We start from the raw sequence: 60,948 nt of genomic DNA, 5'->3' as shown, positions 1-60,948 counted from the left end.
CTTTACTGCATATTTGATTTTTTTTCCCCCCCTCGTGGCAATTTGAATTTTAATGAACTAAGAATGCATTCACATGGTTTTAGTTCCCTGTGAAAAACTTCAATCACTTGTTTTTACAATTTTAAAAGTTTAATAGTAATAAAATGGTTATAAAAATAGTAATATATTAAAGTAATAAAAATTAGGACAATTTGGATTAGGACAACATGAGACAATAAAAACCAGAGTTATGGACGTCCGGGTACCTTTTTTCTGGGCAAAATAAACCCGAAAAAGGACACCTGTTAACAGAGGATTAAGCCTTAAAAAAAAAAAGAATAGCCTGTTGCATATTCATACAATTCATACATGATGCATAAATTCCATTCGAACAAAGGATTCTGTCCGGTCAGTGTCACCTCCTTCCCCTGAATCCTGACAGCGTCTTCCTGGCTGAGTGAGGTGGGAAGAAGTTAGTTCATTCTGATAATGGGGCAATAAATTCCCTTTCTCTGAAAGATTTAGGTGTCCTGTGGCTGCTATCTCGCTGCGAGCCCTCTCTTTAAAAAAATATCTTACATAGCATAGTATCCATTTTAAACATTATGTTATAACCTAAAACTATATTTAACACACTACTTAAGGAAATTAATACAGCATATCTTTCCAACATGACACATACAATATTCATTTTAATACTTGCGAAAGGCCAATCATAAAATACGTCACCCCATTTTTAGAATTATTTTTTTGGTTGGTTTTGGGGTTGTTTTTTGTGAAAACTTCACGGCGAGCCCCGGCTCCGCCCCGCGTGTGCCCGGCGGGCGGTGCCGGCGCCGGGCGCTCCTCCTTCGGCGGGCGGAGCCGCCAGCGGGACCGGGACCGGGAACAGGAACAGGAACGGCAGCGCGGCCATGGCCGGGCCTGAGGCCGCGGGAGTCGCCGCCGCTGAGGGGAGCGGAGCCGGGAATGGCGGCCGCGATGGCTACGACGGGAAGTGCGTGTTCTGCAGGATCGCCCGCCGGGAGGAGCCGGGCACGGCGCTGCTCCCCTGCCAGGTGGGTGAGGCGCCTCCTGCCCCGCTCCCTCACGGGCTGGCCTGGGGGCGCGGCGCTCTGAGGGCCCTCAGCTCCTGCACAGGAATGGCGGGGAAACATCGCTCGCGCGGCACGGAGAGCGCCGTGCCGTCCGTAAGTGCCGGCCCAGCGGCCGGAAGCCTCGGAGCCGTGCCGGGGAATGCCGAGGGCCGAAGGTCAGCAGCGGACGCGCCCCGTGCCCGGAGGCTGCCTCCGAAACACCCTCAGCTTTGCTGCTGGTCAGCTGTGACATTTGCTATCGCGTCCATATGGGAGACATAGACATCGTTACCCACTCTGTGCCAGTATCCTCGTCCTAGTCCGTTTTAAAACGTTTGCATCCTTTTTTAGGATGAAGACCTTGTTTGCTTTAGAGACATAAAACCCGGTGCCCCCCACCACTACCTGGTGGTGCCCGTGAAGCACATGGGAAACTGCAAAACGCTGAAGACAGAGCACATACCTCTAGGTAAGGCTGCAAGTGTGTGCTTAACCTCAAGGAAAATCGTTTTTCACAGCCTGAAATAAGGGGTTGTCAAGGAAATTACAACTTTGGACACCATTTGTAAACGTGGAAATAGCTGATGTCAGCGAGTGTAGATTGGGACTTACCCTTTCTGGGAACTTCTATGTGCTGGTCTAGAATGGCACTTTTTTTTGTGCAGTTCTGGAAAACCATTGCCATTTGCATGGAGTATAGATGCTTCTGCACTTTGTTGGAAGTACAGCTTTATTTTTAAAGCATTTATGTGCTGCTTTGTTGCATTTTCTTAGATATGCATATGCAATTCTAAAAGCTTACAGAAGAATTTTATTAACATGTATACTTTCAGACATTGCATTATTTGTCAGGAAAAAGGGAATAACAGACAAAAAAGAGAAATGGTGTTTCAATTAACTTTAAAAAATTTTGAAAAAACAAAATTCTGAAATGTTGAAATCATTATTTACTGTTGCTAGGCTTATTTTTGGTTTTTTCTGCTTAAGAAAACATTGTCCTGGAATTTGTTTCACAAGATATGGCTAACTAAGTGTGTTGAGTAACAGAAGAAACTGCAGCCATGAAGAAATTCCACCTTAGGGAAATTTACAGGTGATGCAAGAAAAGAGTTATAATTGTATTTTGCAAATCTTGCATCGCTGTATTTCTCTTGTAAACACAGGGTGGTTTTCTCCAGAGAAAAAACCTTCTGCATGTGTTTGGCTTCAAAGCAATTCCTCTGACTTCTGCCTTGAATTTTTGTATTGGGGTTACTGCATGTACAGTGATAATGAAACTGTGTGCTAGTAATAAGAAATACTGACAGTTTTATTTTAATTTAAATTTATGTACAACTCTGAAACATACTCCAGGCTTGACAGGTTCTGGAGATCAAAGTCCTGTAGCTGTGTAGAGATAGAACACTGGAATTAGTGTAAAGTCATCATTCTGACCAATCAGTACCTGTTGGGTTTTTTAATAAGGGTGTGGTGATAGCATGGCTTTGGCCAAAGTTCTTATAGTAATATCATACTGGAAATCATTGCAGGTGTGGAAGTTGATATCAGTAGAAGTTTTCAAGTAAATCATTGCACACACTCCCTTGACTGTCTTTTCTTTGACTAGAAGTAGTTACAGTGTTTATATTTTGAAAAACCCATGTCTTTAGATTATGTAGATTAGTCTTTTGAAATTAATATTCTGAAGAATATCTTTTTAAAATGAAATTGATTTGTGTTTTAATAGTGAAGAGAATGATGGAAGTGGGAAAAGCTGTTCTCCAGCAGAATAATTTTAATGACTTGAATGACGTAAGGTATGTAATAGAAACCTCCCATTTCCTATTGAGTGTGCTTTTTGCTTTTCAGAATGTCACTCTAGAGATCACACCTGCACGGTGCTTTAAGGAAGAAATCAGGTCTACCTCTCACTTATCGCGTGAATTCTCAATTAAAATCTGCTGGCATTGAATACAAACTTTTCTTTTCTGATAAAGTTCTGGCACAAATTGGGTTCCAGCTGCGAGATTCTTTCTTGAGCACATCTTGGAGTAAGGAGGGCACTTCAAACAACTTACCAAAGAGACTGCTCTTTCGTTATGTGCTGCAAATATGCTCTAAATCCTAGGTGCCAGAAGAGAGGTAACCTTTGGCCTTTTGAAGCAGGATACCACATTGTGTTTCAGTCGTACCAGAATTCATTGGATTTTGGTGCTGGACCCTTTAGTTTAAGGCCCTCGATAGCTGAAATAAACTGTAAGATAATTTGAGCACTGTAGAGAAATAGGGAGCCAGCTCTTCATGATGAAAATTGATAGCTGACTTTCCAGCTGAAAAATAGGATACATTTAAGATACTTTTTCTTTTAACTCCTTCTTTTAAAAATATGTCTTAAATACAGAGATGTGATTGGCTTTCCAGCTGAAAACTAGATGGGATACATTTAAGATACTTTTTCTTTTAACTCCTTCTTTTAAAAATATGTCTTAAATACAGAGATGTGAAGGAGGAGGTGGATGAACTTTTGAAGAGCCTTTTGTGGTATAATGAAAGGGCACATTTTTGTTTTTGTTCTTCTATGTACATCAAAAATGCAATGAGGTGTTAGTTCTGTGGGTCATGTTAAATTACCTGCAATGTTGCACTTCTTCCTGAATTAACATCACCACTGTCTTGTACTTTTCCTTTTCTGAAGAATGGGTTTTCACTGGCCACCGTTCTGCTCCATAGCCCACTTGCACCTCCACGTCCTGGCCCCAGCCAGTCAGATGGGGTTCTTATCCAGGATCTACTACAGAATCAATTCCTACTGGTTTATCACGGTAAGTGTCAGGCAGGTGAGCTTTGCCATAGGCTTTCGATGGTGAACTGAAAATGCCATGTCTTTCTACCCTTTTAATTATGTCCAAAAATTCTCTGACCAATTATTTTAGTTGTTGCTTTAATTCTCAGTTATGTATGTTTTGCATTAACTGAGAAAAAATAAAGGTAAAAACCTTCATGTTTATGCTTATAAACTTTAAGGAACGGGGTGCTAATAACGAACAGCAAACAGTGCAGTAGTTCTGGATCTTGCTTGAGACTCAGGCTCTGTGATGTGCTTCTGTGACACTTTGTAAATATTTGGGTATATTCAAATGTGATGGACTGTTTTGCACATAACCTGGTTGATCCTGTGTAGGTGAAAACATATCATCCACCTAATGACTGCATTTATCACTTCATGTGGTTTTTCTCATCCTGTTATCTTTAGACTAAGCCTAGTACCTGCTTTACAAAAACATTGTTGGTACTGATTTATGTCAGTAGAGATTAGCAATGAGACTGAACTGACACTGACTAAAGCATTTGAAAATCTCTCTCTAGAGACCTAAACCTCACTCTCACTGCTTTGATACAGCAAAGCACCTGTCCTTGCAAGGTAGCTGCAGCATCCTGGCATCATTGCACATCCCAAATCAAATTTGCTGAAAAAGGTCTGTCTCATTTAAAGAATATAGACAGCTTCTTACTTAAAGAGAAGAAACACAGCTTCTTCACAGTGGGATCTTGCTGAAGTTCACTCCTAGCTCAAAAAAAGTAGATGTGTTATTGAGCATCTTAGAAATATTTGTCCCTCAAGTACATATAGCTGTTTTACTGCTTATTATATTTTGGATTAGTTCAGACAGATCCCTCATAAGTCTGGTTATCCAGTAAGGATGCACTTTGGTATTTTGCCCTGCTGTCAGGTTGGAAAATGTTCTTGGGTTGGTGGTGGTTCTGGTTGTTTGTATTTGTTTTTTCTTTTTCTTTTTTTTCTTTTTCTTTTTTTTTGTTGTTGTTGTTTTTTGTTTTGTTTTTTTTTATTATAGCATCCTGAATGAGGTACTTGTTTAAGAATGTAAAACAGGATTCAGATGATATAATTTCCAGTTGCTGCATGCTTTATGTAGCTTTATTTGTAAATAAACTGCAGTCGTTACTGAATTCCTCTTGAGTTGCTCTAGTGGTTCTGGTTGTTTGTTTTTGTTTTTTCTTTTTTTTCCTTTTTTTTGTTGTTGTTGTTTTTTGGTTTTTTGGGGGTTTTTTTGTTTATTTGTTTTGTTTTGTTTTTTTATTATAGCATCCTGAATGAGGTACTTGTTTAAGAATGTAAAACAGAATTCAGATAATATAATGTCCAGTTGCTGCATGCTTTATGTAGCTTTATTTGTAAATCAACTGCAGTCATTACTGAATTCCTCTTACCTAAAGTATCTGATTGCATTTTTACTGTCTGCATTTAAAAAACTTGAGCTTTTCACCCTAATGTAGTTCCTTTGGAGATCTTAATAAAGCCTCAAGCACTAGATCAAATTAAAAGATGAATTCAGTAGGACTGGTAGACTGATCTGTTTCAAAACTGCAGTCGTTACTGAATTCCTCTTGAGTTGCTCTTACCTAAAGTATCTGATTGCATTTTTACTGTCTGCATTTAAAAAACTTGAGCTTTTCACCCTAATGTAGTTCCTTTGGAGATCTTAATAAAGCCTCAAGCACTAGATCAAATTAAAAGATGAATTCAGTAGGACTGGTAGACTGATCTGTTTCAGAAGTGCCCGTTGGCCTCCATGTGCCCAGTCTGGCCTGCTTGTTGGCAGACTTCCTCCTGCCCTGAGCCTCCTGAGGGCTCTGTGAGCTGGTGCTGTTATGTGTTCAAAGTACAGCTGCCCCACTTCTGCCCATGGTGCATAAATAGCCGTGCATGATGACAAAAGTACGTGTTGGTGCAGTGATGTGACCATGTGGCTCGTGACGGGAGCCACGCACTTGAAGGCCCTCTGTCCCTCAGCAGCGTTGGTGGCTGGGGGTGCAGCCGGGTGGGTGATGGGAGGTCACAACACGCTGCTCTGGAGTGGCTCACAGAGAATCCCAGCTCTCACCACTGGATTGCTCCAAGCACTGCTGCCTTCTGAAGGTCTCTGAAGTCACAGTGCTCTAACAGATCTGCTGTTCATTTGCTCAAACCTCCTCTGACCTCCATAGGTTATGTTTCCTCTTCTGATCACCTCATGAGTGTTTGGTGGAAATTGCGAGTCTGCTGTTGAAAGGAAGTTGTTGTTGTATTCTGCTTCTCCTGTACACTTAATCTGTAAAAGTGAAAAGCAAATGCTCTGTTAGTGTCACTGTTTTTAAAGTGGAATTTTCAGTAAAATGGAGGCCCACAGTGTAGCTAATGTGTTGCTTTCTCTCTTTCATAGGCTGAACAACTGATCGAGAGACTGCAAACTGAAAATGCTGCCAGCTGAAAGCTTGTGTTGTCAGCCAGTTTGGTCTTTGAGCAAATTGTGAGTCTACTGTTGAAAGGAAGTTGTTGTATTCTTCTCCTGTACACTTAATCTGTAAAAGTGAAAAGCAAATGCTCTGTTAGTGTCACTGTTTTTAAAGTGGAATTTTCAGTAAAATGGAGGCCCACAGTGTAGCTAATGTGTTGCTTTCTCTCTTTCATAGGCTGAACAACTGATCGAGAGACTGCAAACTGAAAATGCTGCCAGCTGAAAGCTTGTGTTGTCAGCCAGTTTGGTCTTTGAGCTCTGATTTAAGGTTGCACAGTTTGATGTTGCCAATAATATCCCAGGGTAAAAAAAGCTTTAGTTCCTTATGAGGAAACAGACACAGAATTTGTAGCTGCTAACCTAATTCTTCCATTTGGATATGTCAGTCTGTATACTTCCCTGGCAATAGCGTGATGTATTTTAGTTAAAATTTTAATTTAATTTGTGTAGATACATACATAATACACACACACATGCACACAGGCAGAGAACTCTTCCTATTAAAAGGCAAAGTGTAGCAGCAGAAAGTATTGCAACCAAGGCAACGAGTTACAACTAACAGCATATGAATTGTACCAAAGGGAGTATTTGCTGCAGAATCAAGCTTTAATTTTCAAGATGCATTGTTCTGGGATTGCAGGTAACATTTCAAACATTTGTTCCCACCTGCATTTGTATGATATATTACTTATGCCTAGTGATGAGAATGTACATTGCTGAAAGTACAGTACTGACTTTCTGGTGCAAAACCACTTCAATGTTACCTGACTTCTTTGCATCACAGTGACACATTAAAGTGAATACAATATGTGCCCAAGGTCATAATGCTGTATAATATAGAATATAGTTTATGTGTAAATAGACCTAAAGATTTTTTTCCCTCTTATGTGCACAATATTAGAAATTAGTTACTGTATGTTTACAAAGAATGTGAAGAATTCAAAAGAATGGATTTAATGTACTGCTCTTCTGCATGGCAGTAGATAGAAAAGTCCAGATATTCTGGTCTTATTCTCACTGCAAGTCCCTTGCAGATTACTAATGCCTTGGCCAAATTTGGATTCTAAATGAAGTCATAAGAGAAGCCGTTCTGAAATGCAGTGTGTGTGGCAGACTTACGTAAGAGCAATGTGATTTGACTTTGGGATAGCAGGGACTCAGCCCAAAATTGGAACATGCCAAGTTGCTTAAGGAACCTGCTGAACATTTGCCTTTGCTGCATGACTCTAATCAGGAATGCTAGCACTTGTTTTTCAGTACCATAATAAGGCAGACTGTTTGGCAAGTTAAAACTCCAGAACACATGGAGTGGATTTTCTTTGTTCACAGAGATTGTCTTGGTGCCGAACTAAGCAAGTGCCCTTGCCTGATGCATTCAGATGGAGCTGAGGTGAGAACATCTGTTGCACCTGCAAGCCTCCCTGAATAATAGTTTGTGTTTTCCATGGATCCAGCACCTGTTGCCTTAGTGATACAATGTGTTGAAATATTATTACAGTACTTCAGAGAGTCTGCACCCTTCTGAAGAACTGCATTTTCTACCTGGCAGAGTTTACACCTCTCTGTCTGTAAGATCTTATTCCTGATGTCTTGTTATTCTTATTAGTGGGTGTTGCATGTTATTTGCAGCCCTTTAGGGTTTTAATTTGTTAAATTTGGTAGGAAAAGTGTGACTTAAAGCCACCGAACTTTGTGCAATAGATGAAGAGGTTTGAGCTGGCTCCTAACTTAGCGAAATATGTGTACATTAAGGACTTTCAAGAGTTAATACTGTGTATGTGTTCTGATCTGTAATTAATTTATGCAACTGTACTGAACTGTGACATGTAATATTTAAAATATGAACATGAACTGTTGTCAAAAAGGATTAATAAATGCTAATCTTGGGATGATTTTCCAGTGCAATGGAATAGCTGACTCTGAGAGTTGACCCTAGATAGCTCTTTGTTCACTCTTCATCCCTTAACTCAGTGGGGTGGGAGAACAGAAAGAACAAAATGAAAAAACTCATGGGTTGAGATAGTTTAATATGTGAAGGAAAGAGGGAGAAAAAAGCAAAGGTAAACACTCATGACCTCCCACAGGCCAGCCAGTAGCAATGGCCCCCACAGCTCAAAAAAAAAAAAAAGCCCCCTCTTCAGCTTTTATTACAGACATTTTATGTCATGGAATATCCATGTGTGTCAGGTGTGCAGGTTGTGCTCTCTCCAAGCTTTGTGTACTGAGGGGGGCAGAGCAGGTGAAAGAAGGCCCTGACATTGTCCATGCACTGCTCAGCAATCACCAGAACTGCTGTGTTATCAGCACTTCCAGTCGTACCCAAAACCTGGGCTGCTCTGAAGCAAGTTACCTCCATGCCAGCCAGACTCTGTATGTTGCCAAATGTATATGAAAGCACAAAGACCAACTTTTATGTCTTAACTTTGGAGAACGGCCCCACTAATGACAAGACTGGAAATGTAGAAATCTGGGTATAATGTCACTTCCAGAGTTTTGGTGATGAGAAAGATGGGGATATCCCGTGCTCCCTGACAGCACCAGACGGGGCTCAGAACAGCTGAAATAGCAAAGCATTAAACAGAGGCACACTAATTACTGAGAGGAATACTCAGCCTCTCATCAGTGTTTTTCAGCACAGAACTGTGGTCTGTTTTCCTTCTGCATTGACAAGCATTCTTGGACTCTGAAGATAATTATTTTAATTAGATGAAGAAATACTTTCTGAAAAACCTAACCTAATGCTTCCAATATGTTACTGAATTACTGGCTAGCCCCTGGAAGAGACAGTGAGCAGATCCTATTAACTTTGTCACTGTCTTCTATAGAAGCTTTTAGTAATTTTAAAACTTCAGAAATCATCTGTAGAGCTTTCTAAGGAGCAAAGATCAATACAGAGCATGAACTCAGCAGCTCTTACTCTCCAAGAGCCTGGAGAAGCAAAGCAAAGTTGTTTAGCCACTGCTGCTGGCTCTGTTCTTTGATCCAGTATTAGTAGTCCAGAGAAAAGCTGCTTTTTTGACCTCATGTTTAGGAACGACAAAGCTTTATTTGTACTCTTTTGCTCAATTGTTTTACATAAACTCCCAACCTAACACGAACCCAGAGAATAATGCTTTTATGCTAAAAGGATGAGACAGATACATGTAAAATGCTGTTAAAAATAAAAAGAAATTCTGCTTAAATTGGTAATAGTGTCAGACCATTCTAAAGTCTTTGTGTGAGTTGTAAATAAAAGTAGGAGAATGGGAGCAAACCAGTGAAAATTGTATTTTAAATTTGAGAAACTTGTAAACAATAAAATGCTGCATAAAACTCTTGCAATTTCAAACTAATGTGCAACATTTATTGAAATGGTGACAGTGCCTTCAGTGTTTGACAAAACAAACCACAGATAATCCCTATATCATGTACAGTCCAAAACAGATGCAGAGTTTACAGACTTCAAGTGGAAGGAGGGCAAAGACCACTGAGGTAATCTGTCACAAAGTGAAGTTTAGGAGAGATTTAAACAGCTGAAAGATGCTTAGTAGGGGAAGAACACCTTTTAAACTTGGAGTTTACTTACTATCCAAATAATTTAGTAATACTAAAACCCCGCACATGCTACAATTTTTGCAAAAACAATTTAATAAATTCTGTTCCATTTACTCTGATGGGAGCCTGCTGAAAAAAACAAGCTGCATGTTGAAAAGTTTAAATTCCTGTTTCATCTGTAGATGTTTATCTAATCACAGATGAAGCATAATTTTGTAAAACCTGTAGCCGAACTGAGTCATGTGCATTAGATATAATGCATTAATGACTAAACAGGCTTCAGGAGTAATGTTTTATTCTAGAGTGTACCAGTGGGCAAGCTGACCAGTTCTATTATCTATCTTTTAGTCTTTTTTTGAAATACTGGCTGTTGCTGGAAGCACAAGACTGGATTTGTCAACCTGTGTGCTGAGCCAGTTTGGCAGCTCGCTGTTTATAATCATTGCATGGGCACACAGAAGGATTTCAGTCACGTTTTCCAGAATGTTCATCTAAAGCTGGCAGGCTGGCTCTGTAACTGTTTTAAAAAATAATCCCTCAAATAACAGTTTTGTTATACAGTAATCCTTGGTTCTATTAAAAATATAATAATAGAGCAAGCTTTTTTAAATTGCTTACAAAGTCAGTAAGACCATGTCATTAAGGGTTTGCTCTGCTTCTGTTTTGATCAGAGGTGTACTTAAAAAGTGCTTGTAGATGTGCTCAAGCATCTACCACTTATATGGCAGTGACAGCCTAGATTGCTGATATTTAACTATTTGAGCCAGCCTTAATTAAAATGTAGTAAATTTATGTGAGCTGGACTTGCATCTTCTGGTGCTCAGGCTACATACTACCTCACATGTGTGTCTTGCAATTAATTATTTGTACAAAGTTCAGCAATGTATTATTTTTCCTGATAGTGCCATCCCATTAGTCAGCTGATGACACCTGAAGTGCCTGATGCTGCTTCCTGCAAGTTACGAACTAACGCTATAGCAGAACTGAGTTGATTTCAGAATTGTTAGAATTAAACAAAACTTATTCCACAGTTGCCCTATAAAAAGTTCCATTTGTGTTGAAATCTGAATGCATGTAAAGACTTCCTCTAATAGGAGCTGAAAAATGAGATGTGCTCATGTCATTTGGCAAGAAATGCTTTTTCAAAACGAGCAAAGCATTTTATATATGCTAAGATCACAAACTACATGTCTTCTTTTTCAGCTGCAAGATGCAGGTTTGTTTAGAAAGAAGCAGTAGGTTTGAAACCTAAGGGAGCACACCAACAGCACCTAGTGCAGCACATATTCACCCTTTTCCAATGTGGTAAAATTATGTGGTGATTAAAATCCATTCTCTACCTGAATCTTGACTGCCCTGTTCCCCAGATATACTTATTTCAGCACATTAATTTATTCCTTTTTTTTCTCCCTCTTTTCATTGTCCTTTCACCATGAAAATAAAAAAGGAGGCAGGAAAATAATGAAATTCTCAGCCAAAGACTTAGTTTGGTGCAAATCCCCATTGGATGAAAACATCAAAACCCCATTCTTTTAGGCTTTTTGCAACAGAAGTTCTTTTATATAAATAGCACAAAATTACACATCACTTTAATCAAGTTTCTAATTTATATTAAGTTTTAATATCCTTTTGATGCAAGAACAGTATCTCTTACTTTAAAGACCCATCAAGTAGTATAGTTAACACCACACAGAAGCTTCTATTTGCACTGCTAAAAAACAGAACTTTAGATTTCTAATTATGCAGCTTTACTGGTGGGAACTATTGTAAATAGAGCTCCTGATTATTTTTCATAGCACTATTACAACTAAGTTATATAAGCAATCCTTTATTTTTCTTTCTGAAGCGTTCACAACTGTGCTCTGAGAGCAGGTAAATGAGGTATGGGACTGCTCCGTTATTCTCATTTATGTATTTGGCACTACAGTATCTCTACTCTCCTCTTGTAAAAAACATTGCTACATTTTGGTGAAAGAAGAGACTTTTTTTTTTCCTTATGAATGCACAGGTATCCCAATAGAGAGTTTCTGCTGACTGTTGCATCTTTACATTGTGGCACCCTACCTTCTCTGAAGGGGTATAGCTGAATTCACCAGAAAGGCTGCAGAGCTTTGTGGACTTCTGAAGTGTTACAAGAAGAGGAAAAAAAATGGTGTGAGATAAAAAACAAAAAGAACAAGGGACACAGAAGGTTTGGAGAAGGTACAATGGTAAGATTTGACTATTAAATACCAGAACCAGCGCAGCTGTCCAAAATCCAAGCAAGATGCAACTAATTTAGGAACCATCAAGTATCCGTGCTGTGATATTTTTGCAATTTTGGGTATTTTTGCAATTTTCTATCTACTTCATGAAAATAACTTGCATTTATTCAGTTTAACCATGTGAGATTGAACCTAAAATTTTGCTATATACCAGGCTCTTTGTTTGAAGAAGTATATGAATTCCCACAAGAGTTTTCAATTTCATATTTTACAAATCCCATCCTCCCACATAGTAAGTATTTCACAACCTGCAGGAATTTGTGTTGTAGGATAGCAAGTTAGTAATTTATACTTTCAGTAACCCAAGAGCAGTAGGCCAGCATGGTTATTTGAAGAACTCTCATATACTTGCTAGTAGATGATAATAAGGACAATCCAATGTCAGCGTGATGGAGTAGCTCATAATCTGTGATTTCCATCCAAATCTCTACCATTTTTACAAAAATATCCTTCTCGCCCATTTCCTCTCCTGCTTGTGTCCCAGTAAGTAGCTGAGTTGAAATTCTGTAACCAAAGCCTGTGAAGATGGTATCTAGATATGTTTTTCCAAATGGAACCATGCAGCAAAGTTCATTCCAGGACAAAGCCTTATTGTAGTAAAGTGATGACCACATCGTCATCTTTTCCTTGCCAAAGCATTTCACCTTCAAAATGAACCAGACCATGTTTTCTGGCTCTTAACAAGATTCCCACTACTTTATTGGAAATAGTCACATACGTTTCAAACAGCTGCCCAAATGTCACTCTCACGTGTCCATCTTCTCCCACCTCTCCAGTTCTTCTGATGATCAAGCACAGCTCTTCTACTTCCTTACCCACGTGTGACTGAGCATCTTTCCCTCTCTGCTCTGTCCGGGACCCTTCAGGGGGTCTCCCATAGGTAGGGTCTCCTCTGTGAGTAGGTTTAGATGCAAGCCTGTCGTCGCTGCTGAATGGATTCTTCCTCTGATATTCAATGTGATCCTCTGCCCAGGTCTGCCAACTTTTCCTCAGGTCACCTACTGCACTGGTAGCTTTAGCATTTTGCTCCTTTTCTCCATCCATTTCTGAAAATGTTTTATGGCACTCAAGCAGGAAACAAATCAGTGACTGGCTGTAACTGTGGTTCCGTGTGCACTGTCAGCTGTGAAGGAAGAACGACAAATTAGCCTGATATTTTTTGGAAGAGTTTTGCCCGAGTAAGAGGCAAGGTTGCTGAAAAGGAGGTAAAATATCTGAAGATTTTAAGTCCATTCATAATTCTGTAGCAATGCAGAAAGTAAAAGTGATTCAGGTGAAATTCAAAAGTAATTTAGGAACACGGCAGTAAATTACGCTTACAAGATTGCACGGTGCTCCACCGCTCCCGCAGTTACCGAACAAACCCCGCAGCCTCCGTGCAACACACAGCGCAGTACTCACTCCTCTTGCAATGACGCCTTTGCAAGAACTTTATCCTGGTACCCGGCAGCCCCGCTGGCTTCCCGAGCAATCCGATGCAGTGCTGGCTGAGCTGCGGAGAGAGCAAACCATTCCCGAGCGGCAGCAGCGGCACACCAACCCCGGCACAGGGGTGGGAAGCCGCTCTCCGGCCTCAACGCTGATTAAAGGTGGACGAATTCACGCCGTGCCGACAAGGTTCCCTCAGACCGCGTTAGTTATTACGCACAGAAAGTATTATCTGGAGCCGAAACGCCACTACATGGTGGGAGCAGGGGGATTTTCCTCATCGGGCTCTGCAAGGAGAAGTAAAAGTCCAGTTAGCGAGCGCGTCGCTGTCTGCAGCACCCTATTTAGCGAGGAAGACAGAGGCAGAATAGATTGTTCTCCCTTAAAAGGCTGTGCTGCCCGGCCATGCCTGCCGGCCGCAGCCCGCAGGAGCCAGCGCCGCTCCCGGGACGCGGCTGCCCGCCGCCTGTGGCACTCCATGCGCCTGGAGTATGGGCTGTCTGAGCGGCACCTGGTTATCGGGGTGGATTACAGACAGACTTCTGTATCCCTACAGAGATCTGAATGTGCTATAGCCATGTCTTTGCTGGGTCGTGTTGTTCACCTGTTGAAATACCCGAGCCGGAGTTTCCAGGTAGCACATAAGTAGAGCTGATACTTCCAGCGACAATTGAAGTTAAAACACAGGATTAGTGCCGGATTTTCTACGGAGAAATGGACAGAAATGCAAATTCCGAACAGTTTAACAGCTGAATTACAGATTGGGTATTTCTGTATTTTGAAACCACTGTTGTTTCAAAAGTAAGTTTTCATGAGCATTTGCCCGCATACATATGTTGGTGCTGTTGCGTGTGAACCCATGAGCAGGGACAGGATTCCTTAAATTCCCCAGCAGAACCTCCAGGTGAGGCAAAAACCACTTGTGTTGCCTCTGGGTCTAGAAGAGTGCACGAGGTGAGCATAGTCACTAGAGAAGGGAATTTGGAATAATTAGCAACAGCACACATGAAGTAATGGCTTTTCATTCATGGTCTCACACTTTTAAACTGAAACTCGTGGTTGTTGTACATTACCATTGTTATATATTTTGTGAGAGGAAGGTGGTTAATTCTAGCTTCCTGGATAAATTTCAAGTTGAGTAATTACACTTTGCGTGTATAAAATTCCCCTGTAGGCTAAAATGTGTAAATTTCTTCCTTTCCCTCCCTAGAAGAGTTAGGAGTTTTGTAATGTTTTTAGATGACTCCCCACATCACGCTAACATAACTGCTTGATTCTCCTCAATGGCATTACAGGAATGTACATTCTGTTTCCAAACACAGCATCTGAAAAGCATTTTGTTTTTATGTGAGAACCAAATACTCCGTAAATCTCAGTAATGTACATTCACTTTCAAACTAAGTAGATCAACATGTATATGCTGCCAGAGATTATGCATGGATCCTCAAGTGAAAAGCAAGGAAAAAAACAGGGTTTTTGTTAAAGTCTTCTGTAGGAAACAGTATCAGTAAAAACCAGGTATTCACCTTGAGAGAACAGGCAGCGATGCCCTGAAGGTAAAGCAGTGCAGATAAAGTAAGCAAAAGCCAGTTTTAAAGAGATTAAGCTTAAAAATAATACCAACAACTCCTTCTAAGGAGTTTCTAAAATGGAAGCAATACAGCTAAGAAATTTAAGGTGAGACAGATTGGAAAAATAAAAGCAGACTTCTTCCACTAAACCTCTCTCAGCAATTCCAAGATTTTGTAAGCAATCTCAGGCTCGCAGGGTTTGTCAGCAGTTCAGCAATGTGTTTATTGCTGGGTCTCAGCACTCAGCTACTGAGGTGAACAAGCCAGACTCACACCTACCTCTTTTCTTTCTTTTTTAGGAAAGCTCTCGTTTAGATGCCAGGTGGCTTTGGATTGCTTTCTTGTCAATCATCAGGGCTAAAGCTTCACAGTAACCTCAGTTTTGATTACTGCAGGAAGGGATAACTGGAGAAGCTGCAGGGTGAGATTATGGAGATGCATCAAGGTGTCCCATGCAGTGCTCACAGGTCATGAGCAAGATCTTAGCCATCTAGAAAAAAACCAAAAAAAACTGAAAAAAACCACCCCAACAACATCAGCACACAAAGCACAGAATGTGAGTTCAGTGTTGTGCTGGCCTGGTCCTAATAAACAGCTTGCCAAAATCTGGATAAAATGAACCTCTCTGATCAACACAACAGGGAGACCAGTGAGTACGGGATTACAATTATCAAGACCAGATATTAAAATAAAATATAGTCCGCAAGACAAACCCCTTTTAGCCCCTCTGCCGGACCGTCACACCTCTGCCTCTTTCCTGGGAATGTTTCTCTACCTGCTGCGACACCCACGCCGCCGGCGCTGACCTCCTTCCCACGGAAAAAGGAATGCGACTCCTTTGGCATCTGTTAATTCTTAATGTTATTTAATGCTCCCGATGCTTAAATGTGGCCGGGAGAGGCCGCAGCGCGCCCCAGACAGTGAAGCACCCCTGAGGGAGCGTGTCCCCAGTGTACACGGAGCTATTTATAAACCACACGCAGGCACTGCTGCGCTGACACGTGGCGTGCGTGATACAGCACACCCAAAACATAGCTACAAGGAGCATGAGAAGGAGATGAAATGAGCAGCAATTCCCGAAGAGCTCGCACAATCCCGTGTCCCGCTGCAGAGGGGGGTCTCCCGCGGGGAGACTCCGCCACACGCCCCTTCCCGGGCTGCTCCCGCCCTTCCCTGCCGGCGGCGCATGCGGGAGGCGGGGGATGGCCGGACATGGCGCTGGCGGCCCCGGCGCTACGGCGCTATCTGCTGCTGCTGGCGCAGGAGCACCTCGAGTTCCGCCTGCCGGTGAGCGGGGCCGGCACCGGGGCTGCGGCTGCGGGTGGGGCCGGGGCCGCGGTCGGGGCCGGGGTCTGGTGAGGAGCTTCCCTCCCCTCCCTTCCCCTCTCCTCCGGGGAGCTCCCGGACGGCGCGGCCCCGGCTGTGCGGCGGCAGCCGGACCCCGGCCAGGTCCCTCTCTCCGGGAGAGCCGGGGGCTCGGAGCGCCCGGCGCCTCTTCCCTCGCCGCTCCCCGCGTCCTGTGGGAAGGGGCCCCTAGGCTCCCTCTTCCCGCTGCTGCCCCAGGCTCGTGGAGAGCCTCCGCGCCGTGGCTTTAAGGCAGCTCTTTCCTCGCCGCTCGCTTTTCCAGAGCCTCTGGCGCTAGGAGAGGTTGCCAGCAGAGTAGCCGGGGCTCCATGTGAGAAGCGGAAGCTGGGGTTACAAAAATGCTTTCAAGTTTTTGGCTTTGGTGACTAATTTTAAAGTTACACGTCAGGTGCCGCCGGCGTGCCCTGGGTGCAGGAGTGGCTGGTGCTGCCCTGGGAGCACGCCAGGCCTCTCCCCATGGACTGCCCTGGGAGCTGCTGGAGCCACCGTCCCTGCAGGTGCTCCCGGGAAGACTGGATGTGGCACTGAGTGCCATGCTCTGCTTCACAGGGTGATGTTCCCTCGTCGATTGGACTGTCACATGTTATAAAAGGTTTAATGTGTCTTGAAGCTTTTATTTTCCTTGTTTTCATTAAGGTTCTCTTTCCTATTTGCTTTGTGGCACTGGAACCTGAGTTCTATTCATGGTCATTCTGGTTTTCCTTTAGGCAAGGTCATTGGATGAAGTAAAAATAAGATGATGCATATGTAACAGGAAGTTTTTCTTTTTATCACCCTGGTTTTGGTGACACTTGGTTGATATAGCTGCTGATGGAAGCAGAGCTATTTCTCTTTTATTTTGGTGACTGCTCAGCTTGTTTGGTTTTGTGATGAGCTATGCTAGGAACATGATTTGTCAAAAACTTAATGGAGCAAGCAAGGATGGATTTTTTTTTTTTAGCCAGATGATCTGCTGATCCTAGCCCTGGGTCAGTGTTACTAGTGAAACATCACTTCCATGTGAACTAGTCAGAAAAATATTTAAAGAACAGAATGGATAATACTGTTGTGAGAGTGTAGGATTGAACAGTAAAGATTCTGATGAAGGAGAATATGTGAAATGGTGGGGTTTAATTACTGAAATTTTCCTGACATTTGCCAATGAATTTTGAGAAAGCTGTTTTTATAGCAGGGAGGTCTTAATTTTCAGTTCATGAACAGTACATACAATCTGAATTTACTTGTGAATGTGTGCCCTATCCACCATCTGCATTAGAATTTGTGTCATGCTGTGCTTTTTTTTTTTTTTCCTTTTCTTCTTTATAAGATTCTAAAGCCTGACCTTTATGTTTTCACTTTAGGAAATAACATCATTGCTCTCCCTTTGTGGTGGACAATTCAGTGGTGAGCAGGAAATTCGTGTAAATGTAAGTGAGGACCAAATATTTCACTTGAGTGTGTGTATGGCCTGCAAGTATGTTCTTTACAGTGTTTTTGTTAATTGTAGGCAGCTGAATAAATATTGAAGTTTCTTAGGAAAATTGGGAATCTTCCCAAAACTGAGGGCTTCTCAATTTCAGTAAAGACTCAAAACTGGAAAAAAACATGCACAAAATACACCTCAAGTTGTCTTCATTTACTAGCATGAAAAGAAGCAGTGCCATCTGCTGGGAGGCTCTCCTTGATTTTTAGGATAGTTAAACCCTGAAAACACTCAGCAGCAGTTTGGAATTGGTGTTTGCCTCTAAATCAGTGAGACAGAGGAATGTCCTTAGGAAGCCATATGATTCTGGTGTCACTGCTTGGCCAGAGAATGTTACTGGGATTTAGTTACTGCTTGTGTGTAACGAGGTGTTTCCAGTCTTTAGCAGATGAATAATCAAGAGAAGTGCAAATAACATTTTACCAAGTCAGTTATGTTGGAAAAATAAAATATAGAACAGAATTTCTCAAACATTCAAGCTAAGTAAACAGTTTTGTCTCAGATTAATTATTTTATCCCCATGTTCTCTGTATGATTAAAGGTGAGAGATGTATTTTTTATTATTTTTTTAAATTTTCAGTATGCATATTCTGTTTTTATAGAACAGAACTGTGTAGTTGTGTAATTCATGTGACATCCTGCAGCTGGGTATTTTCATGACTTACCTTCTCTTGATTGCAGTCTCCCTTTTGGATTCTCAATATTCCTTCAGAAGAGATGGCAAGGGGACTAATGAAGCGGACAGTATGTGCAAAGTAAGAGATGAAAAATCTTGTAATTAATGACATAAGCAGTGGAATTTTGTTCTATTATGGCAAATACAGATTTTTTCATGGAGTCATAAAATGCAGAGTCTCTGATTCCCTCTAGAATTGCGAAGGTGCTATTGGAGCCTGTAGGACTGATTATGTAGCATGCCTGTCTGTCCTCTTTACTCAGTGTATGATCAATTCAGGGTGTTCTTCACTCCAGAGACAGCACCTGTAGTGTTACTCATGTTTTATGTGCCTTGTATAATATTGAGTTAGGGTTTTTTTCTAAAATATGTGTGGAATTGAAAGATACAACCAGTGATATGTAAAAACTGACAATCATAGGAGGGAAAGGTTGAATCACCCTCCCTCAGTGCTGGCATCCAAGCCTTCAGCTCTCACTGCTGCAGCAGAGTCCCTTCTAGGAAATTCAAGAGCACAAGAATATGCTGGAGAGTGACTGTTCCAGCTGGTCCTTTTTAGAGGTGTGTGAATAACATACTTCCCAGTGAGGTGTGTGAGAGAGGCCTTGAAGTATGGCTCAGGATGAGAAGCAGCACAGGTATATCTCTCTGACCATACCAAATTTGTGGTGCCTGTGCGTTCTTCAGAGTTTGGTCTCCTCTGCAGAGTTATATCTCTCTGACCATACCAAACTTGTGGTGCCTGTGCGTTCTTCAGAGTTTGGTCTCCTCTGCAGAATGTTGCACAGTCCCTGTTGAGTGCTTGCTGTCTCAGGGACTCAGTTTTACCTACAATGACTTTACTACAATCACTGCAAGAGTGGGCTCTCCACTCTTGCCTCAAGAATGGAGAACTGCACTTCAAAAATCGGCTGCAGGCAGCTCGGGGAGTAAAATGTGACCAAACAGCTTGCAGATGTTCTGCACACTGTGCACTCTCAGCTAATGTATGCTAATTCTATGTAGAAAGCATAACTAGCCCATGGCTTATTTTTCTGTCCTGCTGGTTGTGGAGAGATACGTAAGTTTTAGAATAAGATCACTGGAGTATCTCCATTGCACTGGTAATCAATATGAAAAGCTCTGAAGCTATTGGTACATGTTACCAAACAAAGAAAGGCATCAGTGAAAAATCAGCCTGCAGCTAAAAATACTTGTTACAAACAAAAACTAAAACACTTGTCTAGAATTAAATGCCGACTTTAATACTCCATGAATTAAAATCTACATTGGCCAAGTAGGTTAAAAGGAATAAGTATCTGTAAGGCATTTTCCCTCCTCTCTGTGACTGACTCTCAAAAACTTTGTAATTTCAGGTCTATATTTGAACTGTGGGGCCATGGAAAGTCTGCAGGAGAGCTGTATACATCTTTGAAGAACTATCCAACAGACAAGATGGTATAAATATAAAGAATCTGGATAATGTAGTTCCTTAAGCCCACTGAATAGCACTGCATCTGTACTAATTAAAGTGTCTTTGCCTTTTTTTTTTCTTTTCAGCTTCCATATCTACAGTCAGACTCTACTTACAAAATACATATTCATACATTTAATAAAACACTGACCCAAGCACAGAAAATAAAAAAGATTGATGTAAGTAGATGGTTAAAAAATCTTTGTTTAGTTTAATCTATTCATATTGTTCTTATTCCATGCTATCAGTGTATTTAAGTTTCTTCAAGATCTTAAGGAAGTTTATGGCTTGCATCTTACCAGGGCTAAATGAGATTTTTGTGTCTGAATTAACATTCTCTCAAAATTCATGACTTTCTTTTTCCCTCTATAAACTGACTGTTTAAGGTATATACAATGCCAAACAAATATCACAGCTGATTTCAGCCCAGTGTGCTGGGGAAACCGAAGCTTACTGCTGAGAACTATAAGATTCAAATAGCAAGATGAGGCATATACAATGCCAAACAAATATCACAGCTGATTCAGCCCAGTGTGCTGGGGAAACCGAAGCTTACTGCTGAGAACTATAAGATTCAAATAGCAAGAGTTAGGTGCTAGATTTTTGGAAAATATCTTACTTGATCTCCTTATTAGTCTTTTATTGTTGCAGAATGTGGAACAAGTGACTTCAGCTGCAGGCTGTGGATTGTGTGCTGATCTCCTGTTCTTATCTGTACTTGTACTCTCCTCCTAACTATGTCAGTATTTAATTTAGGAAATTTTTCCAAATTACTGTTTATTTCACTCTTCCACATTCTATTTTGGCACCTATTTGTTCAGTTTACTTCATTTACAGAGACTGAAATTATCTGTATACATTGTAGCTTTTTTTCCCTGTTTGTTCAGTTTTTGTGTAGATGAAATAATGCTAAGTATGTAAACAACTGTAGCTGCACATCACTGAAATTTCATATCCCATTGTTCATCATTAGTGTTTCTGTAATTTGGAAATTGTATAATTTGTGCATAATTAATACGCACAGTCAATTTCCTCTGAAGTTGAGTCCTGTTCAGTTAATAAAAAGTGTTTTGGTTCCCAATTTCCAAACTGTGATCATTTGAGCTGCTTTTTTTAAGAAGAAAGGCATTTCAAAAAACCATTGAAAATTCAACTTTCTAGTACCAACATACCATTTACCACAAGTGAAATTCTGGTTTTTTTTCTGATTTTTTGTTTGTTTGGTTTTTTTTCTTGGGGGGTTGAAGGTACCCATTTAAAAAAAATTGACCCTGTTTATTTTTTACTCTGTTTTTCTTTGTTGTATAGGCCCTTGAATTTCTGCCATTCAAAGGAAAAGTAAATTTGAAGAATCCAGAACACATATTTTGGATTTTGGAAGATTATGGAATGAACCCAAATGATGTTCCAGAAGAGCCCATTCATCTGTATTTTGGTAGATGGGTGCGTGAGCATGTTTGCTTCAGTTCTTACAAGCTTGTATTTTCAGTACTTCAGTTTAAATGTAAAAAGTGTTTTGACTTTTAATAGAAGCCAAAAATACCATTGTCTGAATTTGTCATTGCATAGTACTCTGAAGCAAGTCTTGGGAGTCCTTACTGTGACTAGGAAAAAGTGGCTTTGCTGAACAATTTAGAGGTGGAAAACAATGAAGTCGTATCTGGAAACACACCTTTGTCTTGCTACCCACTGAGAGAACTCAGCACAGCAGCCAGACTGCACAGCTGGAGTGGTGTTTTACATTTTTTTGGACCTAGCTACAGCTGAAAGCACCTGTTCCAAACACACAGAAAGATGTACAGAAGTGTAGATGGCTTGTGGCCTTGCTGAGTGGCATCAGCCTCACTGAAGCATTCTGTAAGTGCTTCAAGTGATCCTGGCAGGCACCTCCATGGAAAGGTGCAGACTGATCCCTGAGGCTGTGGACATCAATGAGTTCATCCCACAGGACTGTACCTTTTCCCACAGTACCTGCCCAAGGGAACACCTACAGTGCAAAAGGAACCAAGTACAAAAACTGTTTGGAGCCTCTCATCTGTCATCTTCACTACAAATGTTCTTGCCTGCTGGCCAGATGCACTCTAAACCTGCTGCGTTATTAGGATGTCCCAAGGAAATTTGATCTGGTCTTTTATGTTTTTTGTAAGGGAAAAGTGTCTCCTCAAAGGATATCTCCCAGAATGACACTAGCCACTGGTGAATATGTGCTTGCAGTGGGTCAAGGGCAGCTGAAAGGAGGGAGAACCACTGCAGAGGTTTGGCAGCTGTAGTCAGTGGCTTGTGTTCCTGAGAGGTTAGAGATTCAAGTGATCTGTTAGGGCCTGTGAATATTTTCCAAGCCTGTGATTGATGTGCGAGCACCCTGGGTTGTGGCAACGCTGCAAAACATTGCAGCTGTTGTCCCATCTGTGCTGAATTCCTGAAGTGTTCAAAAATGAGTAAACCAACCTGAAAAAATAAGCAGGTGTATTTTGTTAACCCAGTAAGACTGATGCTGAGCAGAGGTGGGGGGATAGTGTTGGACAGTGTTTGAATATGTTTTGTTTCAGATTGCTTTGGTCTTCTCCAATGTACATGGGAAGTCTGGTGTAAAAATGCCAGCATTTGGTCTTTGTTTGCTTTTCCCTCAAATTCTCACCTGTCAACGCTATCCTAAGTTTGGATTTTGAGTGGGACAGAAATGCCAGTGAAGAAAGAAATGTCCTGTCTGACCTTAAGCATCAGTGTGTGTGCATGCATGTCTTAACGTGCATGTCTAATCCTCATATCTTTGAAAACCTTTTAACTCTCAATTGCCAGGAATTGTTTTCCTGATGCTTAGAATAATAGCAAAATTACTCTAATTGTAATTTCTTAGAATTTTATCTCTAAAATATTTGTACATTTTTAACCTCTTGAAGAAGTCTTGAAGAATTTACACAGGTGTTTAATCAAGATATCTGTTGCTTGGAAAGAAGTCAGTCATATTTTCAGATGTCAGAAAGCAAGGCGTTATGAAGTGAAGTTGCCTGGTTTTGGGTGGTGTCACTAAAGCAAGTCTGTTAGCATGTCTGTTTGTATCTTTTATCCAGGATCTGACAGGGGTTTTAAATGTTTCCACAGATTGCAGATGGCCAAAGAGAACTCATTGAATCCTACAGTGTAAAGAGGAGACACTTCATTGGAAACACAAGCATGGATGCCTGCCTCTCCTTCATCATGGCAAACCATGGGAGAGTAAAACCCAATGACATTGTATACGATCCGTTTGTTGGAACAGGTATATATATTTATCTTTTTTTTCTGCTGGTGGGAAGAACTGGAAGATTGTGTTAGTGCTTGCACTACTCTTTTACTGATCCATTTGTTGGAACAGGTATATATATATTTTTTTCTGCTGGTGGGAAGAACTGGAAGATTGTGTTAGTGCTTGCACTACTCTTTTACCTGGTGTCATGACTTCTGGTGCTCATCAGATATTTGAGATGATACCAAAGGCAAAATGGTGTTTATAAAATTAATGATTTGTTAACCTGAAAGGGATTTGGGAGGAAGGAGACCAAATTCCAAAGATCTAAACAGTTTATTTTGCGCTTTTAAAAGGTCTGTCTTCACTGTTGTGTTTTTTGCCACGTGGCCTAAAAACCCATCCATGTCTGTCATGGACTGCTTAAGATCAAAGTGACAAAGAATTGGAATTTGGTAAGCATTTGCAGTCACTTTCAGGACATTACAAAGAGCAGCATTTTAGAGCTGGCTCTTTAGGGGAGTGCTGAGGCATTTCTGGTCATACAGCACAACACAGCAATAGTGAAATGGCAGCATTCCATGAGGAGCACTTTGTGGTGCAGAGCCTATGTTCGGGATATTATTACTCACACAAGGTACCCTTCCCCAGCTGAGCTTTCCTTATCTTAGCCAGGAGGGGGAGCTTTTGTTCCACATAGTGCTGTGCATGGCCTCTGGGAAACTCAGCTGTATGTGAAATAGCTGATCTATTGTATTAGCTTGTGCCATATAATTATAAAGCACAGTATATTGTGTTGAACTACCTATAGTAGTTTCTTCAAAAATGTAGCAAAGACTGTGTTTCTGGCCTAGAATCCCAGAATCAAATTGTAGAGTATCCTGAGTTAAAGAAAACCCATAAGGATCATCGGAGTCCAGCTCCTGACCCTGCACAGAACCATCCCCAAGATTCACACCATGTGCCTGAAAGCATTGTCTAAATGTTTCTTGAACTCTGTCAGGCTGTGACCACTTCTCTTGGGAGCTTGTTCCAGTGCCCAAGCACTTGTGGGTACTTTTTAATATCCACCCTAAAATTTCCCAGACACAGCCTCAGGCCATTCCCTCAGGTCCTGTCACTGGTCACCACAGAGAAGAGATCATTGCATTCCCCTCCTCTTTCCCCAGCAAGGAAGCTGTAAATTGTACTGTGGTCTCCCCTCAGTCTCCTTCAGGCTGAACAGACCAAGTGACCTCAGCTGCTCCCCATACGGCTCCCCCTCAAGGCCTTTCACCATCTTTGTTGCCCTCCTTTGGACACTCCCTTATGGCTTCATGTCTTGTGGCACCCAAAACTGCCCCCAGCACTCAAGGTGGGGCTGCCCCAGTGCAGAGCAGAGCAGGACAATCCCCTCCCTTGCTCAGCTGCAGTGCTGTGCCTGATGCACCCCAGGACACACTTGGCCCTCCTGGCTGCCAGGGCACTGCTGACTCATGCTCAACTTGCTGAACTTTAGTCAAGGTGACCACATGTGAAATACATAGATTTAAAAATACTTATATTAATGGGAAGATCAAGAAAAATCTCTGCAGCAAAGTTAGGTAGAGAGAAGACTGCACTAGTAGGATAAATTCTTATTCGTATGTGTCTTCTCTGTGCCATAGAAAAAGAGCATGGATATTATATTTTCAGAAACAGAAGGGTTTGGTGAACTCTATGTTTTTGTCTTAAATTTTATTCTTACAGGATCTGATTTTTTTCATGCATAATAATATATTACAAAATTTTCTCCTCTTTCTTGTGCTTGTCCTTTGAAAGGTTCAGGAAATCCCTCTACTTACCTCTTAGCAGTTGGTTTCATTTTGGCATCTGTGACTTTTTGTCTTATAAAACCTGCTAACTTAAATCACAAAATAAAGTCTCTGAGAGCATTCTTTCTCTTGGGAGTGAAAATTGAAGAAAAATAAAAAGGAAGGGTAAAGACAGAAGGAGAAAAATCACATAAAAATGATGAAGCTATAGAAATTCAAGATAAATGTTGTGTTTCAGTTCAAACATATACATCATTCGTATACATGCATATGTTCATATACATTCATATATGTAAGATACATAAAATTCTCCCCAGATTGCCTAGTAGTTTGAATTACAATTTTAATTTTTTTTTATTAGACATTTGTAATATAAAGGGTAGATATTAAGGGGGACACTGGAGATACTGGGTGGTGTGCCATTTGTCAGTAGAGTGTATTTATGACTAAATAAAAGTGGCTTTTGAACTTATTTCTTTTGAGTAAACCCTAGGAATTTCAATTGTCTCTTGAGGACCTTCATAAGATTTTGAGCTTGTCAGTACAACAGTGCCCTGTCACTGGAGTTTCTGGGAAGTTTCTGGAGTTGAGAGTGATGCAGTCATTTTGAGCTGATGGTTTTGGAAAAATACATATTCAGGATCTGAGGAGCATTTTGAAGATTTCTTTACTAGTGCAGCTTTGTTACCTGGCTGTGTTGCTGCCTGGTTTTTTACACTGAAAAAGTGAAGAGTAAACCAATAGAGAACCAAACCAGAATGGCCTTGTAAAATGGGTCTTGCTAGTTGCAAACAAACTGGTTTTTGCCGCATAAGCCAAATCATGAGTCTTTCACATTAGTATAAGAATGGATAGTTATCATTTTTCCTTGGAATATGAAGTACTCTTTATATTCCAGGCTGGCTTTTAGAAGCCCTGATTCCCCTTTTTATTGTTGAGCACAATTGGAATGGCTAAAACTGTGTTTTTAAATTCCATCCATGTTTAGATATTCTTTCCTCAGCATTGGGCAGAAGGAAGCCTGGAAGCTTCTAGAAGAATAAAGTCTTTTACTTGAATATCTTGTGCTTCCCCCTAGACAGTCACTTCAGGTTATCTCAGTAATGTTGTTGATTGTTCTTTTGGAAAATATTTCTGATAGTGCATAGTTGTAAATGACAGGATGTTTTTCTTTGACATCCTGGAGGACCAGACCTCGTCTGTGCTGAAGAGGTGGAGGAATAGTGTGTGATAGAAAGGCATGAAGCTCTGTGCCATCATCATTCTGCTGCAGGTCACCAGGGACAGAGTGATTCCCTGATTAACCCTTTCATATACTGATCAAAGGGCTGGCTATGTAAGAGTATGTAAGTATCTCTGCACCTTCCGCATGAACACAATTGAACTAGTACGAGCTGAGATTTATTAAGAGCTGTAAATTCATGATTTCCAAGCTTCTTTTTTTGCCTGTGATTAAAAATATTCTTAGATGGGCAAAGGACTCTCTTCTTACTTTTTTTGTAGGACTGGGTGGTACGCCATACTTGGGGGTCAGGGCTAGCTAAATTTGTCTTGACCCTCTGGATGTACTGCCCATCTGTCCTGAGGGATTGCAGCCAAGAAGGGAAATGGGTGATTCCTTTGGGGTGAGTAACCTTGTTTTTCCCTGATCCATTTCACAAGAAAAAAACAGAGGAATATTAAAAGTTTTTTTGTTCTCACTCACCTCTGGTATGATAGAGTTTATTAGCATATGGTGCAGACATTTTCTGTTGCACACAGGGCACATTAGGGATTTGCTGGTGCTCAGTGGGTGGCTCAGGACAGTGCAGCCACCTGAGATGCCTCTTTCCATGCTCGTGGTGAATGGGAGAACTGGTGTCACCCCCCCCCAGCCAGCTTGCAAATTTTTGGCCCTTCATCCTGTAGCAGTCATCCCCTTTATTTAGCAGGACTGTTGACATCAGTGGGTTTCACAGCTTAGTTCTCAGTTCTGTTCTGTCCTAAACCATTCTGGTAGTCACAGACCTCTTTATTAATAACTTGACCACACAGGTTCATCTCCTGCAGTCTGTCTGTTGTTTCATTTGGAAGCTGTTAAATAATTAATGTAATTTATTCTTTTCTGTGGGCTGTTCAGCTGTTGTCAGTTTCAAGGGGAAATCACGCTTTTTTTTGCTATGGTGTTCTTTTTTAATTTGGAAGGCATGTTGCAATTGCTGTAATTAAAAAAACTGATTTTATTACAAAATAAGTACATTGGTAAAACTACTGACAAAGTAGGTAGCCTACTCAAAGACAAATGCATTTGTATGTAGTTTTCACCCTTGAAAACGATTGCAGACATGTTTTTGATATTTATGTTTACATTATAGGTATTTACATTTGTAAGGCTCTTGACCATTGTTTTTTACAACATGGCAATAGCCACCTTACAGAAGTTTGATTTTCAGACACTGTTAAAGAAACTGGCTTTGAGAACAGACACAGTAGAACTGCCATTTGTGTGGTGATGATTTTTCCAATTGTTTGACAACAGTTTGAAATTCTGTTCCTTGCAAAATAGAATCAAAAGTTTTGGTTCATGTAATGATTAAAGGATCTTACTGCTTAAAATACAGAAAGCCATAAACAAAACTCTTGAACAAGATCCAGAGATGAGGCATAGCAAGACATGGGGCATAGCAAGATAAGGAAAATCATGTAGAGCAGACAAAGGACTTAGTGTTTTTATGTCTGATTATAATTACATAGTGATTCTAACTGGTTGATAGTTCTACTAATTTTTTTAGTGTTTGTTTTGGTTTTTTTTCTTTTCCTTGGGTCTAGTGTGCTGCTGCTGTAGGCTCCTGAAGTTCCTGAGGAAAAAATCCTAACACAGGTGACATTTATGACTGAAGTTTATACTTTACCTCTTTTCTCCCCTGTCTAGGTGGCCTTCTGATCTCCTCAGCACATTTTGGGGCATATGTGTGTGGCACTGATATAGATTACAACACAATCCATGGATTAGGTATGTTAATGTTTTGAAGCCACTGAAATCTTCCCCTCTGTAATTTAAGAAGACTTGATGGTAGCAGATGATACTTAGTGGATTTTAAAGCAGCATTAATCTTTGCAGGATTTATGTGGTCATGCTTAGTTTTATTCACCAATTTACACATACTCTAGTTAAGATATTATCTTATTTTTAAGCTGGAAATATTTTGGAAAAAGAATAATGAAGACCAAAACAAATTTCCAAATAATCGTTCCCACAGCTGTGTGCCCTTTTAACCTATGATGTGGGAAGCTCTTCAAATCCTAACCCAGGAACCCTCATCTCATTGTTACTTCTCTGCAAATATACAAATTATGTTTGACCTAGTCAGCAGGGTTGTGACTGGTGGATGGAGAGAGCATCTTGTAAACCAGCATTTTTGTAAATGTGTTCTTTGACACCCTGTGCAGATGGTGCAGCAGAACTTTTCTCATGTATTTTCATTTTTCGTTACTACTTGTGAAGTTTGACTACTTTTGACAGGTTTTTTTGGTGACATTCAATTATTTTCCTTTAATTTAAATGGTAGAGTATATGAAAGCTCTTCTTATGTAATAGTTTCTTATTGAGTATGCTTTTTTTTTCCCTTTCCATTTCCCTTCCTCTCCCAGGCAAGGCAAGCAGAAAGAACCAGAAATGGAGAGGGCCAGATGAAAATATCAGAGCTAATCTCCGACAGTATGGTTTAGAGAAATACTACCTCGATGCACTTGTTGCTGATTTTTCAAGACCAATATGGAGAAAAGGGATGTTGTTTGATGCAATCATTACAGACCGTAAGTTTGTTACTGCCTTTTTTTGCCCAATAACAGTGAGTAAAACGTTATTGCCTGTGTACGTTGATTAAATGCCTGGACAAGTGCTCAGATCTGCTGTTTCCATGTTTTCTAAGGTGATTGTTGAGAGCAGCACTATGAAATTACATCTGCATTTGATGTCTCTGCATTTATTTTAAGGATAGTTATTAACATGTAACAAAGCTGACAGTGACACTTTCTCCCATGGAGGGAATGCTACACTCGCCGGCAGAAATCAGTATGGCTGAAAATCATCCTTTGAAGAAGTCTCCTTCAGTAAAAGCATCACACGATTGATGCATGGAGACTTCTTACCAGAAGTCTGTGTTGCTGTTGGCAGCATGTTGGAGTGTGCCATGCCTCTCTGATGGACTTTGGGAGGCTTGTGTTAATGCTTAATGTAGTGCTTCCAAAGAGAAATTTTAATGTGTTTCCAATACATTTAGCTACTGGAAGCAGGAGCAGTTCGAAAGGATCCTCTGCTCTTTTAGAAACCTGTTTACTAAACACTATTTGTCTTATAAGAGAGGGAAAAGAAACCAAGGGGATAAATGAAAACCTTGATATAGCAATTTCTGATATCAAGTGCTGGCTTTTACAATGACACACTCATATGAATTAGGAATAGGGAGTGTGACTTTTCTTTGTGGGTTGCTTGCTGGTTTTTATTTGGCCTGTTCGGTAACAAGACAGTGTAGAATATTAACATGGACTTAGAACTGAGTGTGAAACCATTTGCAAAACTTCTGCAAGTGTTTACATTGGTGCTTCTGTGATGCTAAAACAAGTCTCACAAACTCAGATTTTTTGAACATGAACTAAATATGTTATGCTATTAGAAATGTGCAAAAAACGTATGAGAAAAAGCCTTCTCTGGTTCTTTTGTGTGAGAATTACCATTTGTGTAATGTGCTGACAAGAAATTCTGATATACTTAATTTCGAGAAAGGTTAGTTAAGTGCTATAGGGGACATAATCATGTCTGTCAAGGAAAAAAGGATGGGATTATTTATCACATGTTGCAAATCAAAGGAATATCTTTTAAGAAAAAACACAGCATTGTCCTTTGTTGTGTAACAAACGTGTAGGCTACTAGAAGCTCTTACAGCTGGATGGATTTCCTTGAACCAGTTTTAAAATAACTTTTTGGAGCAAGAAACTTTCAACAGATCTTGAAGAAATTTCCCTAACTGACTTTTACTTTGCAAAAGCTTTCCATTTTTTTAACCTTGTATAAGCCACAGTTTGTGCACTGTTTTGTATGGTGTATGTAATTTTGTGTTATTTGGACAAAGAGTGAGGTTCTCATCTCTGCATTTTGCTTTTGCTTTGTCTAGCACCATATGGTATCAGAGAAGCTCCTCGCAGAATGGGATCACAAAAGGAAACAGTTAAATCGGTTGAAAGAAGGTAGGGAAGGTGTCTTGTCTGTTTCAAGAATATAACTGTTTTAATGGAGACCCAGTTGCAGTTTTAGATTGTTAAGTTGAAAGAAGGTAGGGAAGCTGTCTTGTCTGTTACAGAATATAACTGTTTTAATGGAGACCCAGTTGCAGTTTTAGAATGTTACTTCTTGGTTGGCTGTCAGAAGTTAAAAAATGGTAGCAATTATAATTAAAGAAGAAAAATCCTTTTTGTTCTGTTTGCAAAACCACTGTGTCACTTCCTGAAACCTTCTTGGTTTTGTTTTCTCCCTCATCCCTTGTGTGTGTATTTCTCACCTCTTTGAGCCACCATCAGCATGTATTTCCAGAGGAGTTCTCTTTGGTCCCTGCAGGCTGCGAAATCACTCTAAAATGGAATACCTGTAATTTTTCCCTTAACTTTTTTTCTTTTGCATTTCCCACTGCTCCTTTCTTTTCAGAGATATTGCATGGCTTCTCCACTGCCTGGCCTTCCTTGCCTTCTGACTTTAATTCCTTTAGAAAGATGTGGTGCAAAATAACTATTGCCAGCATACCTGTGGTTCTTTAGACTCATCTTTAGTACATGTGGAAGTCAAAGAGACAGTTGGGGGGAACTTGAGAAGTATTCCTCATAGTAGAAGTCGTACTCTTGGATTGTCTTAGGTAGCTTTGCAAAGCTCAGAAAGTGCTTTTGTGGCTTAGTGTATTTTTTTTAAAATTACTTTTATTAAAAATTTAGGTTTTACCTGTGCTCTTGTTTGCTTACACTTGTATGTTTTTTGTTCAGTGCAGAAAATCACTTCTTCGTTTCATCCAGTTACCATCTAAGTGACATCTTTTTTGACCTCTTGAAGTTTGGGGCAGAATATCTGGTGATGGGAGGAAGACTGGTTTACTGGCTGCCCATATACAGGCCTGAGTATGTATGGTTGAATTCTGCTGTGTTGTGTGTCAGAATGGATGCTGCATTCTCTCTCTGCTTTCCTTTGGGACAGAGTGCCACCACTTAAGAGTAATGCCCAGACTTTGCGTTTTAAAACTTTGTATGAGGGAGGCCACATTTGTAACAGAGCTTTTGAATGGAGATAATTACTGACTGTTACCAAACAGACAATGCCTTTGCCTATCATTGTAAATGTGTGTTGAGGCTTAAGCTTAAGAAGTTACTTTCAAGGTGCAGATAGATTTCTAAGACAGTAGAAGCAAGGCTGGTATTAGTATGTGTTTCTGCTGAAGTGGTTGATAGAGGTGTGCAAAAATCATCCTTGGTTCTTTGGAGTTTGGCACTATTGATTTAGCTTTCTTCTGAGAAATAAGTCAAGTGACCAAGAGATGGCAGTGAGAGGCAGGAAGCATCCGAGAGCAGCCCTGTTAGGGACGAGAGAGGCCAGCAGAGACTGCGGGATCCTGCCTGCTCAGGACTGCAGCCTGGGATCAGAGCTGAGTGCATCAGGAACACCAGCTGTTTGCATGTTTTATTTCAGCATCTCTTAGATTAGGTTTGAGGGGGTTTTTTGTTTTGTTTTGTAAAGATTTTTTACTGTAAAGTGAGGAGTTGATGTACAGTAGTCATTTCAAGGTGTCTTCCAGATACAGATGTGCTCTGAACATAGTTTCTACAGTGTCATATATTTCTATGTACAGTCAGACTATACTGTTATTTAAAGTGGTGGTTGACCCTGGTTTCACCATGGAAATGGCTTGTTGATAGTCCTTTATATCTCATGCTGTTTTGAAAATTTGGAAATCAGAAGGAGACATCTCTGTTACGTGTTTCTATTAACAGAGAGTGCACTTAGTAGTTTGTATTTTTTAGTAAATTATAAAATTGGTATTTTAGGCCTGTTTTCTCAAAGGAGACATCTCTGTTACGTGTTTCCATAACTCAGAGTGCACTTAGTAGTTTGTATTTTTTAGTAAATTATAAAATTGGTATTTTAGGCCTGTTTTCTCATAAGACAATTCGCAGACAAAGCCATGAATGTCATTCATAGTATTATAGCTAATTTTCATGTCAATAAAATCTCTGTGGAATTACTGAATTTATTTTGTTCATCAAGATACCAGTGTTTTCCTTTCTGCTCACTGAACTTTTGTAAAAGTGTGCTTCCTCACTACAGCAGTGTAAAGTGTTTCACTTCATATAACTTGGGAACTGCATATTTGGGATCAACTGTAGTTGCTGTTTTGGGGAGGTCTAGTAGAATTGACTTTTAAAAAGTAAATTTGTACATCATACTATGACTTGAAATACTAAAGTTGCTAGAATAAGCATAGAATAGTAGGATGGTAACTTTATTTTCAGCTGTAATAATGAACATGGGGAATTGAAGCAATTAAGTGGGGAGATGATACTTTTTACTAACATGTTGCATTATCAAATATCCCTTGGCAACACCTGCCTTGAGTTTCATTTTTTGAGACCTTTGTATGTTACTTTAAATTAAAGCCAAAACTATTGGATTGTATATCTGTTAAAATCATTGCTTCTGTATTCCTTACTTGACATGTTCCTGAGTTTTACCTGAAAGAATATAGAAATACATTCATTAATACATTCATTAATGCTAACAGAAAAGGCTTTTTAACAAAGTGATAGTGATCTCTCCCTCTTCAAGATAGCATCTCACTTCAGAGTTTACTCTTTCAGTCAGACATTGAAATCATTGTTGAGTCCAAATTCTTCTAATTCCATTAAAGTCAGCCTCCTGTATGATTATGGAGAGAAACTTTTAAAATATTATGGTGGAGTGCCTACCTTTGTAAAAGAAAGACAGCTTGGTGGTGCTGGATGCATCAAAAGTCTTGTCTCATAGGAAAAGCAGTTGAGAATTGATTTATTTCATTCTCCTTTGTCAAAAGGATGTTCTGACTTCATCTAGCTGAAGCAGATACTTGTTTCTGCATGAGAAGTGGCTGAAAGGTAGTTTTATGGTCTGGAAATTTTGGAGGAAAGCAAAGAGGCAGTACTGTTTGGGTTTTTTGTAATTTGCAGATCTGTATTTGGGATTGAGTTCCTTATTTAACAGCTCTGTTATCTTAAGAAATGCCAAGTTTTCCACCAGCACCTAGATAGATCCTATTTTAATCTAGACCAACAGCTTTGCTTTTATTCCGGAAAAAGTAAAGCTCCTCCTTTGTACCTTTTAAATTCAAGTCATAGATATTAAGTTGTTCAGTTCTGTGTTTCAGTGTCTGACTTCTGTTTACACCCAAACACTGGAGAATTGTAGGAACGGGTGTTTTGTACAAAATCATACCTAGCAATACCAGAACCCATTTTCAGTATTATCTTTTCATAACTATTACATGAATGCTTATTACAAAATCTAGGAATAAATGGCTGATCTATGTTTCAGTATATAGGAAGGATATCCCATATTTATCATACTAGATCCCATATTTATCATACTAGCTGGGTTAATACTTCTTGCTGCTGTAGTTCCCTGCAAAGGTCTTAAATCTTTAAATTTCTCTTTCAGCATTTGGAAAAATAGAAGGATTGAAAGCAATTTTGAGAAAGCACTTCTACTATGTAGAAACTAGTATGCTTTTGAGGTGGAGCATTTAAAACACTGTAACTCTTGCTTCTATAGATAGTAGCAACCTTGGCTTATAATTAAATCCTATCTAATGTTAAAGGATGGTGGATTTTTTTTTTCCATTAGAAAAAGTAATTCTAATGAGATAAATTTGTAATACTAAATTTTGAAGTTCAGAGTGTTACTGTCTAATGAGAACTGGCTTAATAAGATTTGAAATTTAAGTGCCGTGATCTCCTTTTAGGGAGCCAGAGTAAAGTCTCTTATTCCTGCAACTTTATATATGTTGACTGTGGAAAATATTATTAAAATCACAGCTCTGACTAAGTTGTTATTCCTGGTTGGCTGAGATATTTTGTACTTGAAATTACACAGGCAGGCCCATTGTGTACATACATTAACATCATTTAAATACATGCAGAAAATGGGAGGAGTGTGACTTTACTGTGAAGTTTTGATTTATTCTACACACTGCATGTCAAGATCATTGGAATATATGATGTCAAAACTCTGAAGCAGCAATATCTGAATTTATTTAATCAGGTTAAAGTGCCTAACAACTTTCAACTATGAACCTTTTTGTGAAGTGTCTGTAAGAATTTTGTTTCAGATGCAGGTCTTCCACTTCATGAGCCTACAGCACTAAGAATGATTATTTCTTCCAGATACACAGAAGAGATCATTCCCCGCCATCCGTGCCTGAAACTTATTAGCAACTGCGAGCAGCTGCTTTCCAGCCACACATCAAGGCGCCTCATAACCATGGAAAAGGTGAAAGAATTCAAGGTAAGCTTGAATTCTTGATCATATAGTGTAAAATAGTACCTGTTGTGTTCGTGACAAGTTCGTGCTATTCAGCATTTGATCCTTGTTTCTGTCATACTTTGGTTTTTATGATCAGAGCTAGAGCTTTTGTAAAATTGAGCAGTGATTTAAGGGACTGTTCTGGTTTTGGTTTCTTCCTTTTTATTCTCAGTTTTTGGTAAACTCCTCATCCTGAAAAAGTCCCTTGATAGTGTGAAAAAGATCTTTGAACTTAAAGTTACTTGTAAATCCCATCCACAGAGGCTTTGCCATAATGCCTAAGTTTCCATTGATTTCAAAGTGTGTCTCAATGCCCAAGTAAATACTAAGTATCTTTGTGGGTCTTGCAGTAGACCTTATTTGATTCTGTTACTTCCTCTTTAGAGTGGTACATTTTATCTTTTGGAATAATATTGAAGTTGTGACAAGTACTACAAAGCGCTCTGGCTCTTTTTTCTGTTTTTGTTTTGTGACACACTAAGTGCCTCTCCTGAAGCATTGGGACCAGGGAACATGACATTCAGATCTCCTTTCCATTCTTGGTACTTCTCTCACTTCATACTGTTAAAAGAAATGCTAAACACATGTGAGGCAAATTCTTAATGAAAATGCACTCAGTGAGCAAGTGTTTTTAGTACCTTGGTTGTCAGCTGAAAGAGCTGTTTCAGATGGCAGGAGATGCAGTCAGGCTGCTGTGTCTGTGAACTACTGACACAGCAGGGGTTCAGTGCTCTGTTCATAATGCTTGTGGTGACTGCACGTCTCAAGCAACACCTGAACTTCTGTAAACACTCTGTGTGGAGCTCAGCCTCGGAGCTGCCAACTTCATCAGTAGCAAACCAGGAGAGTAGATGATGAAAGTTTTTGACATGTGCGTGTCAGGGTGTTCAGGGAGGTTTTTTTGACAGCAGTTTTATTGCTACCAGTGCTGTAGGGTAGCATATTCTAACCTAAAAAATATATCAGCCCTTCTGCAAACAGATTTGCGTCATATGTTACTCTCCTCTTGTGCATCACCTGTTCTTCAGTTCGTGGTCTGACAGGTTCATGTCTGGAAGTGCTTAGCTCTGAGCACCTGAGACTAGTTGGCAGGCTTGCTGCTTAGATAAGACTGTGCAAGTGCTTACATTCAGTATTCCAGATGTCTGTTAGATAATTTAAAGATACCAGAACCCATGTGTGGTTTCTGAGGATGCAAAACTTGTCTACAGAACAAAATTAATGTTGAATCCTTAGCCACTGCCTGCTTGGTTTAGGACCTTGTTTTGGTGTCCAGGATTTCCCCAGCCCAGTGTCCCTTACCTGGAACATGTTTTTTGTTCTGTTAATATCCTGAGTAACCTTTGAATTGAGTACTTCTGAGTCACCAGATATGACCATAAAATTTAGTAGTTATACTTTTGTATACTTTCTGCTTTTCTTTTCCTAAGTGAAAGAGAGAATTTTTATGGATATGCCTAACATTTGAATTTCCAGAGGGTTCCTGTCTGCATTACTAAACTGGTTTGTAACAGGTCCTCAGTTGCCTTTTACTTAGTGCAGCACTTGCAAATAGATGAGAAATATTACACTCCAGAGTGGTTACTGGTGTAGAATTTTTCCTGCTGAATTTAGCAGTGTCTGTTCCTGGGTATATGACCCTGCTGTCTCTGGTTTGGTAGCTGCTCCTTTTTGTTTATAGCTGTATAACATTAGTACAAGTGGTTTCTATAGCTACTGTCCAGCACCAGATGTAGAGTGGTAGGAAACAGTGATAAGGCTAGGAAGACTTTTTTTTAAAACTAAAACTAAATGTGGGTAATTACCTTTAAGCTGAACTGGAGCATGCTAGATGAAGAAAAATATTTAGAATTCAGTTAATATTTGCTAAGATCTAAACAACATTTTCTTGTTATCATTCAGCATCCCCTTCTCTTCTACCTCTTCATTATTTGAGATCTCTAAAACCTATTTTAGTGTTGTTTTTAGAACAAATAAATTGTTAAGGTTTTTTTCACAAGTTATTTTCTCTCTAGAGTTAAATGAAGCCTATCCCTGGTGTTCAGACTGTACCCATTCAGCTCCTTGATACAAAACAGTGTAAGGTAGAATTTGTTTGAAAATCCTTAGTCTCTGAAATCCAATCAGTTACTTTGATCAGTCCTCACACTGCCTTTAAAATTCCTTTGACTAGTAAATCTCAACAGTGACTGGTATCTCCAGGTAGTTCAGGATTTCTTGTTTTCTTTTTCCTTTTTTTTAAGCAGCAATTCCCATTCTTGTTGGTGTTTGTTTGGTTTGGTTTCTTTTGTTTGTTTTTTGGTTTTTTTTAAGCAATTGCCATCTTTATTAGGCAGTCATGCTGGTACAGGTGAGAGGTAGGAAATGGAACCTCTTAGACTGGAATTATTGTGATGTGGGCCAGAAGCTTCCTTTGTAGTCTCTCCTATTAAATCCATGGCTGACTGCAGATCTCTTATTTAGCGAGCAGTGTTTGCAGAGCTCCTGATGAGGCCTGGATTTTTGAGATGAGATTCTGCTGTGGTGCACCAAGCCTGTTTCCATGTGCTGCATGCAGATGCCCCTGTTACACCTGTGTTCTACTTGAAGTTTGTTCTTCTACACAGCCCATTCTCTCTTTGCCCAGCTTGGAGGTAGAGAAGAGGGTAGTTTTCTCCTTCATCTCTTCCCCCCACATCAGCATTTTGTTTCCTATGGAATCAAGATGAATGTTGTACACATGCATGACCTCTTAGAGGTTGTGGGGATTAATTTTTATCTTAGAGTATCTTTGATCTGTGTATCATTATCCTTCAGGGTCAAATATCCTGTCCATTTCTCAAAATAGGTGAATGACATAGCATTCTTGTTAAAACGTCCCAATGATATAAAAATATATGTTTATGTCGAAGAAGGATTTTTGACCTGGAATTTCAAAAGTGAGAAGAAAAAGTGCTCTTTTCCAAAGAGTGGCTGGAGAAATGGGTACATGCTGGCTGTGAGAGGAGTATGTCTTAAATCCTTCTTGTTTCCTGTCTGTCTATAGCAATTTTCTAATTTTCAGTTTTTTTCACAAACGTGTTAAAGCCTGTTGTTTGTTAGCCTGAGAACAGTCATGGAGATGGCAGTCTCTCACAGGTGACCAAAAGACATTAGATAATATTGTGCCTGCATTGGGTTTCCTGAAGTAATTTTCTCCTGCTATTTTCCAACAGTGCAGTATTTAAATAGAGCTGCTGCTGCTGGTGTACATGCTTTACATAATAGATATCTACAGGGCACTGAACATTTAGCAAGTTAATTTAAGCTGGTGTCACATTCCTGATGTCTGCTTTCGTAGCAGGTGAGACCTTTTCAAAGTAATGTCTCATTGTGCCCAGAAGAGGGCCCTTCTACATGCATACAAGCGTCCTGCTTTGTTGAAAAACCTTCTTTTCCTCCCTTAGAATGCTCTAAGATATCCAGAGCTAGGAGTGGTGTTGATCTTAGTAGGTGAAAACCTGGAAAAGGCTACAAAAGAGCTGAAGGGAGAGATTGTCCACTAGGATTCTGTTCATCCTTGCATTGTAATACTCTTGTAATATGAAAACATTGACTAAAATCTATTTCCATGTTCCTACTATTGTTAAAATATTCCACAGGAACTTTATTTTTTAATAAGAACAAATAACTAAAGGTTTAAAGGTAGTGAACCAATGTCTGTATTACTGCATTGGTTAAAAACCTGAGAAGAAATACGTGGCGGAATAGAGGCTTGGTTCTGTTGTGTGCTTGTTTTTATTTTCTCCTTGTGCTGCTCAGTTGTTCTGTGTGAGGCCCCTTCTCGCTGTTCCTTCCTGCTTTTGAGCATAATGAGAAACTGACATCACCCAGAAGCATAAAACTGTTTTTAGAAGTTGCCATCAGTTTTCTTTAACACTCAGATTAAAGTTTGATGTAATGTTTATCTTACAGCATTGCTAATGTTAGCTGACAAGTATCTTAATTGTATAAAACCACAGTACATGATGAACTAAACCTTTGTATATACAGTGGGCCAATTTTCTAAACTGTGTTTTTGGCTGGTGTCAAATAGGTATTATGTATAGGGATTTACTGTGTCAACTTTAACTTTCAGAAATACATGAATGCTGCACAGAAAAAAATTCTCTGAATGTGCTTCAGTAACTGTATGAACTCATTTTACCATTTATGTTCATCTTCTGTTTGTGCCTGCCTTCCACAGACCTCTGACTGACAATTCTCCTGAAAATATTTTTTCTGGACAGTGACCTGTGTGGTGCATGGTACCTGTGCTCATTTAGTTGTGTAAGGGTGGGATTCTGGTGATGTCAGCTGAGACATTTGCAGCGACTTAAGAGTGTGCTGTTGAACTGTAAAACAAAAACCCAACTGCCTTACCCTTGCACATAATGGTTTGAAAAAGTCTGGAGGCAGAGTGGTGGCAGTACGTGCTGAACACGCTACCCTCGGGTCTAATGTTTGTCTTTTGGTGCCATGCAGGATCAAGATGAGAACTCTTACTTGTTGGATGGTCAGTATATGCCGTACAGGGGACACAATTCTTTCCGGGAGAAGTATTTCAGTGGTGTGACAAAGAGGATTGCCAAGGAAGAAAAGGACAGTCAGAAGTGAAATATTATATAAACAGCTTAAAAAATGAGAAAAGAATGAAGACCGTGTTTCTTTGTAAGGACATCTGGATATGAACATTCATTTGGATGCTTCAGAAAAATAAATACTGCTTTTAATTTTAAAACAAGATGATACCCACAACCCAGGTTGGGAGCAGTTCTTTTTAATTAGCTTTGTTTACAGCAGATTTTATTGTACAAGTTTTTTGAGTCTTATTTAATTTATATTTGTACTTTCAAGTACTAATGATGATTGACTAAAACCATTATTATTGTTCTTTCACCATTAATGTTTACAAGAAAGTAGTAGTATTATTTGGCTTCTTAAACTGTGAACATCTGGCTGTTTTAAAAACACGTGGTGGTGATCAGGGATTGCTGATTAAGAAGATAATTTTCATTTGTTTTGGTTTTTTTTTGTAAATGGTGTACAATAAACCAAGGTTGGAGTGGGTTTTTTTTAATTCTTGCATGCAATAATTGCTCGTATGAATTCCACTTGCTCCAGCTGAGGTCACAAGTGTTTAAAACAAACAACAAACGCAAAGAAACAACTGGGCTCATGCACACCCCACAAAAAGAAAAGCCTCTGTGACCTGACAAACTCTGGAGAGCCTATTAAACCCTGTGAAGCCTGTCCACATCTGAAGCTCATCTGTACCTTGGATTTGCTTTTGCATTCCTAAACCTTGACTCTTGGTAACGCCAACTGTCTTCAATTTTTGGTTCAGAAATCGATAGTTAAACCAGTAACAACAACAGCATAAAATCAGTAATGGTTCCCTAATGGTATTAAGCCTAATCAAATCTTTGAAACCAAAGCTGTGTTTGTTGAAGGGCAGACTTTGCTGAATCCACACCACGTCCATCATGGAAATACCTCATTTGAAAACCACTAAGCCCATTAATTCAGGATGTTAATGGCTCTGCTCATTTTGGTGGTCAAATATGGTCACATATTCTTCGTGCACGCATCTGCGCTCCAGCCAGAGGAAGATATGGTCACATATTCTTGGTCTGCGTTCACCAAGCAGGGCCCTGGTGCACGCATCTGCGCTCCAGCCAGAGGAACCCTGCTTCTCTGTTTCCTGCAGGTTGCTGACTGTGGTCATGTTAATGTCTTTGTAGATCATAATTTTTAAGTGCCTCTCCAAGGAAGGCACAGGTCATTGTGAGTATCTGATTGAGTTCATTAACTGAATTTGCTCTTCTGTGTATTGTGGTCCTCAGCTGCAGCAGGAAAGCTTACAAACTCAGTGACAACTTAGTCTGGCCTTCTGGCTCTAATCTGTGGTGTGTTAAAAAGTTCTCAAATAGTGATTTATTTTCTGTGTTTCCATTATAAATCACTTTGTTTTGACACTTTTAATGTCAGCCATATAATAGTTATTCTGGACTCAACTTGGAGCGAGATCAAAGCTCAGAAAATTTTTCAAAAGCAGAATTTGAATTGATCATTTGAAAATATTACATCAAAAATGTACTGCTTCTGAAAACCTGTCTGCATTTCAGCATTACAATTTAGCATTCATCTTTTATTACTTAACAAATTAAAATAAGTTTCCATTCTTCATAGGCAAGGAATTTTTCTAGATGTATTTATTGTGCACTTAAAACTCCATTTTCGTGAAAGTTACCTTACACATGATCTAAGTGGTTCTGCAAGAGGTAAGGTAGTGGCAAATCTGGCTCTGCCTGTTCAATGAAAATGATTTAGTTTATTTCTCCTTTGCCTGGTCCAACTTCTAGTCCCTTCAGCAGTGGTGGTGTGGCCTTTGTTAGTCCATACATACCAGTTCTGTCATTAGTGAAGGATACCGTTTTGAACAGAAGCTATCAGAGTGTTTGGGGTACTGACTGCATCAACATTGGCTAATCAGAAACCATTTAGAATTGAAATCAGATGTTCAGTCTCTGCTGCTCCCCAACTTTGAAGCTGTCATTTGGAAATGTGCCTCATCTTTAAATTTCTCCTTGCTGAGTGTGCATGCTCCAGCCTGTTGTGCGTGCAGACTTCCAGAGCGCAGCGTTTCCAGATCCGGAGCTGTGACAGTCCTGGCGCTCTCCCTAGCGCAGGGCTGCCGCCTGGCTGACTCATCCTTTCGGCAGCATTTGGCCATCGGTGGCCGCGGCCTCTGGCACTTCCTTTCGCTCTGGTTCCATTCAGTCTCCTTCCATGAGGTTCCAGTTTCCTGTCCCTGGTGGGGAGCGTCAGTTCATGAGCCCGCACTGAACTCATGCCGTTGTCATTCTCTCCTTTGGGGTGGTTTGTACCATTTTCCAGTTTTTAAAAATAAATGTTATTTTTGGAGTGCTTTGTTGTGCTGCTGCAAATTGGATGGAGGGAGGAGCTGAAAATGGCTGCGAGGTCATATGGGCAGAAGCTCTCTTGCTGTAGAAAGCAATTTGTTGAGGCAACAAAGGGAAAGAGCTCCCTCTTTTTACAGGATCTCTTTATCTGGTGGTGGTGTTCTGACTGCAAGCCTACCACATATCTGTGGGAAGAGGAAGGGGAAAAGTAGTGGAAGTAGATTTTCTGTGCATTTACTGTGTACCCTGCCTGCCATCTCTCTCTAATACTTTTTATAATTAGTGGCCAATTTGACTGAGTTTAACAGAAGGCCAAGGTTTGATGATATCTTACATCTGATAACAGAGCTATACTTTTGGTGAAATAGGCAGAGGGAGTGAAGAAGACAATCTCTTCCAAGGAAAAGGCTGTAATACAAGTTCAACTGTCATTAAACACCAGAGAACCCATATGGAAACAAGACCTGGACAAAAGCTCTAAACAATTCTTTTTGTTTCCGCTACTACAATCAGTGCTGGTATTACTACTTCTCGTTCTTCTCATTAAAACAAAGAGACTCAAGTAAAAGCATACAAAAAAGCTTTTTTAGTAGGAGCACGAGGGTCTTGGCTGAACTTCCCACTTCTACTCAAGCTATGAGGCATACTTGCAGAAACTCAGTAGTTTCTCCTCATCACTGGGTCAAGCAGATGTGTCAGCTTGGTGAACTTCTCAAGGACAGTGCAGCTCTCCCTCTAAACCATGCTAAGAAATTGGTGTCTGTTAATGGGATGACATCTGGGTCCCTTCCAGGAGCAAGGCAATGTCCCCTCACTGGACATGGGCTTTCCAACAGTGACTCTTGATGGTTGGTTTTGGTGGACACTTTATTCCTCTCTGCCTGTTCTAGGGGCCTGGAAGGCTGTGGTGGAAGTCCTCAACAATTCAGTGTCTCTTTCTATTAGACAGGCACTCAGTGTTGTGACTTAACAAGGTCATGGGTGTTCATATGCACCACACCTGTCCGAAGGAAGTCAAAATTTTGTGATTTCTCAGTCAAGGCTCACCTGTCCAAAATTACTGAAAAATGGTGCTAGGAAGATATACCATGGGCCTTCAGGCTGCTTTGATATTGCTTAAATGTAGAAATATTATAGGGAAGAACTGCCTTAATAATTCTGAATCTTTGCTTTCCTTCTAGCTCTGCTTTTTAAGATTTCTTCTTAATGTTTTTTTCCAATGTCTCCAGGACTATTCCACAGCTTCACAGCCATCAGCTGGAGAAGGGTATCACAGAGTGGTGACCTTGTGACTTTGCACTGTCCTCTGGCCACAGGTTTTCCACAGACAAAAATGTCCAGTTAGAGCAGGGAAGAGGCACGGGGATGATACACAGTGGTTGCAAGTGTCCCTGTTGGACAAGAAGAGCTCTGGGGTTAGCTGGCAGGTGGTTCAGCTGCTGGATCAGCTCCCATCACCACCATGTTTCTCTTTTCTGACTCACCCCTTCATAGAAACTGGGAAGAAAAATTTAATGTGTTCTTTCTTTACTGTTTAGTTTGGTTTGCAGTTTAAACTGAGGTCCAGAGTTGAATATGGCTGTCTTTTCAGTCTGGAAACTTCTTCCTAAAAAAAACAGAATTGTGGGTACCCAGGAGAATAAAAAAACTGGTATCCCTCTCCACCTTTCTTTTTTTGTCTGGTATTTGCAAAAAAACCCTATTTCTTTAACCTTATTCTCTCCTGTAATTTATTTTGGTGATTAGTTTAAAATTTAAAAATGCAAAATACATCTTACCTGCCCCTGTGCTACCCTTTTAATATATTTCTCTGATGTTCTTACTGGCTCAGTGGGCTGTAAAAATCTGTGTTTATGTATGTATCCTCACAGCTGTTTTCATTACAGTTCTCTGTCCTGGATGCTGTTATTTTGTACACCGTGTTTTGCATTTTGTACTGCCTCTCACCAGTTCCAGCTTTCCCAAGCCTGTGGGTGGGGAGGACACCACTCCAACGAGATGAAAGCTCTCTGTTAGCTAAAACACCTCATGAGACCCAAGGTCCTGGAGGATGGACATTCTGCCTGACGGCACTGAGAGCGCTGGACTTCAAGACAGGTTTGCCAAGTAAGATCTTTTTTAACTCTCGTAGGTTGCATAAAGTGAGGTGGGCAGCTGAAAGGTAAAGTTCATTGTTAGGAGGAAAATCTTGGTGTCTTTGCTGCTGTTTTTGGGATATTGGCTGCCTGTGCACCCAAGAGGTGCTTCAGAGGCTGCTGAAAACCCACAGCAAACCAAGGCACTGGGGATTCCACTGACTCTGTCAGGTTTGACAAGGAGTGCTTTGAGTAGCAAAGTAGGATCAGGATATTTTGCTTCATTTAAAACTCCCCAAAAGTTAATTTTTTTAAAATTCAGTTTTTAGGTGCTGGAGAAGATGATTTTGTACAGTGACATGTTAATGATCATCTGAGATTCTAATCCAAATTTTTGTTGCCTTACGTAAAAGAGGCAAAAATAAAAAAATCGAAACATGTTCAAAACAGCATAGTATCACTTTGGTAATTCTTTCCAAAAGAAAATGTTATTTGAGGGTTTTTTCCCAATGAAAATGCCACATGATGTATAAATGCTGTTTTAAAATTTGTTCTTCATGGATTCATTCTAATAAATATTTCATTAATAAAGTGCAAAATAACAGGTTATGTTACTATATGTAATAGGATAAGTAGTTAACTATAATCAAATACATAACTCCTAAAAGTCTCATCTCCATAAGGAGATACCATTGGCAAAGTAGCCAAAGTAGTTAATTGCAGTATTTCCTTCTCTGGAGTCTGTCCCAGAAGATGGGATGTCTCTGACAGATGTCTAGGGATGGATGTCAGTGCCATGACTGGACAGCCCAGATTGTCTTTGCTTTATCCTGAGACCAATATGGAAGTTTTCCACTAAACACTGAAAATTATGCTGTGTATTTTGGAGGCAAAACTAATCCTTGTTGTCTTTTCTTCTACTGATGTAGCACTAGGGGGAATGCAAGTGGGTAACTGCAGTATAGAATAAATTTAGTTATGAAAGTTCTTAACTAATAGCCAAGGTTACTTAAATAACTATGATTTTTGGCTAGACATAAAACACAGCAATGTGGAGAAAATCCTTTGAGTAGTTGGATCTATTACAGAATCACAGAATATGCTGAGTTGGAAGGGACCCATCAGGATCATCAAGTGCACATCAAGTTCTGGCCCTGCACAGAACATCCCCATGAAATCACACCATGTGCCTGAGAGTGTTGTCCAGATGCTTCTTGAGCTCTGTCAGGCTTGGTGTTCTGACCACCTCCTTGGGGAGCCTGTTCCGATGCCCCGCCACCCTCTGGGGGAAGGACCTTTTCCTGATATCCAACCTAAAGCTCCCCCACCTCAGCCTCATGCTATTTCCTCAAGTATTGTCAAAGGCTCCCAGAGTGAAGAGATCAGTGCTTGCCCCTCCTCTTCCCCTCACAAGGATGTTGAAGACCACAATGAGTTCTCCCCTCAGTCGTTTCCAGGCTGAAAAGACCCAAGTGATCTCAGCTGCTCCTCATAAAGCTCTTCACCTTCCTCATGGCCCTCCTTTGGACACTCTTTAATAGCTTAATGTTTTTGTTATGTTGTGGCACCCCAAATTGCACACAGGGTTCAAGTGGGGCTGCCCCAGTGCATGGGACAATCCCCTCCCTTGCCCAGCTGCAATGCCTGATTCCCTCCAGGACACGCTTGGCCCTCCTGGCTGCCAGGGCACTGATGACTTGTGTACTTGTGTTCATCTCTCTTCTGACCAGGACCCCCAGATCCCTTTCCACAACACTGCTTTCCAGCATCTCATTCCCTAGTCTGGTTCTCCAGTCCAGCTCCTCACATTTACACACAGGCAGACTTGAGTTGTTCATGGTTGCTCCTTTGTGTGACTGTATGTGACGGGCGGAGTGATGCCTCTATGGTCACAATTAATGTCTTTATAAATCAGGTTTGTTTTGAGGCAGTTGGCTTAAAGCTTTGAGATCTGAGATCAGGAGTGCTGGGCAGGTGCAATGGGTTTATTGCAATAACAGCTGTGAAAGAGACTAGGATAACAGAATCATGAGCAGCACCACAGGACATAGGCTTCTGTCCTCAGGGGAACCTTCTGTCTCATTAATAAACAGACCCATAGCAATTTAGAAGCATTTTGGGAAGTTTCTACTCTCTCTTCAAAATCCATGTGGCAGAGTACTTGTGTGCCCTTGCTTGAGCCTCGTTCCTTAACACAGTACTCCCTGGATAAATGAAAGTACATGAAAAAAGGAGCTGGTTTGCTTAAGCAGTACTTGTCAAAGTTAGCATTGCAAAATGTCATGTTTTAGTCTCCACAGCTTGGAGCAGGAACTGTCACAGAAGTGTGTGAGCACCTCTGGTCCTGTCCCTGATGAGGAGCTGTCCCCAGGCAGTGGGGACGTGCTGGTGCTCACTGGGTGAGCACGCACAAGCCCCAGGCACCACCTGTGCTTGTGCTGCCTCCCTGCTCTGCTGTTCCCTCTGACAAGCTGCAGGCTGAACTCGTTAAACTACTGCTGTTTGCTACAAGGAGTGACCTGCCAAAAATCTGCACAGCCCTGTGCCACTGGGGCCAGGGGAGCTGGCCCTCCCCGCTCACCCCCAGCTGCTCTGCCTCTTTACAAAGCAAAGAAATTAATTCTATAATAATTGTGGAATGGCATTTTTAGTCTTATGTAAAAATGTCGAGGAAGACAAAGATAAGGATTATTTCTTAATTAAATACGGATTTTATTTTGGGGTTTGTTTTTTTTACTCTAAAAGCAAACCAAAACAAGTTTCTGCCAAGAGCTGTTATAGCCCCCTTCCTATTTTTTTAAATTGTATTTTTATATGCCTGGCAGAATTAATGATGAAAATCTTTCCAGCTGTGACTTTGCCAGAATCCCTTTCTGAAGCTCCTACTAATTTGGATTAAAACTGGATGGATGAAAGCCTCAAACAGCAAATCCTGGCAGTAGATTTGCTGAGGCCCCACAGCATATACTTCTCCAACTGTTCTTATCTTCTGAGGGGAAAAAAAAGAAAAAGAAAGTAAACATAATTTTGCAATTACACAGTTGTTAGTATTCTCTCTGCTTTTCACCTCCCTGGACTGGGACACAGGGTCCCACCACCTCAGCAGTCTGCTGGGGCTCCCCTTTTCAGGACAGACCCCTGGCTTTTGCAGGGCAAGATTTTAATTGCAGAATGGTGAAGTTTTTAAACACTATCTTGTACCAGCTACACTAAGTGTTAACAGCCAGCCTGGATTTTAGAGGGAGTTGCCGCCCTGGGATGTAACAATTCAGAGTGGAAACGGTGGGTGTGCAAGCCTCTCATTGCAAGGATGTGAAGCCACCAAGCTTCCTGAGTCCCGGCTGCTGGGTGTTCACCTCACTTGCTTAATTCTAGCAGCATTGGCGCCGCGTTGTCTTACTGTCCAGGCTTCCTGGAGCCAGCAGCTGCAAGCTTTCCTACTGCCACAGACAATTAAATTAATTTCTTCAAATTGGACAAATCGATCTCTGGCAAGTGGCCCATGTTCCTGCTCCTCTTCCCTCTCGCCAGGAGAGTCTTCTGGAAACTTGTGAGCTTACTAAGCCCTCACTCTGTGAGTTCCTCCCTTCATGGCCATGCTGAGGCCAAGAAAAGGCAGTGCTCTGAACATGGGCAGTGCTGTGGGATGCTGACAGCCTCTTGTCATGGCCTTGCCACAGGCTGCCCTCTTCACCAGCACAGCCCCTCCAGGGGTGAGGCTGCAGCTCACAAAGGCACCTGAAAGCTACTTGTGAGCATGTTGTCTTGGATCCCAGTGCTTCCTGGAGGGGATGGCAGGAGCTCCTTGCTGCAGGTGCTCCAAGCACCTTGCTGGCCTGCCTGTAGCACCTCCTGCACAGAGAAGGAACATGAATATTACCAGTTATATTGATGGCATAGTCTGTTAATCATTAGGAACAACAGCAACTTTCCCCACTTGCAATTTCTGGCAAATCTGAAGGAGATGGCCAATTCTAAAGCATTATGGGAGATAGTATAGGCACAGCAGCATCTCCTGTCTTCAGGCTATGTCTACTGGCATGGAAAGACATGCAGTCCCACTATTCTCCTGTGGGAGACCTAACCTTTCCACTAATTCCCTGTGAGCCAGGGGCTTTGTTTTTATGGGGTGGCCTTGTCCCCATTAGCTGCTGTATTGCTCCATCACTGTTCAGCAAGTATGAGCTTGAGAGGCTGTATCCAGCTGCTTTGAGCTTTTCTTTCCTTCTCAGGATGCCTTGAGATACTCATGAGTTTCAAGGCACCTAGTCTTTCATGTCAGTGCCATATCTCAAGCAGTTGTGTTAGTCTCCTTGTAGTCAGTGGACAGGGCACTTGTCCATCTGCTCTTCTGGAGCTCTTGCTTGTGCACAACTCAGACTTGCTCATTTAGGAGCTACTCTAGTTGGTAATGTCTGTATTTTTTACTGAACTTTTTTTACAGTGAGGCCAGTTAATTCACCTTCATTTCATATGTGCATATAAGCCCCTGCTTCTTTTATGCTGGATGAGAATATTTATGAAATAGTTTTGCCTTCTTCATTTTCATCTACTTTGTCCATCCAAAAATGAACTAATTTGGTTTTGATATACAAGAAAAAACAATAATTCAAGAAACACCCAGGAGAGCAAACACCCAAAGATCAAAATCTTGCTTTCTTGGCAGCCATAGAAGTTATTTCCTTTTGTCCATCTTATCTGGCTTGTGGCTCATGATTTCTGTGAGCTTCTGCCCACTTCTCCTTTTATTGTGGGTTATCTAAATATTTGTCCAGCTAATTTCATTTCCCCTTTCACTAGATTGTTACTTTATATGTGTGGTGCTTTGGGGAGCTGATGGGTAAGATACGAATCCTGCTTGGGAGTACTGGATTGCACTTCATGAAAGGTTCTGCAGATGAGTTATTGCTCCACAGCAAGTCCTCAGCCTGTGGTTTCACAAGCATGGATGCTAATGTGACAGTGCAGTGCTGCTGAAAGGAGTGGGGTTTGTGCCTTTTCCCTGTTCCCTGCTCCTGGCTTTTCTCACCCTCTGCTCAGCAGAGTTACCCACACTTACACTGACTGTATTTCATACTGGAGCATTTCTTGTGCCAGTTCAGCATGCTAAACCATATCCCAAGGGAATGAATTTCCACCTCCTGAGGTGAGCTCTTGGATCAGCTTGTTGTGGTCATGAAGCTGTGATCTCTGGCACATCACTCCTAGACCTCAGGCTAACTGTGGAGGCTGTGAAGCTCTTTGCTGAATTGCCCAAGGACCTCCTGGCAGAAGGAGAGCAAATGATGGTATTTTGTGTGACTGAGACCATGGCTTCACGACCACCATGAACTGATCCAGCAGCTCACCTCAGAAGAAGGAAATTCAGACCATGCCTTTGAGAAAAGGGATGATACACTGAAGTGAGAAGGGTTGCCTTTGGGGGTTGTTTATTCACTTGAGACTTAATGCTTTGGTACATTTTTCCCTTAACTGAAGAACTTTGTTGTGGGTGCTGAAAGCTTTCTTTCCTTCTTGTGATCCAGGGGTAAGGTGTGCCAGAGTTAACACAGAGGATCCATGAGGATCAGTAGTGGAGCTACAAATGGTCCCTGGGATTTACCACCGTGAAGGGGAATAAAGAGATTTGCAGCCCTGCAGCATTTGCAGTCTCTCTTCAGATTTTGGAGGGTTTTAAGGTGTGGAGAAGTATATGCCACAGAGTAAAAATTGCCTTTTTTGTGTGTGTGATTGTGGATATTTATTTATTCAGTGCTCTCTTTTAAAATACCTCCTAATTACTACTTCTCTTTTCCTTTCAAAATCTCTCCAAGTTGATTTGGCTTATAATAGTCTCCAACACTGTGAAAGTGGCCCTTTTGGAACACAGTATGTTTTTGCTTTGGTCTTTGGCCTATTTGGAATTGCATCTCAGTGGCTACTGTTTTTTATTGAGAAATCAGTCCTTTCAGTCTGTCAGCTGAGGGCTGTCCTGGGATTCCTTTCATTTGGATGCTGCAATGTATTAACCCAAGCAATTCAAGAGCATGCCTGGGTAGTTGGTGTGAGGATGTGCTGGGCTGTTGATTTTTCTCTCTCTGTGGTTTGGTAAGACAGTCCTTGTCTGTGTGGGTAAGGTCTGAGTAGCAGGACAGAAGCCAGACTGAAGACGTGAGATCACTGACTGGTTAATCCCACGCTGAATAATGTGAGGGAGCAGCAGTGTTGTGTAGCAGGTTAAACCAGTTACCCACCAAACAGCAGCACACAGAGGAGTTTTGGGAGGTGCCATGTGGGATATTTTTACTAGATATGCTGAGATGATGAAGTGGTACAAGAGTGACAGAGCAGCAGCTGTGACTGCAGTGGGCAACCCAGAGTTTATGTTCTGCCTGAAGCAGGAAGGTGGTTTCTGTGCGTGAAATGTAAGAACTTCATCTCTGGGCTAGGGAGCATCTTCTTGTGTGGAACATCTGCCTTCAGGAAGGCAGGGTTAAGACTCTTTGCTGTGACCCTTCCTTCTGCAAATTATATGGGAACCCAGAACTCCTTATCCTGCAATGTTTCCAAATACAGAGCTTACAAAGTTACTTTATTTTTGTAAACCACAAGTTCTCAGGCCCTCAAGATAAGAAAAAAACATTGATTTGTTCAAGTGAGCCTAGAGGAAGCTACAAAGATGATCAGAGAGCTGGAGCACTTTTCCTAGAATAACAAACTGAGAGTTGAGGTTGTTCAGCGTGGAGAAGAGGAGGCTCCAGAGGACCTTCTTGGAACCTTACAGTAGTTAAAGGGGAACCACAGTAAAGAGGGATTATTTATCAGGGAGTATGGTGATAGGAAAAGGGTTAACAGTTTTAAACTAAAAGAAGTAGGATTAGATTAGATATTAGGGAGAAATTATTCCCTGCGAGGTTGTTGAGGCACTGAAACAGCTTTCCCAGAAAAGCTGTGTATGCCCCATCCCTGAAAGTGCTGAAGCCAGATTGGATGCAACCTGAGCTCTGAGCAGCCTGGTCTAGGTTGCTGTGTAGGGACACAGGAAGGTGTCCCTGCCTAGGTTGCTGTGTAGGGACACAGGAAGGTGTCCCTGCCTGTGGCAGGGGAGCTGGAAAGAGATGATTTTTAAGGCCTCTATGCTCCTATGGTTTCATAATTTGTGTGCCTTGCTTTCTTGAATGCATTTTTCCTGAGAAGATCCATACGAAATCGACATTACTCCCATTTTAGAAATGTTGAATAATTCTAAAATTTAGAAATGACTTGACCAAGGCCATACATGATGTCATGAAAATGAACATCTCCCAGGTCTCAGGCTAGCTCCCAAACCACTCCACCAGCTTTTCTTCTAAGGAAGATCAGCACCAGCTCACAAATCTGAACTTCCACTGGGATTTTTTTTCTGTGCTAGGAGATCAGGGAAGCAAAATATTCTGCAACCTGATCTATCTGTAAAACTAGTAATTTCATAGGTTTTGTTGTAGAATTTAATATTTTAGTGCTTGTAAGCACTACTTACATTAATTTGCTTTCTACCTGGAAAGAACTAATGATCCATAGGACTGTACTAAAAATATATGAAAGAAAGAATGATTTAAAAATAGGTGGAGAAATTAATGGTGAAATATAAAGTACTTGTCCTCAATATGTTGAATGTTCTCTTGAACAAAATTTCCTGTTACAATGAGAAACAATGCAAGTGAATTTGTCAATTACTGTTAAATTTTTCTGCACAATTAGTACAGTCTTCAAGTAAAACTTCAAAGGTTGTAATCTGCACAACTGGTTTCATTCACTCTGGCTTGTCAATTGTAAGAAAGCTACTCTTATACTAAACTACAGCAAACAGATCAAGACCTAGGAAACTGAGAAAATCAATCCTTTATTGTAGCAGTTATCTTCAAAGCTTGTCTGAAAGATTTCTTCCACAAAACCCCCATCTGTGTTAGGATTTCCAAAGTAAAAAATGAATGTCTGTGATTGCTAACATCAAGAAAGACTAATTTATCTATGGAGTATTGCCAGTCTGTGAGCACTGATAGTGCTGGGACTAAAACACACTCATAGATTTTCATTAAAGCTGGAATTGTTGCTTATCCTCCACATCTAAACCAAGTGTCTGCCTTATTTAAATCAGCATTGGGCTGAGATACTCAGTACAAGAAACACAAGAATAACATATATTTTTTAAGAAAGCTTTCTGCTATTAATGGCAAATCTTCATGGGAGTCATATGAGAGCAGAGATGTCATTTAAAACTCACTGTTCTTCCATGTCACCTTCAGGCACATTTTGCCAGATCTGAAATCTATAGCAGTGTTGACACTGTTCTCTCACTGCAGAGAGAATAAACCATTCAATGCTCCTCCATCACTCAGCAGAGCTGTGACAAGGTGAAGAGAAAAACATCACAACATTTCAGAGAGGCTGTCTTAGCCTTCTTCACAGGATGCAACACATCAGCGCAAAGAAGAGGACGCATGGTGAGGTACCTCTAGCACATGCCCAGAATATTATTTTCAAAGTTTTATGTTTGTTCTTCTAGAAATGAATTCCCATTCTATGATGATGGATATTTTCAGTCTTAAAGGTAAGAAACCAGACTATCAGATTACTGGCTACTAGATATGGATAACTGATCATGTTGACTGTTCCAGCAGCCTGTGATTTTATGTCCATGCTTAACTCTGCCTTTCTAGCCTTTACTGCTACAGATGGATACTGGACTGCTGTTCTTAAATGAAGTTGGAATAATAGACTCTAGAGATGGAAAAATACCTAATGGTTCATTTTGCTATATCTGCCAAACAGATTTTATTAAAAAAAAACACAGGCAAATATCTTTCATGGCAATATTTTACCATTAAATATTACACCCTCTTTATAGTCTGGGTGGAGAAAAGGAGACTTTACAGTTCCTTGGCTTAAAGTTTTGACAGTCTGTAAGCTTGGTACCCAAGAGTCTTCTGGTACCATTCACCTTTTGCTTTGCAGATTTGGAGCACCTGGGAAATTGGATAGGGCAGTTTGTAATGTCCAGCTAATCTGCTGTGCTAATACAAAAGTCCTGAACAAGGAGGTAGAAAACGTTTGTTGAGTATCAAACGTGAAGCACCCAGTCCCACAAGTTGCTTTGTTTATAACAAAGCACATGGACTGACTGTACCTTTGCAGGAGTCCCTGCTGCAGCTATAGGATGTGTTTGCAGCTACAATGGCTGGGTTTGCTTCTCTTGGGACTCACGGCTGCTTTAAATGGGGCAAAAGGGGTTCCTTTCTTCACAATGATCCCCATCTGCTGACTCTCCTACTGTACACATAACTGCACTACAGTTTTTGAGTTTCCTCAGAACTGATCTCAATGTGTGACTCCATAAACGAGGAGTTTCAGCATTCAAAGACATGCATGTTTGTGTGTTTTGTAAATCTGGACTCTACAGACGTAACTAAAATACCTCATTTAGGTTATTGAACCTATAATCAAAAAAATGCCCTGCAGACACTGCAATGGTTTAATTGGGATTCGATTGCTTGTACTCTTTCAGGCTTTTAAAGAAAAATATGAAAGAATGAACTGTAAAGCCAGATGTATATCTCCAGAGACTTAAATAGTCCAGTTTCCAGTGACATGCTTTAATTCTCCTCCCACTTAGTAATTTTACATTGACGCAAGTTCTTTGGATAAGAAAGGGCAACTGACCCCTCTAAAACTGGCTCTTCTTATATTGAGTTGGAAACAATGAGATCTCACAAAATATGTAATCTCATTAATTATGAGTGTATCTGCATTAATGTCTTGGAGGTGAGCCAGAGGAAGACTTCAGTCTATGCGCTTTTGCACATGCTTAGGTACTTAGCTAGGTTTAGGAATTATTATAGGCACAGAATTACTGATGACCAAGCTTTTCCACTCCTTTCCCTATTCCTTCCCCACTCCTTTCCCCACATTGTTACTTAGATTTCAGTTAGTTCAGGGGCTCTCTGTTACATTAATGCTTGCCTGAAAAAAAATACCAAACCAGAACAAAACCCAGCCCCAAAAAGCCCCACACCAAAGCCTGGATTTTGGTTCTGAATGTCTTTATTTCAGACAGTCCTTGTGAGAGGGGGGGTCTTGCTGCAGGTGCCTTTGAGGCAATATACCAGCAGCCACTGTCAGGTCTCCTCTGAGCACTGCCCAGATGGGCAGTCAAAAGGAAAGGGGATCTATGTCCAGCTGCCTGAGGCCACCACAGAGCTCCATTCTCCTAAAGTCCCCTTCTCCCGCCTGCAGTGGGAAATCAGCTGCTTTATTTTGTGCTGTTGATACCTCTTCTGCCAAAGCAGGACATTGTGCCTTGTGGTGCAGGGCTTGGAAGGACCAAGGTGTGCCATGTCCTTGTCTCTAAAGGTGTCTGCTTTGTGTCAGTAAAACCACTCAGCCCTTAGCTGGAGCAGAGCAGCTGGTCTCTTGGGCTGGTGACCTGGGTTCTCCTGGTGGTCGCAGTTCTGGGAACACACTGGGCTTATCCAGTCAAGTAAATGGTTAGGGCCTCTATGTATAATGTGCAACACAGCAGCAAGGTGGGGTAGGGATTTAGCCCAAAGGAAATAGCATCTCTTTATATGAATTGGAAGGGGGTTTGAAATGCCAAGGTCTCATTCTGCTTTCTTTGTGGGTTCACCTTCTACTTCACTATTTATTTCTTATGACAGAATGAAGTTTATTGAGACCTTTCATTTTACTGACTCCTGTCCCAGAAGCAGAAAGTCAGGATGAGGTAGGATCTATGCCAGCCTCAGTTTCTTTTCTCTTCTCCAACAGTTGTCATCTGATTATTAACAGCCTTGAAATGCATAGAATAAGATATATATTGGAGAAACAAAGTATGGTTTCTACTAATGAAGCCATATAATAATAATAATGATCAACTTATATATATTTATTATGGAAACCATGATCTTTCCTGTTATCATTGGTTTAAAATATGACTAATTGTTTGGAGAGACCAGCAGTTTAGTTGGATGGCTGGCTAAATACTGTAAGTTATTTAAGAGTGAAATAGTTGATTCTGATGATAAAATATGCTCAAATATTATTACAGTTGTGTGTTTGCATGAAAACCGAGGGGAAAGGTTCAGGGGTTTGTTGTTTTTTTTTTTGTTTCTTTTTCTGGCTGAGTTCTTGGTTTTCTTGGCCAAAAAAATTGTTCCATGTCAATCTGATTTGCAAAGAAATTGTTCAATAGAGACCTGTAACAGCTTACTAGAGCTGTTGGGGTATTTTTGAACTCAGTGATGTTTTGTTAGAGACAGAGGACAGAAATTGCTTTTATCCAAGGGTCTAACTAATAGAATGAACCTATACTTGTTATCAACTCTACGTGCAAGAGAAGAAATTGGGAAACCACAAAATAGAAGGTCATTCATATACATTCAGCTCCATTTCTGTTGTAACAAGGATCTTGGGAGAGGTTGATCTGTCCGTTTTAAGGTTCTATTTTTCCCTTCTTACTATAACTTTGAAAATCATATGGCAGAGAACAGGGGGATTTGTAATATTATATGTCTTTGAATATTTTGAAAAAGGGTAGTATTTCTCAGCCTTTCTTTATTGAAGAATGATATAGTCTTATAAAATCTGTGAACCTTTCTGTTTCCCTGTCTTTATTTGATAAAACGGTCGGTAATAAGTTAGAAAATCTTTGGGAATAGAGTTAATCACTTTGCAAAACCCTAGCTTAATATTGTAATCAGACAATTTGATTATATGTGTTGATAATAAAAATGTCTTTATGCCAGCCAATAGGTCCTGCCAACACATGAAACTTGGTGGCTGAGTGACTGGCTCCCACTGTTTTCTCCAGCAGGTGGTGATGCTTCTCAGCAAACCCCCTTAGAAACTGTGGGTTTGCTTGAAACAAGGTGTAATCTTTTTACCAGTCACCTCCTGGTATTTTAGAGGCCCTGGTGCTCTGTGGACCTTCAGCTGAGAAGCAGAGATGAAAGTGAGCAGAGCTCGGGCCTCTCACTTTTTTTGGTTATCTCTCCTTCATAAAGTTTCTGCTTTTAAGCTTCATCTGGACAAAGTGGGGTTGCATTTGTGTTGCTTCTTTACCAGGAATCAGGAAGCAATCCATTGTTTCCCAAAGAGAGATAGGAGAACAATTCTAGAGCAGGAGAACAATCTCCTTTCCTATATTTTGCTTGGGAAGATGATGTGCCTGAGCCTTGGAAAAAAGGATGAAGAATCTTCAAGGAGAGTGTTGAGAAGCATTTAACATGCTTCTTCAGTTGTCCTCAGGCCATGGGGCTGGCTCCAGAAACTGAAGAAATATAGATTAGCTTGTTCTACAAACCAAAGACTTTCAGGCTGCCTATAGTAGAACTCCAAGGTGCTTTTTCAGCTGATGGCAGCAGTACCACCCACACAGCTCCCCATGTAAACTAGAAATAAGAGTTTGTAGAGTTGTTTTCAGAGATCATGCGTTACTCATCTTCCACTGACACAGGCTTTATCCAGTCTTTAGCTACCTTGATGAAATTATTTACTTTGTGTGACTCTTCCTATTGAAAAATGAAGTCTAACTTGTTGCCTCTAGTGTGCTGTAGACATAGAAGTAAAACTGGAGCTTTGAATGTGCATTTTCTATGTCCTGAACATAAGAAGAGCCAAGTGCTGCAAATGAAGTTTAGTGCTGTCTCAGTGTCTGAGTGGGGTTAAAAAGGAGGCATAACAGCAACCTACTATTTGGAGTCTGGCACTCTGAGTATACTCATCATCTCTTAATCTGTCCCTGGGTCTGGTTATAATTTGCATCTTGAGCAATCGTATTGCATTCTGCATTTGCATTTGTGTTTTCTTTTTCTATTGTTAAACCTGTTTTCATCTTACACGTTTTCCATTCTTCTGCAGCCCATAGCCAGTGATAGATGACAAGGTTCAAATGCAGAAGGTCAATTACATCATCCAGTGTCCATCTCTGCCAGCACAGGACTATTGTTTTTGTGGTCTATTTGCTATTGTTTGGTCCAGCCAATTGCTAAATAGGTCCTGTGTATTCGACAAAGTTTTGCCACCAATAATACCCCACATACCCTTAATTATAACAAGGGAGTCGTCTGGAGTGCTGTTGAGAGGTGGGAGATGGTCTCCAGTGGTCAGAAAAATTGTCTTATTTTTTTATTCTTTTTACTCAGACCAGTCTGGGTACATCGTTCTGAAGCACATTCCATTAACTGGTAAGTCAGGCTGCATCAGCAGTACTGAGTCCTGCTTGTCTCAATCTTTTCAGTCTAGAATACCTGGCAGAAAATGAGGTGGCTATTGGCATTCATCCTCATTAACTCAAAGGTTGTTTGTTTGTTTCCTGCCTGCATGTTTACAGTCATTCTGGGCAAAGAGGTTTGCAGTTGCTTCCCTGTGGTTTCAAATTGCAGTGGTTTATCTAGCAGGGAAGCCTCTCTTAAGGAGCTAGATAAGACACTAATGAAAATCACTTGCCTGCAGAAGGAAGGGTTCACTGGCAGTCCCAGAGAGAGAAATCTGCTGGATCTGAGACTGGGAGTGATGCCATATTGAAAATTAGTGCACATTTATCTTAAATTTTAAAAAATCCATAATACAAGCCTAAAGCATGTATAATTCATGTCGGTTTCAAAATGTTGGGGTTTTGTTTTGAATTTTTTGTTTTGGCATTTTTTTCATGAGGTTAGACTGTCAAGATTATTCTTAATTGCACAACAAGAAGCATATTTTAATTATTTTAGAGCAGGTTTCTCTAGTGCCTGAAGGTCTGCATACCAACCAAAATCAGTAGAGAGGTTGCCTGCAAGCAGTATACAGTTGTCATAATTATAATATTACCCAAATAGATTCTGCTCATGCAGAAGCATTTTACTCTTAGCTGCATAAAATTGCATGCATATTCTTTGGGATAGTTGTTCCTTGGATATATCATCTGGTTTCACATCAATATTACTCTTATACACTTAATAAGTGTATAAGAGAAGGTCGATCTCTGACAGAGTTCTGTTACAAAATAAATATATAGCTGTACTTTTCTTTCCAGGTAGAGCAGAGTCAAACATAAGGGAATACAAGAAGAATCTGTCTGTCAGTTTTCCATGCCTAATACGGGGGTGAAAAAATCCTGACAAAGAGCTGGCTATGAAATTTCCTCATTGAGCTTTTACAAAGGTTATCTAGATCTGCACATTTCCTGGGGGTAATACAGGCAGCTATGGGACTGGTGTGTTAGTGTCAGATGGATGGATTTCTCAGGGCACCGAAGTCCTGATTTCCAGGCACACTGGAAAGGCCATGCTGTCACCTCAGCTTCTGTCTGTTGTCATGCTTATGGCAGCTGCAGCCGGTCTTTTCAGAGCCCCACTTATCTCTGAGTTTTTGCAGAGCGAGTTCTCAAAGGGAGCACACCTTCCCCCAGCACAGCTGTTTGCTGGCCTGCACACTTATCCTCAGACTGTGCCTTGCTCCTCCTCACACAGCTGCTACAGGGGGACACAGAGGGTGGGGGTGAGCCTGCTTTGATGTGAGTGCTTGTGCAGCAGTCAGCACCAGGCAGTGTGGGGGTTTGAAGCAAGCTTTTCTTCTCTGTTAAGAGTGACCTAGCTACTGAGATACTGGATGCAATGGGAAGTGAAGAAAAAAGCAAAGAATCTTTCTGTGACAAAGACTTATCTGGGCTTGAACTCTTTTCCTTCAGGGAGAGATTCGGGCTGAGCAGAGAGATATTTTTGCTGTCTCTGGCTATGGTCCCATTCTGTTCTTCTGTGGTTTCTCCAGGGCAGTGTGAATAACTTCATACTCAGTGTGCTGGTTTCTAGGAATACTCTTCTAAGGCACCTAATTCTCCCCGGGAATTGTATCTCAACTGTCTAATTCTTGGCTGAGGAGTCTGCTAGGCAACAGGAAATCTGCAAATTAAAACATTGCAACATCTAAGTCCCTGGCTGTACCCCAGCTTTGCTGGAGGACCAGTTTTCATCTGTTTGCCTGTGAAAAAATATACTCAGATGTATATCATTTATCTTGCATCATTTAAATGATTCCTCATGTTTCCCACTGGCTATTATTTTTATTACCCACATGCAGTCACTTTGCTGCTTGTTTTGTTCATTGTAATGCAGACAGTAGCACTCTTGTTTCTTGATCCCCTAAAATGTGTGGTGAAGGTCCCACATTAGCAAAAGCTGGTTGAAGTTAAGTGGGTGTAGCCCTCCAGCTTCTGCTGTTCTGTGGTAGGAGCTGGACCAGCTCATTTACTCAATGCAGAGATGGACTGTCCATCCTGATTTGCTGGGCTGGATGGCTTCTCCTGTTCCCTAGTCTTTTACTTTTCCTTATAAAGATGTTGGGAGGAACTGTGCTCTGAGTCACTTGCTGACAGCAATCAATATGATGCCAGTCATCTTCACATCTTCTCCCATTTACTGATCACTCCAGGGTCATCTCTTATCAATCTGAGAAATCTTTTTTTTCCTTTGCCCACAACACGAGCCCAAAGCTTACTAAAAGCAACACTGACCTGGTGTTAGGCAGGAGCTTTGCTGCTAGCTGCATACTCTTTGAGAAGACAGAGTAATCCATGGTTCCATGGCCAGAGCCAATAAATTGCAATATTTATTCCTAGGGATACTTTTTAGTGTGGCCACAAATGTGAGTGCCCTCTCCTATTATTTGATATCTCTGTCCTTCTATAACAGTATGATGCTCAGCACTAACTAAGATTTTCTTTCAGATGATATAGGCAGAAATATGAGAGGGAATCACTAATATTCTTTCTCATTTTCTGGTGTTGACACCATAACCCACGTTGCTCTGGAGATCTTTCATCAGCCTTCCACACCTGCATTTTAAAAATCTTACCAGAAAATCAGTGTTGGTGTGTAGGATTTCTTGGCAATATACTATTGAAACCCTGAAGTGGGGAGCAGGGTTTGGTGCCTCTGCCTGAAGATGTTTGGTAATCTGCTTCACACAGAACCAGTATTCAAAGACTGGCTGACTGCCTCAGTTCTTAGCTGATGGTAAAATAAGGCACACCCTGAAGGACTGAGAATATATTTTATGGAATCACAGAATGGTTTGGGTTGAAAGGGACCCTAAAGATCATCTAGTTCCATCCCTCCTGCCATGGGTAGGAACACCTTTCACTAGACCAGGTTGTCAAAGCTGCATCCAGCCTGCCCTTAAACACTTCCAGGGATGGGGCATTTACAATTTCTCTGGGCAACCTGTTCCAGTGTCTCACCACCTTCAAGGTAAATAATTTCTTTCCCATATCAAATCTGAACCTACCCTCTTTCAGTTCCAGCTCTGCCTACTTACCCAGTCTGTGAGGCACATGGTTTGAACACACACACCTTTACCAGGGAGAACCAGGGCTGTTTAACCCATCTTGTAAGAGAAAAGGGGTTAGAAAGCTTTGTGATTGTGGACTTCAGTCTCCCCTTTGCAGCTGTCATCCTTGGGCTCAAGGATTTAATTATCATGTTCAAAGGAAACAGTGGAAGAGGCAAGGCTGTCTCTCCAAGTTGCAAGACCTCTCTGGTAATGATGGGGATGTAGTTCCCACTCTCCTGCTGGGTCAAATCTTTAAGACAAAGGCAGGAACCCACTTCTCCCTCTCCCAGGTGACTGTCACAAATGCTTCTTTAGTTCACATAATGCAAGAGAACATGTATGTGAGGGAATTCCCTATAGAACGGAGGGAACACCCTGTTTTGGTGAGGTAGGATGTGGGAAGGGAGGAGACACTGAACTGAGAACTTCAACATCTTGCAAGAGGAAGGGGAATCATAACTGTTTATGCTAAAAATGTATGCAGCCCATGCATACACATTGTCACAGTGCAAAACTGGACCTCTGGTCTGGGAGACAGATAAATTCTGGATTTAGAAGGACTTGTCCTGAGCCACAGGAATAAAAGCTTGTTTACAGTGCACATGGTAAGATTTACTGAGCATTGTCACTATTAATAGCATGAACCTATGTAAGATTTTACTCCTTTCTAGATGACAGTTCCCTGGCCCAGGCTGAGAGTCCTGGACTGTCATCAAGGACTCTGTTATGGATAAATAACATCTTAACAGCATTGCTTCAGATGATTTCTGATTATAGCTCTCTCTTTGTTCCTTCCCAGTTTTCTTTTCCCAAGTCTGCTCATTTCCACTCTGCTTTCCCCTGTTCTTCTGGCTGTTCAGCTGCCAAATTTCTAGTCTGAGTGTGTTCTGCCCTGTAAGGTAAGCACTGCACCCAGGGCCAGCCATGAAATCCCAAAGAAAAGGAAATGTTGGGTT

The 60,948-nt window shown here is 40.8% G+C and overlaps 2 protein-coding genes across 2 annotated transcripts; both read left to right on the top strand.

Annotated features, from left to right (window-relative positions):
- The first annotated feature begins 833 nt into the window (after positions 1 to 833).
- On the top strand, positions 834 to 6,338 carry HINT3 (histidine triad nucleotide binding protein 3). The gene is made up of 5 exons (XM_039707001.1): positions 834 to 1,037; positions 1,407 to 1,524; positions 2,782 to 2,851; positions 3,730 to 3,856; positions 6,257 to 6,338. The coding sequence occupies exons 1-5, from the start codon at positions 894 to 896 to the stop codon at positions 6,302 to 6,304; spliced, it is 507 nt and encodes a 168-aa protein (XP_039562935.1). The 5' UTR covers positions 834 to 893; the 3' UTR covers positions 6,305 to 6,338.
- A 9,568-nt stretch (positions 6,339 to 15,906) lies between these two features.
- TRMT11 (tRNA methyltransferase 11 homolog) lies at positions 15,907 to 39,738 on the top strand. The gene is made up of 13 exons (XM_039706999.1): positions 15,907 to 16,415; positions 17,834 to 17,899; positions 18,637 to 18,710; positions 19,987 to 20,068; positions 20,171 to 20,263; positions 21,393 to 21,527; positions 23,187 to 23,343; positions 28,015 to 28,095; positions 28,734 to 28,898; positions 30,257 to 30,329; positions 31,113 to 31,244; positions 34,533 to 34,653; positions 39,154 to 39,738. The coding sequence occupies exons 1-13, from the start codon at positions 16,191 to 16,193 to the stop codon at positions 39,283 to 39,285; spliced, it is 1,536 nt and encodes a 511-aa protein (XP_039562933.1). The 5' UTR covers positions 15,907 to 16,190; the 3' UTR covers positions 39,286 to 39,738.
- Positions 39,739 to 60,948: the final 21,210 nt, after the last annotated feature.

The sequence above is a fragment of the Passer montanus genome, unplaced genomic scaffold, assembly GCF_014805655.1.
Source record: "Passer montanus isolate IOZ18808 unplaced genomic scaffold, ASM1480565v1 scaffold2, whole genome shotgun sequence".
In the NCBI taxonomy this organism is placed as follows: Eukaryota; Metazoa; Chordata; class Aves; order Passeriformes; family Passeridae; genus Passer; species Passer montanus.
This window is presented reverse-complemented; position numbering and strand designations above follow the sequence as displayed.

Bases quoted from the DNA above. Each gene is read 5' to 3' on its own strand.
- TRMT11 (XM_039706999.1), top strand. From the start codon at position 16,191: ATGAGCAGCAATTCCCGAAGAGCTCGCACAATCCCGTGTCCCGCTGCA. The intron at 16,416-17,833 runs GTGAGCGGGGCC...TTTTCACTTTAG, and splicing joins ACCTCGAGTTCCGCCTGCCG to GAAATAACATCATTGCTCTC. The intron at 28,096-28,733 runs GTATGTTAATGT...TTCCTCTCCCAG, and splicing joins CAACACAATCCATGGATTAG to GCAAGGCAAGCAGAAAGAAC.
- HINT3 (XM_039707001.1), top strand. From the start codon at position 894: ATGGCCGGGCCTGAGGCCGCGGGAGTCGCCGCCGCTGAGGGGAGCGGA. The intron at 2,852-3,729 runs GTATGTAATAGA...CCTTTTCTGAAG, and splicing joins AATGACTTGAATGACGTAAG to AATGGGTTTTCACTGGCCAC. The intron at 3,857-6,256 runs GTAAGTGTCAGG...TCTCTTTCATAG, and splicing joins ATTCCTACTGGTTTATCACG to GCTGAACAACTGATCGAGAG.